Genomic DNA, 72089 nt, shown 5'->3' with positions numbered 1-72089 from the left:
TTCGCAACAGAAATTTTCCGTCGCTCATTAGCGACGAAGTTTGAGACAAATTTTTTTTGTCACTAAGCCATCGCTACTTTTTGATATAAAATGGCCCATCTAGGGCACGAAATTCTCCCTCCCTCCCTCTCTCTCTCTGATTACCCCCAAATCGATCGGAATTGCGTCGCCGCCGTGACCACCACCGCGTCCTCCTCTATTTCTTTTCTCCCCTCTCGCATGTAGTCACTAGATTCCTTTTCTCTTCCTCTTTTCCTTTCCTCGACCAGCGACCAGATGCAATCGGGTCTTCGCCGACCTCCGTCGGCGGGCCCCATCCCTTCCTCACCTTCATTTTTCTTCTTCCCCTTCTTTCTTCTTCTGATCTCCTCTCTGGTCTATCATCGCTTTCCCCTTTTCGTTCGAGCGTTGACCGAAAGCGGTGTCGTGACTTGTCCCCGCCGCTTGGGTCTCCCATTGACACCCACGTTCCTACCTTGTTCGGGTATCTATCATCGGAGGTAGATCCCTTGCCGAAAGCCATCTTCGAGTTGTTGTCACCCATGGACCAAGCTGAGCCCCAGATTTTGCCTGTTAGCAAGCTGCACCCTGTGCCTCCACCGTCGACACCAGACATCCACATCTCTGCCACCTCTGCATAACTGCCCAACGTCGAAGGGTATCTCCTTGTTCTTCTAGCTTGCATTAGTGCGCATCTAGGGAAAATAGAGACCCTGTGTGAGCTGCATTTCTTGCAAATTTTTCAAATCCCATGCAAGACCAAAAAAACATATCAATAGAGCATCTAAAAACTTCATCTGGTCAGGAAAGAACAAAAAAAAAAAGATATATTTAATCTTGTGGGAAACCTTTATTTCTTGTAAGGAAGAGGGTGGATTGGAATTCCTGGGATGAGGAGATGAAATAACTTGTTGTTCATGAAATGGCTATAGCTGGTCATTACTCAAGACAAGCCATGGGTGACGGTTTTCAAACAAAAGTATTGCTTGAAGAGATGGTTTTGGGCTGGATAGGTTGTGCTAAATGGGTTCGGGGTTCAGGCGTATGGAAGGGTTGGGCGAAACTACTTATTGATTTCCTAGATGCAATTTACATTACTGTTGGCGATGGCTCCAACACTAGATTTTGGAAAGACAAACATGTTTTCCATATATTTATTGCATGTTTCCCTTCAATAAAAATTATATGTTTTCAATAAAAAGTTGAGTTGTGTTATTCAAAATTTTAATTACTTATGAAAAGAATAAATTGTTACGACAATGAAGTCGTACACGATACTTCAAGTATAAGGTTTTGATGATGAATAAGTGAATCAACTGCATTTCAGCTAAGGCAATGAAGAAAGATGACAAGACTTGAAGAATTCAATAAAGAATCTTTGAAGACTAGTGTGTAAATGTAAAATTCATTAAATGTCTTAGATTCTTGTAAGAGCCTTACTTAGAGTGCATATTTCAATTGCATTTCACCTAAAAAGTCTTTAAAAAAACTTTTCTAAAAAAACCCTTCATGAAAATCGTTTTAGAAAATTCTTTACTTAATTTTTTCATGTTTATTAGTCGACCAACAGACTCACCAGTCGACCAATTTTTTCACGTCAAATTTTTTTAAGCTAAAACATCAATTTTCTGAATTAGTCGACTGGACAGAATGTTTGTTTTCAAAAAATTTAGTAGCAATCGACTGAAGGTTTTATCAATCGACCGAACAAAATGTTTGCTTTTTGGAAAATTTAGTAGCAGTCGACTGAAAGTTTTTTCAGTCTACTGATGATATTATCAGTCGACTAACTTTTTCTTTAGTTGACTAAGTTTCAAATTTGAGATTTTCAAACGGCTTTGTTAAATACATTAGTCGACCGATGATAACTTTCAGTCTGTTAATATTTGATTTTAGTCAACTAACTACTGTTCCAGTTGACTAATTTTGTTGTTTTCTTGAAACTTTTAAAAGGCATGTCTTTTCATTTTTTAAACGTTTTGATCATTCACAAGTGACTATTTTGACACTCTTTCATACCTTTAATGTATGAAATCTTTCAACTATAAATATAAGTGCATTCCACACTCAAAAACATCAAATCCAATAGAATTACTTTGAATTACAAAGATTGAATTCTTTGCTTTTCACTCTTATTCATTCAAGTATTCATTTTCTCACTCACTTGATATTTTTACTTCAATCTTTCACTCAAATTTTTTTGAGAGATAGTGAATTCGTGAGTTAAGTATTTCAACAACTTCAAAAGCTAATTGCATTTCATTTGCATTCATAAGAAGGGCTCATAGGTTGATTGTAAGTTGATTATTTCATTTTTCTGTAAAAGAAAATGACTCCTTGGATTAAAGTAGTTGTTTGCTTTCAGTAGGATTGTTACTGAAAGTGAGACCGGATTTGGTTTGCATGTTCTTGTGGTTACACAAGGTTGATAGTAAAAATCTCAAGCAGGTTTTGCTTGGAGACTGGATGTAGGTCTGAAAGACCGAACCAGAATAAATTCTTGTGTTCTTTGTGTGATTGCTTTGCGAATCTCAAAAATTTTCAAAATTCTAAAGACGATATTTAAAAGCACTATTCACCCCCTCTAGTGCTCGTTGCCTTGATCCTAACATTTTTAATATTAAAAGAATGTAATGTTTAGATGAAATTGAGAAATCTAATATTTTAATGCAATTGCATTTTTTTATTTCTTAATTCTATTTAAATCTATATAGCATTTAAATACTTTATTTATGATATTTAATACTTTATTAAAAGTAAGTTGACCGTGCATTTAAATTTTAACTTTGAACTTGAATTTGAAATTCCAATTCGATTTTAAAGTTTAAATTTTAGTTAACATCAAACCTAAATTTTAATATTTAAGTTTAAGTTCAAAATTGAATCCGAATATCGGATTTGGCATAGTATTCAAATATGAATTTTGAATTTAAATTCAGACTTGAATTCACTTCGAGATTGAATTGAAATTGGATGAAGTTTGAATTTGAATTTCTAATGGAATCCAAAAATGTAACCCTACTTTGAATTTAAATTATGTCAGATCACTGGGTTGTATGATAGATTCTCAAAGTTAGTTTGTATGTACACTAAATTTGCACCATGGGCATAGCGTAGAAATGTATTGTATTGTTTTGTATATTTATGCTTTACAAGTACGTAGCTGAGCTAATTGCGCAATGCTTAGTGTTAAGCATCACATGTGACTAAAAAATGTCATGCAAAAAGAAATAAGAAAAATGCAAAGGCAAAAGCATGCAAATCGAGTAAATACCTATGGTGAGTAAGTGATGCAAGCGCATCACAGGTTATTTACTTTCTTTGATGCAACACTTTTCTGCTCACACACTCACTTAGTTGTTGATATCTATGACTATTTTGCTGGAGTTTAGAGACCATGTTGAGCATGAATTGAATATATGAGAATAGAAGTGCTCTTATTTTTGTAGTTCAGAGACCATGCTAGTCATGGTTGTAGTTAGTGAGATATTGGAGTGTGTTTGCTGCATGTACATGTTTGACATTGTTGTGATATGAATGATTGAATGTATTGTAATGTTTGACATGACTATCCATGCTTGCATAAAGTTATTTTCAATTTGATTATGCATTCCATGTGAAATTATATCATGAAAATATGCGTAAAATGAATGTATCATGTTTGTGAATGTGATTTCATCTGTCTAAATATCCTTGTGATGTATGTAAATATGATGTGATGGTGTTACACACGAAAATATTAAATTATCAATGCATGCATAATAGTTTATAGAATTGCATTTTATGTTAAGCATGTTTGTGGTAGAGAGGGAAAAAAATTACGCAATAACTGAAACAATAAATTTGCTCACCAATAATCACCAAACAAGAATTTCTAACAGATTTGTAAACCACAACAAAGTGTTAACCAACTCAAGACAAGCAACAAGCAAAATGAAGACTTTATGACCTACAATATGCAGATTAAAGCAAACCAACAAAGAAAAAACAGTCATTTCATACCCATTAACTTGGAAAAATGGAACCTACTTTGTAATTTCATATGAATGTGTGAAAAACTACTTTTGCTTGACAGTAGTTTTCTTGAAGGTGAATGACATCATATATATATATATCAAATTATTACATCCACCACCAATGCATGATAAATTAGATATTTTCTTCATCATAGCATAATTATGATTCTCTTTTAACTGGTTAAGATAATATCTGTAACATCATAGGACAAAATGGCTGCAAACCGTGAATGAATATACCGTAGGATAGTTGATAATGAGGTATCACTCGAATATATTGGTGGTGTTCACATTTTTATTGAATTTGCAACGGCAAGTGTCAGTACAGTGGATCCCACCGGTCGGATCAGGTGCCCATGCATGATGTGTAAGAACAATCAATTTGTAGAACCTCATAGCGTTAGACATTACCTATACATAATGGGTTTTGTCAATGGTTACTAGAATTGGATGCTTCATGATAAAGAATTTTGAAATAATTTTGATGCACGAGTAGATATGGTGCACGATAATCCATATATGGATTTAATATTTGATGTCGCAGGACCAGAATTGGGTTCTGCTATAGGTCCTAGTGATGTACCAACTGGATAGAGAAAGAAGCAACAAATGATGTAGCTAGTAGATTTTATGACTTACTTAGAGATGTTGATGAGCCACTGCGGAATGGTTGCGAGAGTTACACTATCTTGTCTGCAATTCTACAACTACTGAATTTGATGTTAGAATATAATTTGAGTCAATCATGTTTTGACCGTCTGTGCTCTATTATGAAGAGTATATTGCCCAAAGATGAGAAATTGCTACAAAATTTATGTCGTGCGAAGGTTATGGTCAACGCTCTACGTATGGGGTATCAAAAGATAGATGCTTATCCAAATCACTGCATATTGTATTTTAAAGATCAAGAAAATAGCAGATCATGTATGTCATGTGGGCATCCTTGGTTCAAGCCAAAGACAAGGGGCAATGCTAGCACGAAGTCAAAAGAATTGTCATACAAGTCACTTTGTTACTTCCCTCTCACCCCTAGATTGCAACGACTGTATATGTCTTCGAAGACATCTAAACACATGAGATGACATACAAATAAAATTCGACATGCTGAAGACAAGATCACGCATTCTGTTGATGCGGAAGCTTGGAAGTACTTCGATCGTACTCATTAGACCTTCGTAATGGAAGTGAGAAATGTTAAGCTCGATTTATGTACAGATGGATTTAATCCATTTGGGGGTAGATCAATCTCATACTTGTGTTGGCCGGTATTTGTCACCCCATACAACCTTCCTTCAAGCTTGTGTATGAAGTGTTAGAATCTTTTTCTGTCTAAATTGATTCCTGGTCTGACGTCTCAGGGCCAAAATCTTAATGTATATTTAAAACTATTGATTGATGAATTGAAAATACTATGGGATGACGGTGTTCTCACGTACGATGCCCACAAAAAATAAAATTTCAATATGAAAGTTGTTGTTCTATGGATAATTAGTGACTTCCCTGCATATGGTATGTTATCTGGTTGGAGCACACATGGAATGTAAAACCCATGAATTTTAAGCAATTATCAATGAATAAAAATATGCATTTGTGTGAATTAATATGGTTTTTGTCATATGCAATGTGATTTCAATAGTTACGGGTTAGTTGTGCGAACCCGATAAAAGATACTCGAAATTGGACTCAGATTCGGGTTTTAGTGAGATCCAAGGATTTGACCCGGTTCGCGAGGCTAATTTGAGGAATTCAAATATTCCAGGGCTATAGCATGAGATTTGAGGCATATTAAATGTAAGTTAGTGCGGAGACTGGAAAACTCGAGAAAACCCACATGGAAATGTGAAAACCCACCAACTAGGTGAACGTCTCAAGCTAGCATATAGCAACTTACGTTGCTAAATCAAATAACATGTGGTGAAGGGGCATTGTGGCAGGACGCACGGTTGTGTAGAGCCGCAACCTCAGTTCGAAACCCATGGTGCACCTACGCAGAAAGGAATACTGTTTCATTTTTACATGGAATCCGGAACGAAACCAAAAGGGTTAAATACAATAAAGTCCACACACTTTGCAACGAAATCAAAGATAGCACAAGTGGTGGGGTTCATTGCCCTTTTGGTGGAAGACCACGGTTCGAACCCCCCTGTGCACGAAGCCTTTTTGCACAAGTTATCTACGTTTTCACCTCGATAAAAAGGTTAAAACGTGAACTTCAAGAATCCCTACGGTAGCCCATCTCCCACGAAAATCATGTGGGAGTTGGCTACCTTTTTTCCTCTTTTCAAAGATGTTAGGGAGCTCCCACCACAAGTGGTTGAGGGATACCACAACAATGAAAAAGGTAAAACGTTGGAGAGGAAGGCTCTTCTTTGAGAGAGGGGTATTAAGCAAAAAGAACTAAGCCCACAAATCGTGGGAGTTAGTGGACGGTTCATGAAGGAGTTCAAAGCTTTGAATTGCTACTCTATGGGAGATAAAATAGGAAAGCCTAGAGAAAATCGTGAATCCACGATTTGGTCTCTCTCTCTCTCTCTCTCTCTCTCTCTCTCTCTCTCTCTTTGGTGATTGACTGCCATTGTTAGACGTTGAAGCTACTCCTCCTCGCAATGGCGTGTAACTCCTTCACAAAGAAGAAACGTCACCTCATTCGTTTGAAGCTCCAAAAAAAAAAGGTAAGGGGTATTGTCGTTTATATGTGGGTGTAAATACCCTGTGATACTAATATGCTGCATTTTTTCTTCCGAACACAAGCAGGGATAACGCACCTATACGGTAGTCACGTGCCTTGACCATGGTCGTGGATGGTATAGGTTTGAACCCTGTTTGTGTGGTTGATTTGGAGTCCACCAAATAGTAGACCATCATAAATGAACATAAACGTAAGTAACATACTGGATCACACCAATGGTGCTGCACTCCCTCATCAGCCGCAGATCGGAAGATGAACCATTTTCAACGTCAACCACATGGCATGCGTAATTGACGTTGAGGGTTGTTTTACTCATGAATAGTCAATGATTGTTTATTCTTCCTTACTTATTATTCAGTTTATGTATTAGATGTTATCCATGGAGGTTGCCAAATTACGTACGTGTTGAATGCTCAAACAAAAACCTGGAAGAAGGACCATGCACAACTCACATTAGCTAGTCTATTTATCATATATGACGTTAAGACCTTCGGTTGGGTATATCAGGCCTGCAACAACATGTTAAGGATGAGTCAGAGTCATGTGTAAGGTTATCTTGCTTAAACATGAGACCTTGATAACATAGTTCATGATTTACAAACACTGCTTTACATGGCTGTAGTACTATCTCTTTATATTGTAAGCAAATCATGATACAAAATTCGATTTTTTTAAGAAAACACATGCATGGACGTTGTATGATACATGAATTGCTCTAAAAATGACTTAATAACAACACTCAGACGAGATGTATTCCCCGATTAGCATAGTATATCACAATGTGGTTACACCCCAAACCAAAAACTTAACATCACAGACCTAGCCACGCAGGAAACAGCCTGGTCAGTTGGTCTGATCTGGGGTTGTGATTGGAGCTACCAAAACCCAAGTTCAGGTGCTTTTTTTTAGTAGAAGGGATCGAGGCTAAACAGGTTGGTCGATCTGATCCAGCCTGATCCTTGTTCTCAGTAATTTTTTACCAAAACCAGGCAGCAGGAGGGGTATGGTCTAGACACTGTGCCCAGTGGTGCGGACGTCTGACCATCCTGCAAAAAAAAAAAAAGGTGTGTCTGGTCGTAGACCACTGCCCATGGTAGAGTAAGTGCACCATGTGGTGTTGCTATGGATGTAGCTTCATCGACACCAATAGGGGCATTTTGTGCACTGGGTGTTGGCTCTATTGATCTAGTGTGAGCAGTGTACATGGTAACCAGCGTTGAAATGTTGTCACCGTGTGTGTGTTGCGACTAGGTTGCAGGCCACTACCTGTGACGTACAACAGACCGATAGGGGTCTGTCATGGCCAATCGAGTCTGAAAGAAAATGTTGAACCGCATGGAGGCGGTGCAGTCCGGCAATTTCCTCCGTTCAGGTGGTTATTGGAGCCTCACTCGTGCAAGGGTGATAAACCAGACCGAGTGGTCCAGTTCCTCCCTAACCGTGGGCCATAAGAAGGTCGCAGATTCTGGATCGTGCACACTCATGGTGGCAGCAACATGGCCACATCGAGTCAATAGCTTATGGTGCCGAGAATATGCTTCTGGTTTCACCAAACCATGGGTGAGCCTTTCATAAATATATTCAGTAAGGGACCAAGCCTATATACCATATAGATGGCAAAATTCATGGGTACGAATGCGTATGCCATAGTAAAAAACAAATGTTAAAATATGGGTTCCGAGTCGGGCCCTATTCTGAGAAATGTTACTTTGTGATGGTGCTTATGGCACCTTGGCTCAAAAATGCATATAATTGGTGTGAACCCCGAGTTAGGTTTGGAATTTTTGGGAAATTCCCTGTGGTGCGGTGGTTCGCACAGAAAAAATAAATGACAAGTAAGAATGTATGCAAAATCATAAAGTCATGAGGTTCTGTGTACACCTGAAAGATGGTGTAAGTTATTGGAACCCTCGTGGTGTGATGGCTTGCATATGATTCTAAAGAAAAGATTAAACGAAAACATAAATATAAAATTTTAGAGATTCTGGGTACACCTGAAAGATGGTGTATGTTATCGGATTCTCCGGGCTCTGGGTACATCTGAAAGATGGTGTATGTTAATGGACCCATTGTCTACCATGGAGAGGGTAGGTGGTACAAGCTTCATGGACATTCGTGTTTTTGTGAGAAATAGGCGCCTCACTCGGTCTCCAGTCCACGAAGTTAGGGGGCCAAGACTACCAATATATCCAAGACTTTTGCAGAATTATCAAGGGTGCATCCTAATTCTAGTTTCTAGCCTTTGGGGAGTTTTCTCTCGGTCACGGACCGTCCCCTTTGGATATTCGTACAGCTAGTCATACAGGTTACTAAATAATAGACCCCCGTATGGTCTTGGTCTGATACGATGTCGAATGCTTGTGCGTACCCACAGGGTAAGAGTACGATAAATATAAAAAGAATTGAATTGGTCTAGAAACTTGTCCCTGAGTAAAGGTGGAAATTATTGGCATGGAATCCGTAGAAATAATGGAAATAAGATCATGTTTAGCTATAGTACTGTGTTTTATATTATATAGTGACGTAGAAAGCATGTTTAAATCAGTAGAATATTCTAAATTACATGATAGCTCAGAACTTAAAATTGTTGCACATATTTATACACGAGACACTGAGCACTGCATATGAATATAATGCTTCTTACGCAGACAGGGGAGTCTGACCCTTTTGTTTTAAATCTTTTTCAGGTATCGAGTAAATCAGAGCATCGGGGCGTCATTTGGATGTGGCCAAGGGATCTCATTTATTTCAGTATTTTATGTGAGACTCTGATTAGTTGTTTGGTTTTCATTTATGTGATGTAATTGACATTTTGATCAATGAATGAAATTATTCAGTAATTCTCTGTCTCATCTGTAATTCACCCAACACTTGGTTTCCTTACTTCCGCTATTAAAAAAAAAATTATCCAAAATTTTACATAAAAATGTTTGGGCGTTGCAGTTTTGCTGTGTTACATGGAAGGTTGGCATGTCCGTACTGCATAGAGGATACAAAATCTTTTAGATTGACGCATGGAAGGAAGCTGCATTGGTTTGATTATCACCGTCGATTTCTACCTAGCGACCATCTTTTTCGACGACAAAGGAATGTGTTCTGAGCAGACACAACTAAAATAGAAGGTTCACCTACACGGTTGTCTGCATAGAGATTTTAAGACGATTGTGTTACTTTTCATATGAATTGACAGATGCTCGTAGTGCGTCGCCCTTGTATTTAGGAAGAATCATAATTAGACAAAGAAATCTATATTTTAGGAACTACCATATTGGCCGACCTTATTGATACGGCATAATTTGGATGTGATGCATTAGAGAAAAATGTGTTTGATAATGTGTTTAATATGGTAATGAATGTCAAAGGAAAAATAATGGATAATATGAAGGCTCGTATAAATTTAAAAGTAATATGTAAATGACCAGAATTGGAACTCCAAGAGTATAATGAAAAAGTACTGAAACCAAAGGCAAGGTACGTGCTTGGACTAGATCAAGTAAAGCAGGTATGTCAGTCATTGAGATAGTTAATATTTTCATATGGATACATCTCTAACATTGCTCGGGTTGTGAAGATATACGAGGGACAATTATATGGGTTGAAGAGCCATGTTTGTCATGTCATCTTGCAATAGTTGATTATCCTAGCATTCCATGATATGTTAGACAAACCTATATGGGGGGTATTATCCGAGTTGAGTCGATTTTTTAGAACATTGTGTGCATCAAAAGTCGTAGTAACTGAGGTAAAGAATTTCGAGGATTCTCTCGTCACTACTATTTGTCAGCTAGAGAAGATATTTCTGTCGGCATTTTTTGACGTTATAGAACATGTGATCATACATTTGCCATATGAACTTAGGGTTGGTGGTCCTGTGTAATATCTGTGGATGTACCCATTTGAAAGGTATATTTTTATTTTTATTTTTATTTTTCTCTCTAATATTATTGGAATTTAATTGTATTACAAGATGTATATTGTTGACAGATGCATGTTTGACCTAAAAAAAAAGGTTCGAAATAAAACAAGAGTGGAGGGTTCAATTTGTGAGGCGTACACTTTAGAAGAGATTTCAAATTTCTTATCTATGTACTTTGAGCCTCACATTCCAACATGTTACACTTTCCCACCTCGTAATGATGATGGAGAACAAGTTATTGTGGCTGACAAACTATCAATATTTAAACCACTTGAGAATGCCTTTGACAGTTGTCGATCAAGTCTCTTGGAAGATCGAGAGCAAGACGCAACACAAATCTATATCCTTTTTAATTGCTTAGAGATCGACCCCTACATCGAGTAAGTATACATAATATGTTACACTAAGTTCTCTACGTACATGGTTTGGTAATATAATTATTTGTTAAGTGCAAATAATTTGATCTGATGTTGCGAAAAGAACTTTCACGTCTCACTGATTCAGAAGTACAGAAAGAACATGAAAATAAGTTTGGGGCATGGTTGAAAGAGTTGGTAAGGACGATGATATGCATTTTTTCCGTGTAAACACTAATATGTTACTTAATTGGTCATGTTTACAGTTATTGTTTATCTTGTAGGTTCGTCGTGGTGATGTTAATGACCAAGAAATATGTGATTTATAAAATGGTCTAACCAAAGTTGTGCAATGTTACACGGGTACATTATAAATGGTTATCGATTCCATACAAAAGACTACGGTGTAAACAAGTCAACAATGAATGGGGATGTGTGTGCTAAGGGTAGCAGTTACGATAAAAATAAACTTGACTACTCCGGTGTCATTGAAGAAATAATGAAATTGACTTACTTAGGCATAAATAACATGATAACTTTATTCAAGTGTCATTGATTTGATCCCACAACAACAAGAGTCGACAAAGCCTCAAGCATTGTAGAAGTGAATCATAAATCAAGGTTTGGAACATATGAACCATTCATATTAGCATCTTAAGCTCAACAATTTTACTATACTTCATATCTGAATACAAGAAAGTAAGATAGAAATGAATGGTGGGCGGTTTGCAAGGTGAAGTCTAATCTATACCTCGAATGTGATCAGTTACAGGAAGACAAGATTGTTGAAGAAGGTGATTACTATCAATCAGATGATATGTATAACTTTTCTTATGGTCATGATGTGACACATGATCTGCATGTTATACTTCCATTGTCCGATGGCACACGTATGGAAGAATGTGATCCAAATGATATACCAAGTGGATGGTCGCCCAATAAAGAAGAAGACAAAGAGGAGGAAGAGGAGGAGGAAGAAGGAGAAGAATATAAAAGTCAAACAAGTGATGAGAAAGCATACTCGAGCTAGTGAAATATATCTTGTAATACATACCACACCACTTTCTCATATGCACCATCTACATGTACAGTATATCTTGCATATCATGTTATATTCCATGCATACTTCGCATGTACATGCACAGTTAATGCATAGTTATAAAATTGATTCATATAAGACCTTTAAATCTTTACATTTCATGCATATGTCATGTTCATGCTAAATCAAGAGTTATGTAACTGATCCAAATAACATTTTTATTTGTTAGAATATGGTTCATGGAGGTCACAGTAGTCGAGCACCCAGTGGTTGAGGACCAAGTGGAGGTCGTGGGCCAGCATTAGGTAGATGTATTTATATTATATTTAAATATAGGCATTCATTATATTTTTGCTTATATGTTGATATAAAAATTGTTACTTGTAAATCATCTTTATTGGATCTCAGCTTAGTGATAGTCAGTCTCAACCTTCGTCTTCACGTAATGCTTCGATAGGTATATCATTTAAATAATTATATACTTGATTAGTTTAAATATGCATTGTGTGAATTTTTAACTCATTGTTCTATAGATGATGTTTCGCCTACACATGACCCACCTACACCAGCTACTCATACACATCATGAGACAATGTCGGATGTTGGGTCTTCTCAGTCTGACACACGATGGCTCATTCAAATAGTGTATATCGATAGTCGACCGTAAGTATTTCATTGTCACTTGTCCAATACTTATCTTATAAATAGTGTATATCGATAGTTGATTGTTAATGTGTAGCAATTCATATACAGTGCGAGGTTCAAGCCACAAGAAGTGATTCGAGAAATTAGGAAGTCACTAGTTCAGCATCTTCCAAGACCAATCGCTCAATGGAAAGAGTACTCGAAATAGGTGTTGGACAGATTATAGTCCCCATTCATGGTATACAATCGTTTATCATAGCTAATGTGTTTCATATTTAATTTTTTGTTATAGTCATATATACTAACTTTATGAAATTATTTATAGGTTTCGAATTGTTTCGCGACTGCGAAGGAGGAGCAGGACACGAGGCTAATGTGGTAGAAGGTGATTGTCAGTCGATTTCCAGACATGCTTCACAATATGAAGACTACAACAATAAAAGCAGCTGGTAGGATAGATGATTCACTGTAGTGGAAGAGCCATGGCCCTTCTACTATCAGGTCAGATTATTGGGATACAATATGCAACAAGTGGGCAAGCTATAGATTTCAAAACCGCTCAACAAAGGCTGCATAAAACCGAGCGAAGATGCCTGATGCCCATGTACACATAGGTGGTTCTAAGACTTTTGGGAGCCACCAGAAGAAAATGGTAACTCATCAATATATATATATATATATTATCAAATTTATAAGTATTTCTACATACTTTTTAATTGATTTTTTTATCATTTAACCTTGCAGAAAGTTGAAAAATAAGGCCTTGTGCCTTACAAGGATGTGTTTGCTGAAACAAATAAACGTAAGAGCACGAGAGAGTTCATATCAGAGAAGGCGAGAGCGACAATGGTATGTATTTATTGTATTAATAAATATTATAATATATAAGTTACCATGAATTATATTATCATAAATATTATAATTCTTAATTATTAATTCATACTATAATCATTACTTTATAGGAGTCATACAAGCAGCATATGGTAGAGCGATATGACGATGACCCTACTTAGCATCCGCCTTTTGATCCTACAACATGGGTAACTGCAACCGGTGAACCCAAAAAAGGTCATGTGTTCGGGTTTGTGAGTAATATGAACATCACACCGATCGTTGCCTCCTGCAACCAAGGCTCTCAGAGTTCTCCATCCAGCATCAACTCTCAGCATCCGATTGACCCTGCTATTTCTTGGGATGGTGTCCGCCAGTTTCTTCAGGACACAATGTGTGATATTTTACATAAAGTCATTTTCAACCTTGTCCATAATGAGTTGTGCAACTTTTTGGGGGATAGGAGAACTTTGTTTGCCTTCAACATGAGCTCTGGTTCCCGTCAGGTATGTATAACGTTTATTTCAATACATATCTAAAGTTTCATGTCATTAGTTTCATGTCGTTAGATTTTAATACGTATACGCATAATTGAATACATATATGCATAATTGAATCACTATAAAATTTTATTGATAGCATTATAACACATGTATGCATGATTAAATCACTATAAATAAAATTTGACAGCCTTAGAACACATATATGCATGATAGAATCACTATGAATTTTTTTGACAGCCTTAGAACACATATATAAATCCTTAAATCAGTATGAAATTTTGTTGATAACCTTAGAACACATTGTTACGACAATGAAGTCGTACATGATACTTCAAGTACAAGGTTTTGATGATGAACAAGTAAATCAACTGCATTTCAGCTAAGGAAATGAAGAAAGATGACAAGAATTGAAGAATTCGATGAAGAATCTTTGAAGACTAGTGTGCAAATGTAAAACTCATTAAAAGTCTTAGATTCTTGTAAGAGCCTTACTTAGAGTGCATATTTTGATTGCAATTTACTTAAAAAGTCTTTAGAAAAACTTTTCTAAAATAACCCTTCATGAAAATCATTTTAGAAAACTCTTTACTTAATTTTTCATGTTTATTAGTCGACCAATTGACTCACGAGTCGACCAACTTTCTCACGCCAAATTTTTTAAGCAAAATATCATTTTTATCAAATTAGTCGACTAACGATTTTATCAGTCGACTGGACAGAATATGTATTTTCAGAAATATTTAGCATCAGTCGACTTAAATATTTTTTAGTCTACTGATGATATTATCAGTCGACTAATTTTTTCTCTAGTCGACTAAGTTTCAAAATTTCAGATTTTCAAACGGCTTGATAAACACATTAGTCGACCGACGATAACTGTCAGTCTACTAATAGTTAATTATCAGTCGACTAACTATTATTCTAGTCGACTAATTTTGCCATTTTTCTGTAACTTTTAAAAGGCGTGTCATTTCAATTTTCAAACATTTTGATCGTTCAAAATGGACAGTTTTGACACCCTTTCATACCCTCAACGTATGGAATCTTTCAACTATAAATATGTGTACATTTCACACTCAAAAGCAATGCAATCTAATCGAATTACATTGAATTACTCTTTGCTTTTCACTCTTATTCATTCAAGTCTTTGTTTTCTCACTCACTTGATATTTTCACTCTAGTTTTTCACTCAAATTCTTTTGAGAGACAGTGAATTCGTGAGTTGAGTATTTCAAAAACCTTAAAAGCCAATTGCATTTCATTTGCATTCATAAGAAGGGCTTGTAGGTTATTTGTAAGTTGTTACTTATTTCATTTTTCTGTAAAAGGAAAGGACTCCTTGGTTTAAATGAGTTATTTGCTTTCAGTATGCGTGTTATTGAAAGTGAGACCGAATTTGGTCTGTATGTTCTTGTGGTTACACAAGGTTGATAGTGGAAATCTCAAGCTGGTTTTGCTTGGGGACTGGATGTAGGTCGGGAAAGACCGAACCAGGATAAATTCTTGTGTTCTTTGTGTGATTACTATATGAATCTCAAAATCCATCAAAATTCCAAAGATGATATTTAAAAGTACTATTCACCCCCCATCTAGCGCTCGTTGCCTCGATTCTATAGCACTTTCATTTGGTATCAGAGCAGGTTAGCTATATTTTGATCTTATCATCATCTAGCATGACAACATCATCTCAGCACAAAGAAGGATGCTCCTCTGTTCGTCCTCCTCTCTTCGGCGGAACAAACTATGGATACTGGAAAGTGAGAATGACAATATTCTTACAATCCATGGATCTCAAAATTTGGAGAGTTGTTTCAGAAAAGTACCAAATGCCATCAACTGATTTCAGTCAATGGACCGATGAAGAAAAGAAGATTGTTCCACTTAATGCCAAAGCTATGAATGCATTTTATTGTGCCGTTGACAAGGTAGAGTTCAATCGCATCTCTCAATGCTCTACAACAAATGAAATCTGGCATACTCTTCTTGTGACTCACGAAGGTACGTCAAAGGTAAAAGAATCTAAAATTGCTTCTTTAGTTCATAAATTTGAATTGTTTAAAATAAAACAAAATGAATTTATATCAGACATGGTAACTAGAATGACCAATATTACTAACACTCTAAAATCCCTTGAAAAAGAGTATTCACAAGTAGATTTAGTCAGAAAAATTCTAAGGTGTTTAACTCCTGAATGGGAAAGAAAAACCACAGCTATAGAGGAAGCAAATGATTTAAACACTCTCACTCTTGAAGATTTGGTTGGTAACTTAATGGCATATAAAGTCCAACTTCAAGATAGACAAGAAGAAGAACCCAAGAAGGAATCTCTTGCTTTTAAGGCTACTTTTAACTCTGAAAATTCAGAAGAAGATGAAGATATTGCCCTCATTACAAGGCAATTCAAATAATTCATCAAAAATGGAAGATTTCAAAAATGATGCTTTTTCTGAATTTTCCAAACTTTGTAGAAGAATTACAAATGAAAAATCTACATCTATTATTAAAATTCATAGTGATCATGGTGGTGAATTTGAAAATGAATCTTTTCTAAAGTATTGTGATTTACATGGTATATCTCACAACTTTGCTTTTCCTAGAGCGGCTCCACAAAATGGAGTTGTTGAAAGAATAAAAGTTTGCAAGAATGTGCTAGAACCATGCTTCAAGATAAAAATTTACCAAAATACTTTTGGGTTGAAGCAATAAATACAACATGTTATGTTTTGAACCATGTTCTTATTTGACCAATCTTACATAAAAAATGTTTTAAATTGTATTATGATCGTATACCAAAGATCTCATATTTCAAAATTTTTGGTAATAAATGCTTCTTGTTAAATACCAAAGATAATCTTGATAAGTTTGATTCAAAATCAGATGAATCAATATTTCTTGGATATTCTTCTAAAAGTAAAGTTTATCGTGTTTTTAATAAAAGAACATCTTGCATTGAAGAATCTTTACATGTTGCATTTGATGAGAATTGTGAGCAGGTTATACCTCTAAGCGAAGGAGAAGAAGTCACACTTCAAGAAAAACCTTTGATAGAGAGTACTTCTCAAGAAAATGTTCCTCTTCAACCGGTTTGGAAAGAAGTTCCCAATCATCCACATGAACAAGTTATTGGAGAAATAAAGAGTGGTGTCCAAACTAGAAGGCAATTGCAATATATTGCAAATATTGCTTTCATATCTAAAATAGAACCAAAGAATATCAATGAGGCTTGTGATGATGAATTTTGGCTTTTGGCCATGTCTGAAGAACTTAACCAATTTACTAGGAATGATGTATGAGATCTAGTTGATAGACCAAAGGATCATCTAGTAATTGGAACAAGATGGGTCTTCCGAAATATACTGGACGAAAATGGCGAAGTCATTCGAAACAAAGCAAGACTAGCAGCACAAAGCTATAATCAAGAAGAAGGCATAGATTTTGATAAAACCTATGCACCAGTGGCTCGATTGGAGTCAATTCGAATGATGCTTGCTTTTGCTAGTTACATAAATTTTAAGTTATATTAAATTGATGTTAAGAGTGCATTCTTAAATGGACACATCAATGAAGAAGTTTATGTAGAGCAACCTCCAGGCTTTGAAAATGAGAAATATCTAGAAAAAGTCTACAAATTAAAAAGAGCTTTGTACGGACTTAAACAAGCACCAAAAGAGTGGTATGAAAGACTACGAAATTTTCTAGAACAATCTGATTTTTCCATTGGTCGGGTAGACTCCACTTTATTTATTAAAAATCTTAATTCAGATATTCTTATTGTGCAAATTTATGTTGATGACATAATATTTGGTTCTACTAATGATTCTCTTTGTAAAGAATTTGTTAAAGCTATGCAAGAAGAGTTTGAAATGAGCTTGATGGGTGAATTAAACTACTTCCTTGGACTTCAAATAAAGCAAACTGAAGAAGAAATTTTCATCAACCAGGCTAAGTATACAAAAGAACTTCTCAAGAGATTTGGGATGGACTCATCGAAATCAAGAAGAAATCCTATGAGCACAACTACTTCTCTTGATAAAGATAAAAATGGTAAAAATGTAGATACTAAGCTCTACAGAGGTATGATCGGATCTCTATTATACTTAATTGCTAGTCGACCTGATATAATGTTTAGTGTTTGTATGTGTGCTAGATTTCAAGCTAATTCAAAGGAATCTCATTTAACTGCAGTAAAACAAATTCTTCGTTACTTGAAAGATACTTCAAATTTTGGTTTGTTTTACCCAAAATCATTTTCTTTTGATTTAGTTTCATATAGTGATGCAAATTTTGCAGGAAGTAAATCTGATCGCAAGAGTACTAGCGGAACTTGTCATTTCTTAGGAAATTACTTAGTGTCTTGGTTTAGTAAAAAGCAAAATTCAATGTCACTCTAAACAACTGAAGCAGAATATATAGTGGCTAGTTTAGCGTGTTCACAAGTGCTATGGATAAAACAGACCTTAAAAGATTTTGGTTTGAATTACTCCACAACAACTATTTATTGTGATAACACTAGTGCTATAAATCTTTCGAAAAATCTTGTTCAGCACTCAAGAACTAAGCATATTGAAGTTAGACATCATTTCTTACGAGATCATGTGTTAAAAGGAGACATTTCGTTAAATTTTGTATCCACTAATGAACAACATGCCAATATCTTCACTAAACCACTTAAAAATGAAGATTCTATGAGAATTAGGAAAGAACTAGGAATTTGCTCATTTTTAGATTTATAAAATTTGTTTTTAAAATACTATTTTTTTTTAAATCTCAAAAGCGCACCTTATTAGTCGATCGATAAAATTCTAGTCGACTGATGTTTTTAAATTTCAACTGAAGGGACCTGATACCCCTTGGATTTTTTTTACGCCCATTTCTTTTAAAAAAAAACTTTAGGACCCGATACCCCTTCATTTTAAAAATCACACTGTTTCATTTTTATGCCCGTATGTTTTCCCCTTTTCATAAATGAAACCCTCTCTCTCTCTCTCCTCTGTCTCTTCTAAAACCCTTGGAGTGTCGGACAAACTCCCTCTCGCCGGAATCCTCTTGCCGTGACAGGGTACCTCTTCAGCCAACGACGCTTGCGACAACCTCTTCTCACCTGCTGTCATCCACCGCGTCACCTCTTGTTCGTCGAACCCTTTATCGCCTCTTTCCTCTTGCCTAAAATCTGTGGAAACTCGACATCCCTTTTCGGTGGGTTGTTACTGCCGATTGTTTTGGCCACTAACAGAGACCTTGATCGTAGAAGGCACATTGTCCGTATCGCACAAAGTGTTTCAGTTGCATTGGTTATCCTCCACGACGTCAGACGATATCTTCCTCCCATCGGACGTCATTTTTAAAGCATTTGGAAGCCGACATCAACAGCGTCTCTATTTGTTCCTCTCAACGACTTTGTTGATCAACCACTCCCTGCAACAATGATTTTCTTTGACAGATGAATCTGTTTCGTTCTTAACAACCATGCCTCGTCAGAAAACAACCTCCGCACAAGGTTCCCCTCCATCTACACCACAAGCACGTCATGAATTTTCTCTGAGACTACTCAGAAATCCTTTTTTATATGATACTTTTAGATCGATTTTTGCACTTCCTATTTTACCAGGCCGAAATGTTCTGTTTCATTTATTTTCTCGCTACAAAATCAGAGAATTATTTACAGGCATTTCACACCTTTTTGACGCCGGTGCAAACCCTCTTCATTATCCTTTGTTGATCCATTTGTTTTACACAAATTTACAAATTAATCATGAAACTGAATTTCTTTTCTCTCTTGTTCACGATGTTGAAATTGAGTTTGATTCAAAACTTCTTGGACAAATCTTAGATATTCCACCTTCAAAAACTTTTTTCAATACTATTGAACTTAATGATGAAAAAAATTTTGAACAAATTCTTCTTTCCGGTGCACCTCATTGTGGACGAATTCTTTCAAAAATTGAGTTTGATTCAAAATTTCTTTCAAAAATACCAATCTTGAAACTCGCACTCACATTGCTGGACGAATTCTTGCCCACAATGTTCTACATAAAACTGGATCTTTTGATTACTATTTCACAGATCTCTCTACGGCTCTTTACGTCTTATTTGGAAATATTTCGGTAAATTGGGCCAACGTATATTTTACTACTTTGTGAAAACAAAAACCTTTTCTTCCATATGGATGTCTTCATACTCGTATTTTCAGATATTTCAAAGTACCCCTAACCAATGAAAAATATATTGAACAAAAAGAGTTCTTTGATCAAACTATTTTTAAAAGAATGAAAATCAAATATCTGCCGCCTTTAAACTTTAATCAAACTAAACCATCTAAACCATCACCCTCTGAAGCCTCACCATCTCCTGTGACACCTTCATCTTAAGCAAAACGAAAGAAATTCTCTACTAGTCAAGACAATGATGAAATTTTGCAGAGAATGGAAGCTTTGGAGCTGCATTAACACACTTTTCGTGAAGATCTGACTCAACAACTTTCTTCAATTCAGAAAGATATTGCTGAACTCAAGGAGATGATCAAGCAACACTTCTCTTGAACTTTGTTTACTATCATTACTGAACTTTGATACTTTCTGAGTTGTATTATTTTGAACTTGAATTTGAATTTTTTTATGCTATATCTGCACTTACTCTTTTTTATTATGACAAAGGGGGAGAAAAAGATAGAACTTACATAAAAAGATAGAACTTGCATGAGAAATTATGAGAAAAAGACACATGGATGGAAACACATGGATGGAAATTATTGGAGAAAAAGAACGTGCCACATGGAAATTGCATATTGTATCATGACATGGAAATTGCATCATGTGAAAGCATTGAAAATTGCATCATGTGAAAGCATTGAAAATCGCATCATATGAAAGAATTGAAAATTGCATCATGTGAAAGAATTGAAAATTGCATTCATGAAAAAGTTTTAGAAATGCATGAAGTAATGATGGAAATGTAAAACAATCAATATGTGATTTGATTGTACTAACTTCTAATGTTTTGCAGCATATTGATAGGGGAGTAAAATCTCCATCTATGCATCTAAATGCTCCATCTTTGACTAGTTTATCATCATCAAAAAGGGGGAGATTGTTACGACAATGAAGCCGTACATGATACTTCAAGTACAAGGTTTTGATGATGAACAAGTAAATCAACTGCATTTCAGCTAAGGCAATGAAGAAAGATGACAAGAATTGAAGAATTCGATAAAGAATCTTTGAAGACTAGTGTGCAAATGTAAAATTCATTAAAAGTCTTAGATTCTTGTAAGAGCCTTACTTAGAGTGCATATTTTGATTGCATTTTACCTAAAAAGTCTTTAGAAAAACTTTTCTAAAAGAACCCTTCATGAAAATCATTTTAGAAAACTCTTTACTTAATTTTTCATGTTTATTAGTCAACCAATAGACTCACCAGTCGACCAACTTTCTCGCACCAAATTTTCTAAGCAAAATGTCATTTTTGTCAAATTAGTCGACTAACGATTTTATCAGTCGATCAGACAAAACATGTATTTTCAGAAGTATTTAGCAGCAGTCGACTTAAAGATTTTTCAGTCTACTGATAATATTATCAGTCGACTAATTTTTTCTCTAGTCGACTAAGTTTCAAAGCTTCAGATTTTCAAACGGCTTGATAAACACATTAGTTGACCGACGATAACTGTCAGTCTACTAATAGTTAATTATCAGTCGACTAACTATTGTTCCAGTCGACTAATTTTGTTGTTTTTTTTGTAACTTTTAAAAGGTGTGTCTTTTCAATTTTCAAACGTTTTGATCGTTCAAAATGGACAGTTTTGACACCCTTTCATAGCCTCAACGTATGAAATCTTTCAACTATAAATATGAATGCATTCCACACTCAAAAGCAATGCAATCCAATCGAATTACATTGAATTACTCTTTGCTTTTCACTCTTATTCATTCAAGTCTTTGTTTTCTCACTCACTTGATATTTTCACTCTAGTTTTTCACTCAAATTCTTTTAAGAGACAGTGAATTCGTGAGTTCAGTATTTCAACAACCTCAAAAGCCAATTGCATTTCATTTGCATTCATAAGAAGGGCTCGTAGGTTGTTTGTAAGTTGTTACTTATTTCATTTTTCTGTAAAAGGAAAGGACTCCTTGGTTTAAATGAGTTGTTTGCTTTCAGTAGGTGTGTTACTGAAAGTGGGACCGGATTTGGTCTGTATGTTCTTGTGGTTACACAAGGTTGATAGTGGAAATCTCAAGCTGGTTTTGCTTGGGGACTGGATGTAGGTCGGGAAAGACCGAACCAGGATAAATTCTTGTGTTCTTTGTGTGATTAATTTATGAATCTCAAAATCCATCAAAATTCCAAAGACGATATTTAAAAGCACTATTCACCCCCCCTCTAGTGTTTGTTGCCTCGATCCTATAGCACTTTCACACATATATGCATGATTGAATCACTATAAATTTTTTTGACTGTCTTATAACACATATATGCATGATTGAATCACTATAAAAAATTTTGACTGTCTTATAACACATATATGCATGATTGAATCACTATGAAAGTATTTTGACAACTGTAGAACACATACAAGCATGATTTCATCACTATGATTTTTTTTTTACAATCATAGAATACATATATACATGATTGAATCACTACAAAATTTTTTACAACACTAGAACATATATATGCATGATTGAATCACTATAAAAAAAAATGATAACCTTAGAACACATATATGTATGATTTAATCACTATAATTTTTTTTTACAACCTTAGACGACATATATGTATGATTGAATCACTATAAATCTCATTTGACAACCTTAGAACACATATATACATGATTGAATCATTATACATTTTTTTGACACCTTTAGAACACATATATGCATGATTAAACCACTATACAATTTTTATGACAGCCTTAGAACACATACATACATGATTGAATCGCTATGGATTTTATTTGACAACCTCACAACACATATATGCATGATTGAATCACTATGAAATTTTTTTAACAACCTTAAAACACATATATGCATGATTGAATCACTATAAATTTTTTTGACACCTTTTAAACACATATATGCATGATTGAATCACTATGATTTTTTTTTGACAACCTTAGAACACATATATGCATGATTGAATCACTATGTAATTTTTTAGACAACCTTACAACACATATATGCATGATCGAATCACTATGAACTTTTATTGACAGCCTTAGAACACATATATGCATGATTGAATCATTATAAAATTTATTTGACAGCCTTAAAAAACATATATGCATGCTTGAATCACTATGACATTTTTGACAACCTTAGAACACATATCTGCATGATTGAATCACTATAAAAAAAATTTGACAACCTTAAAACACATATATGCATGATTGAATCACTATAAAAAAATTTTGACTGCCTTATAAAACATAATGATTGAATCACTATGAAAGTTTTTTGACAACCTTAGAACACATATAAGCATGATTTCATCACTATAAAATTTTTTTGACAACCTCTGAATTCTGTTAATATCTTTCACTTTATTGTTAGTCTACGTGTCATTCAGCCATGTTACTTTGATTGCCTTAGATTAAGTGCATTGCATATAATTTATTTCATTATATTTTGTTTATCAATACTAACATTTTGGTTCTCTGGTAGGATGCTAGAGATGATCAGCGTAGAAGAGCTAATGGAGGCATGGATGGAGGGGCAGATCGAGACAATGAAGAGGATGATGCTCTGAATCTTGGCAAGGATTAACTTCATATGTTGAATTTGTTTCACGTACTTGTTATTTCAAACGGAACTCTTTGTATATGTTTACTTATAACTAATTAGAACTTGACAAGGATTATACTGGGTTGTTAAATTTGTTTCACTTATAATTTGTGTTAAATTTATTTCTTGTATATGTATTTTTTATGTGCACTTTATTTTTTATACATAGGTTATATAAATTGTATAACGAGAAATTGTTTTCTCGATATTTATATTTCAAACAAAATTATTTTATTTTTTTAAAAATTTTGTGATGGATTAGCGACGGATATTATCCGTCGCTAATATTCAGCGATGAATCTTTTGAAGAAATTTAGTCGCAAAATGACGACGGTATTTGGTGATGAATAATATATGTCGCCAATTTAGCGACGGATTAGGGACAAATATTTATCTGTCTCAAAAACTGAATCAGCTGATATTTTGCGATGGAATGTAATCCATCGCTAAATTGGCGATAGATATTAGAGACGGATATGTATTCATCATTAAATTTTAGCGACGAATATATATCTGTCACAAAACCAAATCAATGCTTATTTAGCGACGGATTAGCGACGTATCATAACATTCGCTAATCCATCGCAAATTAGCGATGAAAGTAGCGACATATCAGTTCTATCGCTAATTAGCGACCAAGAAATTATGACGGACGATATTCATTGCTAAGTCGTCGTCAATCCGTCGCTAAACAATTCAGCGATGGATTAGCGTCTGATAACGTCTGTTGCTAATCCGCAGAATTCTTGTAGTGTTCATTCTTCTCTAGACCGGTGGAGAAAAAATGTATCGTTTTCAATTGCTTAATCACTTGAACGCCTCCTTTCTTTCTTTTTAAGTCAAAGAGATGCTTTTTTGAAAGAGGAACGCCTCCTTTCATTTACACCACTATGTATGTGTAGCTTTAATTTGCTTGATAAAAAATTCCTGATGCACTTAAGAAACACTTGAGGATTTTCTTTTTGAGTTATTTACAAAGACATACTTAAAAATTTTACAATTCAGATTTATTTTTAAAAAACTTGATAACTCGAATGCATCCCATATTTATTTTATGGTTAACCAAAAGCATACATGTGGTTACGGATGCACAATGAGCTACTCAAACTTGTTTGAAAAAATAAATGAGGGTTCAAGCTCCGTATGCATAAATGAGTCAAGATTGAACAGGCAGTCCAACTTAGGTAAGCTTTGTAAGCCTGATTAAGCTCGGCTCACATAGTTATATAAAAAAAAATAGATTTTATATATGTAAGTATCTTGTTCATAATGTGGACACAAAAAGAGGGGGTAGACACAAAAAGAGGAGGTAGTGGAAAGCTACCTGCCCTACCAAACGTATCTGATTGCTTGGGACCATCAAATTTAGGTGTTTTTTTCAAAATTCTGACCTTATGTGTTCAGCATGACTGATTTATTAGAAATTAATACTTTGATCATTTGATTATGATGCATGCATAGGTTTTTATAAGGTTCAAAAATCAACTGTCTATAATTTTTATAAATTTTTTAGGCTTCAAATACCATTTTTTTCATCCGAAATGCATGATCCAAATATCAATTTCTAGTAAATCAATCACTCTGAACACATCAGTGGTCAGAATTTTGAAAAATACTGAAAAAATCTTAGTGAGTAGGGTTAGTATGTTTTCTATCTGGTAGGTTTCTGGTCTTACTTTAATGGATGTCATGGGTCATATTTGAAACTGTCACGTTCAAATCACACTAATTTTCTTTCTTTCAAAAAAGCAATACCTTTTAAATTAAAGGTTTTCAGCTCGAACCGAGGTTGAACAACCAGATTTTCTTCACAAGCTGAGCCAAGCCAGTCCAAGCTCGGCTCAAATCCGGCTCATGTGCACCCCTACCTGTGGTCAATTCTTAAGTTGTCTTTTTCTATTTTCATTCAAACTCATAAGACAAAAAGTCAATGCTACCCCTATGTCTACACAAAGAGATTATTATAGGCAAACAAAAGCATCTTTAATGAAGGTAAAACTGGCATGAATTTTAATTTAGTAACTATTAACGATTAAAGGGCGCATAGTTATCAGAGGTACCTATGGTTTTAGTTATAGGTATTTTTACTTTAGGTAGTGATTTGAATTATAAAAAAAATCAAGTATGTTTATGTAGATAACCCAGTACTTTTTTTTCTAGTAGGAAACCTGCACTTTTTTATTTGTTTCAATTAGAAGCTTCTTCATCCCTTTTAGGAATTTTACTGTTTTTTTTTTGGAATACTGGAAAAACAAAAAAAGAAAAAAAACTTGTTGCTACTAAGTAAAATAGCAAGTTTTATACCTTTTTCTATACTTTGAAACACCTGATAACCTTCTTGCTTTGTTTTAGACCCTTCTTCGAATGGGTTGTTTTGGCTAATAAAATAGCACATCTTAAAAGTTGAAAGGTCTATTTGATGCAAAATAGGTTTGTTTTATAAACATATGGGAAATGGAATCTTCTATTAATTAACAGCATTTATATCATTTTAAGTCTTTACATCCTAAAGAGTCTCCATTTATTCTCTTAACCAAGCCACCGTATCTGAGTCACCTGATAACCAGCATTAACATCATAAAGAGTTTCCATTCATTCATCACCAAAAGATAATAAGCACAGCCTGAGCTGACCATATGATCAAATCTCAGACTTGAGTCCCAACTCTTCAAAGCAAGGTTGTTAAATGCGATGAGGCTAAGCGAGGCGTTGAGCCTGTTATGAAGCGAGGCGTTGAAGCGTGAGCTTCATGATCAAAATAATAAAATATATAATATTAATAAAATAATGAAAATTTTAAATAAAAACTAATAATAAATAATAAATAACAGTATAAAATAAATTGTGTCCTCACAAGATCAATTAAGTTCCAAATCCATCAAGAACCACTGGAACTTCACCCTCAAGCGCAAGTGCTCCACTGCCGGCAACCCTCTGGCCAAGCGATCCAACAGCTCCAAAAAAGATAAGTAAAAAAATAAATAGACAAATTCTTCTTTGAAGCACGTAAATAAACCGGTAAACAATCCCAAAAAAACAAAAGTGAATAAAAAAATGAAAGGATGAGTTATTCGAGTTCACTGTGAGGGTGCACGCACGCACACACGCACGTTGCTCCTGCCACCGGACCACACTTTTTCTGTTTCGGAATAGAAGAGAAGGTGAAGCACCAATTATACATTCATTTCACCATTAGCAATTGCATTAGAAGACAAACAAAGTCAACCATTCACTACAAGAGGAAAACCCTTAAAATCAATGGAACGAGAAATGCAAAACCTCTATAGATCCCAAGAAAGAAAAATAATAATAAGAAGAAGTGAACAAAGCAAAAAAAAAAAAAGCAAGTTGAGGCATTTACTTATAATCTTCGTTCTTGACGAATTCGACGGCGATTTCCTTCTCCGACTGGATCTAAAGCATCTTCATCACCAAACACATAAAAGGAGTCGCCTTCCTGTTCCCACCATACGTTCCGCCGGAATGGTCCAACTCCATGGCCTTGTTGACGAGGGTTTCCGCGGTGAGACCGAAGCATTGCTCCTTCTTGCTCCTTCCAGTAGGTGTTCTGATAGATCTTCAACCTCAAAACCTTCTCGACGAGATTCTGAGGGTTCGTTCCGTGGATGCTCTTGGTCGTCGGATCAGTTCTATTAGTCATTCAACTCCCTCTCTTACACCCCCAAATTTTGCCGGGAAACTTTAACGATTCTAGCAAAAATGGCGAACGTCATTGCTTCCTCACTGCAACAATTTCACCTCTTCTGATCTCTTTCGAAACAGAATCGAGAATCGGAGACGACATTCAACATGATGTGCACGCCTTAGAAGCGAAGCGCGTTTCGACTTGAGGCGTGCGCTTCACATGAGTGAAGCGTGCGTTTCAAGCCTGAAACGCTTCACTGCAACGCCTCAATACCTTGAGCGTGTGCTTCGCCTCTGAGGCGTACGTTTCAGGTATTGAGGCGTACGCCTCTCACAACACTGCTTCAAAGAGTCCTCATTCAGTCATCATCAAAAGAAAGCATAATGTCAGCTGACAGTGTGATCAAATCTCAAAGACTCAAACTATTAAAAGTGACATCATGTTCATGGTAAGAAGAGAAAAGAATTAAGGACATGTTTGATGGCTTGTCCATGAAATTAAGGAAACAGAAGAACGGAACGAAGAGAACACTTCGTAACAACTGTTCAAAGTCCAATGTTTGTTTTGACCATTCTCCCGTTTGTGTTCCAAAGTCCAACGTTTGTTAAGGACACCATCACACTAAAAAAATGTTTAAAGAAAATCAAAGAAAATAAAATAAAAAACAAAAAGGAGAAGAAGAATACCCTAGTCAAGATTGTAATCAAGAAGAAAAAGATCAAAGAAAATAAAAAAGAAAATCAAAAGAAAATAAAAAAGGGAAAGAAGAAGTTAATCAAGAAGAAGAAGATCAAAGAAAATAAAAAAGGGGGAGAGACGCTAATCAAATCTAACCTAATAAAAAAGGGAGAGAGACCCTAATAGGATTTTAATCGGAACTAACCTAATCAATGAAAACCCTAAATAATGAAAATCAAGAAGAAGAAGAAATGAAAAATGAAGAAGAAAAAGAAGAACGAAGAAGGGAGAGAGACAGAGAGAGAAGAAGAAGGGAAAGAAAAATGAATAAGAAAAAGAAAAACGAAGAAGAATGAAGAAGAAGAAGAAGAAGAAGAAGGGGAATAAAGAAGAAAAGGGAGAGAGAGAGAGAGAGCCGTGCCCGGTCATTGGTGGCCTCGCCCGGCTTGCGCAGGAGAGAGATAGAGAGTCGGGGGAACCCCTTCCCCCCGACTTTTTTTTTTCGTAACAACCCCCCCCCCCCCAGTTCTTTTTGTAACAGGGGAGGGGGTGTTACAAAAATTAGATGCTTTTTTGGACGTGGCGGACGCATTCCGCGTGTCCGCCGCGTCCAACGTTTGTTGGAATCTTTGTTCCCAGCGGGAATTCCGTCCGAATCCCGCTGGGAATGGCTCATCAAACAAGAGCCCTAAAGGAGCAAGTTCAGCCTCATGAAGCCTTGCTGAATACATGTGCTGGACATGCTGAATAAGAGGAACTATTAATTCTCATAAACCTGTGTAACTATCAAATTTAGGGCACTTTTCATGGGAATCTCAAACATAACATATCCAGGGAACACACCTTATTTAGAATGCGGATATTCTTGTCTGGAAACCATGATACATAATATGTTCCAGAAGAGAAGATGGGAATGTCTTCCACACGTACAGAACACCAGAAATTTTTAAACGCAAGCATGTGATGGGCTTACAAAACAGACTCCATATTGAAGAACTTCAATCAAATGGTTTTAACACAATAGAATTTGATCTAGCATTATCTTTTCCATAATTGATGCATCCAACATAGGGTCTTCATTCTCTTCAGGTGAAACTTCTTCAATTTTCTCTGTTACAGTTTCAACTTTATCTGCATTACCACCATAGATACCTTAAGGGAACTGCATCCTGTCAATGTGTTCCTGAAGCAAACACTCTACTCTCCTCTGCAAGCTAAGCGGAATTACAACCTGAGAAAAGAGTTTATGTTAATATTAAAGTACTCATTGTTTTGACCAATAGTTAGGTATAAAACAGTATATCATTACCTCTCTTTGTGGTCTCTTCTCATCCAGGTCAGGCCTATAATTAGGCAAGGGAACCTTACTTGCAACTACCACCTTCCCATACTGTTCACTGCACAGACAACTAAAACTTCAGCTAAAACTAGTAAATGAAAAAATACATGAAAATTTGAAGGGATAAATCTCTATCAATCCCTTATATTATGACATTAACTTTTCAGAGCATTGTGACTTGAGAAATAAATATGCTTCTCCTAGGAACTGGAAAATCAAGAACCATAGGTTCCCAAGCTTTACAATAATTTTCCTCTATCATGACTGTTGTAGAACTGTCCTATTTCAACTACAGTAAATGAAAATTGAAAACAAGATGAAAAGTTCTGTCTACAACGCACTGTCCACATTCCAAAGACATCCGGCACTAAAATAATTATACCACTTTCGAAAATTAAGACAGCTAGTCAAGAGGGGTCCAGTTACATGCGTTATACCTACTCAGCAGACACATGATTATTGTCATGCTCAGAACTACCTATCACTGAGATGGATGAAAATGAGTGCAGCCTCCCCTATACAAAGTTATATGTCAGAACCACCTATCAGTGAGATTGACGCAAATGAGCATTGCCTCCTGTATACCAAGTTATTCAACCCATCTTGTGAGTCCAACAGATGCTCCAGAGCAGCCCAACCATAAGAACAACCATGAATTGCAACATTTCCTGGACGACACCGTTATGGAGTGTCTGTTGCCATAACCAACATCAGAAGAAGTGAGAGATAACATGATACAACACCGTACTAGTCTATCTCCTGTGAAAATTCACAATCTTGCTTCTATGCCACGGTGCATTAGTAACTTCACAGTACTTGCAAAGCTACACACAAGGCATTACTGTCTTAACAGAGACTATGTTGTTCAAGTAAAAGAGTGAAAAAAGTAAAGCATCTTCCTTACCTGTAGAGACCCATCCCTTTTGCCAGATTGGAGATAGGTTCATAGTGCCGTCTGCCCCTTTATAAGCAAGTTATATGGTTAGTCTCATGATAAATGGCTCTTGAAATTGCTTGATGTTGGATATATCCGTGTTCAAGATATTGTGATGGGTTGCTACATGTGCACATTATTTAATTTATTGAAGTGTCGTTATTTCAATAGATCATGAGTGTAAGTGATTTTTATTTCTTTAATATTAAATTTTTGAGACCTACCTCAAAGTGAGAGTATGTTTATAGACTTTTATAGGCAAGTAGGAGAATGCCATGATGTGCCTATAAAGTCAATGATTGATTATGGCTTATTGTGAATTTAATTATTGTTATGGTTGGGTTTCTATCCTAAATACAATGAATTTGGATGTAAATCTATTAATGAACTTAGATGCATAATGATTATAAGTTAGTGTTCACTTCAAATTGCATATATGTTGTCTTATAACATAGTCACGAAAGAATAATATGAACCCCATGATTATCTACAAAAGTGAGACCCTCATTATGATATATATGCAAAATAATTTATCAAAGGTGATACATATTTGTTTGTTTTAAAACATAAATTGCATAGTTAAGGATGTAGTAAAAGTAAATGGAAAAAAATTTGCACATAGTTGTACACATTAAAAATTATGATTGAGATTATTGACATGACATGAAATTCACATAGTTACGTGAAATGAGCGCATGAAAGGATTATAATGAAAAATCAACATAATTTGTGAATATTCTCATGATAGAAATATATCATAAAAGAAAAGTTCAGTTAATGTATGTAAAATCTCATAATGTCATGTTTAAATCCATACTATACATGAAAAAGAATCATAATTCATATGATAATGAAAAACCACATGTCTCTATGAGAAAATAACATATGGCATGTGAAAAATCATCACACTCAAAACCATAGTTTAAAATTGTGCAAGGTCACTTGATGCATAAGATATATGATTCACTAATTGTGATATAAGATGTTAGTTCGTCGTTATGGGTTAAGAGATGTTGAAACCAAGTATTGGATCTAAAGAATAGATCCAAGTATTCGATCCAAATTATGGATCTAGGTTTTGAATCTAAACTATGGTCATTGGGTCTCACAAAAATCCAATGAACCACTACAATTAGTGAGCCCTTGTATAAAATATGCAATTTTATTAAAGTATTTACGAAGTTACGATCATAAGGAGGTTCACAAAACTTGTTTTTGCATGCTTCATGAAGACCGCAAAAAAATAAGTATGAACATACATTTAAGTGACGATTAAAGAAAGGAGAAAGGAGGTTTGCACGGTTTTCAATGACTTTGGTATAAAATATATAATTTTACTAAGGTATTTGTGATTTTACCATTAACATAATATTTTGTATGTTTCTCGAGAACCATAAAAAAATGTGTAAATATATGTTTAAGTGAGGTTTTATTTTAGCTGATGGGTGGAATGATATATCGTGCAAATTTTGTGAGGTTTGCTTTGTAAAGGATAAAAAAGTCTTAAAAAGTTTTCTATTTACAGTTTTGAGCATATTTCAAAAAATTTAGAACATTTGGAAAACACGTCATATTTGTCATACAGTCATTTTTAAAAAAAAATAATGAAGCATCTAAATTTTGCCACCTTTTATAATATTTTGGATTTAAGATATGTTCACTAAATTTATTATGTATTTTTTAATGTTTTTGTACATAGAAAAACAAGATTTTTAAAGATATAGTGAGATTTTCCCAAGAAAGAGATTTGTGACTATGCTCCTATTTTTTGGAATATTTTGGCAGGTTGGATCCAGTTTATCAACTGTTGGCTAAAGTGAGACCCCGACTAGACAACCAAAGAATAGAAGGCCCTGTAATTAAAGCCTACGTGGTTGGGGGAGTCCAGTGTTTAGGGGTGTCAACAGTTTGGATTTGGACCGGATATCAGTTTCTCTTTTCAGCACGGATATTAAGATCCAGTTAATAATCGAATTTGTATTCACTTATAGAATTTTATGCCCGACTCTGTATATGAATCTGAACCCGTCTAGAGCCTGACTATCTGCATGTAAACCTGGAAACTATCAGGGTAAAATAACTAATTGGGCCGATTGATAAAAGGTTTTTCCATCTGAATCTGGACACAAATATGCTGATACATTTTGGTGACTATGCCTACATCCAACCTTGTTTTGCTGACTGACACTAACCTGAACTTAAAAATGACAAGGAAAGTAGGGATGCAAATTTGGTTGGAGGTGGAACCAGAGTTCAAAGAAGATTCTGCCATGTTGACAAAGCTAAGTAATATCCAGATCCAAGTTCGGTGGACCAAAGAGCGGGATCGAGTTCCATGAACACATAGATGGATCGAAATGGGTCTAACCCTTTTAACTAACAGTTTTTGCCATTTTCGACAGGTCTGGTATCACAAATGGTCAGACTGTAACCAGATCAAAGCCTGCAATGTCAGATCTGAATCAAATGGAGATCCAAAACTGAACCTACTCTTGGATAGTTGGAAACAATGACAACTCTAGCTTGAACAAACATGTTTGTGTGTCAGTTTTGTCCTTTTTTGGATAATCAAGAAAAAACTGCCCGTCACTCATGACCTCGTTGGTGTAGAAACCCCTAGTTCCCCCTGCCCACAACAGAGTACACCCATCTAAGGACGCGCACACATGGGTTTCGAACTCGCCCCAACTAGATGATTGGAGCCATCATGGGCAACCTGTTTGCATCCTTAGGATATGGTTTTGGCTTACCAAATGCATCTACACAGAATCGAATTTGGTTGAAAATTGGATAAAATCCAATTCATTGATATCCCTATAAAACCCAAATCAAATATGGTGTACAAGGCCCCTTTTACTTCTATGGATGAAACAAGTGAATATAAAATAAATCAATTACATCAACCCAACCAATTATGGAATTATCCTGCATCGGATTAGAAAAAAAAACTTTTGCAAACTTTTTGTTGCTATCTACAAAAGATACAGTGAACTATTTTATAAGCCCCTACAATCACACGTGGTTGAATAGCAATCTTGTGAGAATTCATCCATAGATAATATTTGGTTGTCATTCACACCATACCCATCTAATGAGACTTTTTTCTGAGATTGCCATCTAATGAGACATTATAGTTACAAGCCTTGTTTGATCGATCTGATCCCTGAGATAGTGAGAAAGTCAATTTGAATAAAGTCGTTTTGATGTAAAACTTCGATTTCTTAATTGCAAGATTCCGGCATATTGTAGACCATCAATTTATGAACTTACATAACTATTCAACTGGAAATCCTGGGTGTAATCAATACCGGCTCAATCTGACTATATAAATATGTTCAGCATAGTCTGTTTGCTAAAGAACAGACGTTGAATAGTGCTTCCCAACGTAAAAACATGATTTTTTGGGCCATAAATTTTTGGTAGATTGCATGCTGTATAGTTTTGGTACCAAACAACAATCAATACTAAATAATTCATTTTCCAAAAGCAATCTATTTATCATTTTTTTGTGCCAAAGCAGACTATGACATGATGTTTTAGGTCATTTCTATCATTCTTATCGTGAATTGTAAGCCTTTAATGTTTTTCTATCATCTCCAGCATTGAATCTTATGATGCAATGAAGATGATTAAACAAACCATGCTAAACACAAATATATAAGGGATCCCCCAGGTAATTCATATCAAAGTAAAATGGCTCATAACGCCAATGAATAGGCAAAGCACTGCACTCAATTTCATTATGAATAAAATTTACTATTATTTGTCAAAACGTTGACTGAAAATTTAGCTGCTCATTGAAATCATAAATTAAGAAAAAATTTAAAGGCAATACACTTCAATTAATTATGAACAACAATGTGATTGAGTTCTACCACCGATCATATCTTGTGACTCCGCTGCTAATCTCCGTACACAGTGGATGTCTTTTATTTTCATCTACAGTCAGCATATCATCCGTGTATCTCCTCAATCTGATGAAATGGTGAAGCTGCCAGAGCGGAATAGGAGACTACCAGAGTGAACCTGAATTAGCCGCAATTGTCAGGGGCAGAAGTGTTGAGACTGAACACCAGCTTAAAAGCAAGGTTTTTAAGTACCAAGCTGTAAGAATGATGTTTGGCCTTATCTAAGATAGTCAACAGAAAATAGGATTCACCATTTATGTATGGCACATTGGCTGTGAAGATATCAGAAGATTTCAGATATTAAACAACCAACTCTCATTAATAACTGTAAGTTTCATATTCAAGAATCGGTTCATCTCATAATCATCATCCAAAAAAATAAAGTGGGACATACTTTTTCTGATTCACCAAAATAGCGAAATAGGCAATACACAGCACAATCAGCAAAAACAGATTAATTATTTGGTTATTTCATTTAAATGCATGGATATTTTCAGCATTCCTTCAAACACATGCTTGATCTTAAAGTCGCTTGGTTGACTGTTCAATCAAATTAAATGATTAACATGTTATTTTTAACCCAATAAGACGAAATATTTATTGATAAAAGAGAAAGCAGTGATTACACCTCCAACTGATATTTGAAGTGCATCAAGTGAAAGAAAGTGGTTGAATGTAATAGCAAAAACGTTGGGTATGTTTCTATGAATATTTAAGTTGGGTCTGGGTCGAATGACAGCTGGATGGTTAGGCCGCACTATCATAACCGAGGGGTCCCAGGTTTGAATTGCATGGGGGTTTATCCCTAAGCTTGCTACTAATAATAATAATAATCTTTTGGAGTTCACTCTTTAGTAAAACGATGTTTAATACCAGTCACAAATCTTGCACAGGGAATTCAATCGACGAGGGAAATCTCACAATAAACTTTGTGAACTTTCTTGACAAGGGGAAATCTGCAGAAAATTTGACCCATTTTGTTTTTTCTCAAAAAAAAAAGCGGAAAAGTTTTGGTACACCAATAATTACAAAAATAAGAAAAACAAAAAACACTGTTTTTTTAAAACCGGTAATGGTTTAAAAAATCACGCAATAATATCAAAATCTTTACTGCTTACACAATCTTGCAAGAATATCTGAGATTTTAAAATCTCGATAAAATAGAAAAATACAGACCTAAGTCTCATTAACTTGGATTATTATAGTTTAAACATGATTCACCTATACTAAATTCAAAGCAAAGATTTAATGCGTCTTACCCGTGAAATTAACTGTAGTCTTCTTTCGTCTGTTTCTTCAAAAAGACTTGGAAACAGTGGCCTGCTCTGGAATATAATGTAAAAGATGGGTCTCTAAAAAATAATCTTTTCTTAAGAAAATGTAATGCTGAAAAATCCATTAGTAATCAGCATTTTACAGTATAAATGTGGTATTGATGTACTACATCCAAGAATATACATGAAATATATTAATCAAGATATATTGCTGCAGTAACTAACAAAGATTGCACTATTCAATTCACTCGAGTGATTAGCTAATTGGGATGAGCTTCGTACCAAGCATATTAAGCTCATGACTTTATTTTCTAAGGACTTGGATAAATATGGCACAGAGAGATTAAGAAAGATGCATGAGTGGGTTAACCAGAGAGAGAGAGAGACTTTTGTAGGTTGCCATATTTCTTGTTAAAATTCATTAAAAGGCCAAATTTCCCCTAGAAGCAGATAAAACTACTTGCCTGAGGAAACTTATTAAGATAACATGGAAGTAAATAAAAAAGAAGCAGATCAAACAACTAATACGATGTCCAGAAAATTGAAAGCATAAAAGCATACCTGAAGCTTAATTTTTAGTTAAATGACCAAGCAACAAGCATGGCTGCAACAAATTCCAAAGCACAATTATTTCTTCCTTTTCCTGCCTTTTCCCAATTGCCCAGACTTGAAAGCATGCTCTTGCTCTTCCAAGAACGCTCTTGCCTTCCTATATTTTTCAGCTCTTTCCTCCTCCAGTAACGACCTTTCTCTGTCCTTCACAACAGCTAAGAATTGATTGTCCTTGCGTAGTTCCCGAGCTGCACCCCTAGCTTCTCTCTTTAACTGCCGTAGAAACTTCTTCTTCTCTGCCCTTTCACGGTCAGGGTCATAATCCCTACCCTTTACATAGCTGTCATATAAACATATATCCCATCAAAACTAGCAGCAACCCTCTACACATGCAGTAATGCGATCAAGTGGGAGATTCAGAAAACAAATCATGGGGAGATGGAGGAGATGAGAGCAAAACAGTTAATACTCTAATTTTATAGATGAATATCAACAAGCCTTACTCTGTTACTGCGCTAAGACAAGCCAACAATATTCTGCAACTGACTTTCAGTGTTCTTACATGTCAGACAGGTACTGTTAAAGAATCTAAGTAGAATTAAGAAGCAAATGCAGCATTGCTCTTACCAAGTGTGATAATTAAGAATGTCATTCCAGAAATCTTCATCAGAAAGACCATTTGATATTGACCACATGCTTTTCACAGTAACACTGTTACATCAATTACATCTTCAGAATTATTAAATTTCTAAGTTGCATGAACCAGTTATCCATGAGGACTTGCAATTTTGGTAAACAAAGGCTTAAAGTCAACAACACCTCGATTTTCAAAGTCTGAGATACTTGTTTGCATTACTTCCAATGTGGCCAGTTGTTTTTTCTTGCTTTCAAGCTTCTATTGCGCACTCTTTCAGGTCAAGATAATGATGGTATGCTTGTCATTTTAAGATAGCACCTAAAACACAAGTTCTAAATTAGTAAGGCTTATGATCTTTCCATCAGGGTTGTTTTGGTGGTAGGCTTTTAGGGATGTGGTTTATTAGTTGTTTAGTGGTTAACAAACTATCACGTAAAATATTTCCAAGGTGAATAATATATGCTCAGCTGTGTAACACGGACTCTTCTAACAGAGCACTGCACCGGCGTCACACCCGCACCCATGCAGGTGCAACACTTGGACACGGCTTCCTTTGTGTCAGGTGAAGTCAACCACACTGAGGTCCATTTCTGTTCAAAAGTAGATTCGGTTAACCATAACCAAGTCCAGTTTTATATTTATATATATATATATATATATAGAGAGAGAGAGAGAGAGAGAGTAATGCTACGGTGGAGCACCTACTCCCACATACTAGAAATCATAGTTGTAGGTTGTATCCTTAGTTGTCAAAGGTGCCCTAGGCGCAGCCCCAACCAGGTATGGGCGGTGGGGCCCTATATTTCTGCCTAGGTGCTGCCTAGGCTTTTTTTAAAGCCTAGGCTTTTTTTTTGAAGTTTTTTTTCGAAGATTTTTTTTCCTGAAGACATCATTTGTTTTCTTTTTCAAGAGAAGAAGAAGAAGAAAGAGAAAACATGTTATTTGTCTATTGCTTGTATTATGTCTATTGTTGAGAAGAATAAGAAGATTTTATTTATTCAATTGTTAATTTATTTTTAATTTGTTTGAGCAGGTTAAGGTTATGTAATATAATTGTTGTCCAGTGTTCAATGACATCATTTGTTTATTGCTTATTATTGATTGGTTTTATGTTGTATGCATGTTTCTTATTATGTTTTTTTTTTATCTTTTATTTTGGGTACTGCCTAGGTCCCCCTGCCTAGGCCTTTTTAGGGGCTCTCCGCCTAGCGCCTGACAACTAAGGTTGTATCTTCTCAACCAGACCTCATGGATGTACTCAACATAGTTTATTTAGTAGGAATCATGTTGTTTGGGCATAAAAATATGATTTTTTAAGTCATGAAATTTTGATACATTGTGCGCCATTGATTTTTAAAGGTCTTAAAAAACCTACATGTATTCTATAATCACATGAACCAAAACTTGTTTCTACTAAATAATGCTTATAGATCATATCTATAAGGTCAGATCAACATAAAAAGTATAAGAAATTTGAAAATCTAAAGCTTCTATTAGGTGGGAGTAGGTGCACCTCCGCACCCAAGTTTTTTTCAAGTCCTGCATCCGCACAAGAAATTTGCATATGTATAGACCATAGGTTGATATTCCATCATTTCCTTGGAAGATTTTGCCAATAAGGATGTATTTCCTTAGTGGAAGAATGATACAACTTACGTGTTTTTTGAATGCTACAGTCATATAGACTGTATGCCAAATCCTACATATTTATAGGCAATACATGAGTTTGACATATCATACACACACCTGCAAAAATGAACAAATGGCAGGTCAAGGACCTGCACGGCACAAGAACATACCATAACCTCTTTCATATTGAGATGTGACGATATGGATATGGAACCAGATCCATAATGGCGTGTTTGGAGTGTAACGCCCCTTCATGTACTTAGTGTTTCCATTGTTTCCCCTCTTTATGTAAAGTTCATCTTGTATACTAATCAGGGGTATTATTGGTATGTATTTTAATTTTGATATAAAAGAAACCAACGACCCATGATATAAGGTGTGGAGAATATTTGTGGCAGCCTTCTTCTTCTCCTTTCCCTCACCTTCCCTCTTGTGAAGTTTTTGGTGACTAGACCTGATTTTACATGGTAACTATTCTAGGTATACTTGGATATACTTTATGAAGTACAAACATGAAGTTTTTAAAATCTTTAAAAACTTTCTTACTTTCGTTCACAATCAGTTCTCCCTGCTCATTCTTAATTTTCAATGTGACGGTAGGGGTGAGTACTCTTCAAATGACTTTATTGAATATCTTAAAGAAAACAAAGTCAATCGGAGAGTATCTTGTCCCCGAGTATCTCAGCAAAATGGGTTTGCTGAGAGAATATGCAGGCACATAGTAGAGAGTGTTCTTGCCATTATGCATGAAAGATGTATTCTTTTGTTTCTCTGGACGGAAGCCTTTCTTACAACAGTTCATATAATTAACATGTTGCCAATGAAGGTGTTCCAGAACAAATCACCCTATTTTGAACTGTTTGGACAACGTCCAAATTATGACTATCTAAAGGCATGCGGTTGCACTTGTTATGTTCATATTGATGCGTCTTTGAAAACTAAGTTTGACAGGAAAGCCCACATTTGCAAGTTTGTTGGACATGCTAATGATTACAAAGGGTACAGATGCTATGATGTTGAAAACATGTGCATTCGCATATCGAGAAACATTTTTGATGAACTGAATTTTGGCTTAAAAGACAATAAGTCTTTAAGTACACATTCACAGCCAAATCAACTATATCAGCCCTGGTTGGATGATAGTTTGTTTACCATGGAGCTGGCTGCAGAGAATAATGAAGTTGACCATGAAATTGGTGATTCAAAAGACCGAATAGAGGAGCAGATTATTACAAGACAGCAAATCAGTAGAACAGATTCTGTAGATGGGAGGTTTAAAGGAATTACATACAGCCGCAGGGATCGAAATGCATCAGAAAATTGTTTAAAACAAGGATCTATTGAATTGCCACATGACCAAAATGTTCAAACAGCTAGAAGATCCGAAAGAGTATGACATCCTATTGATCGGTGGGTGAGTTATGAAAACTTTAGTGTTGAGCATCAATCATTTTTAACAGCTGTCTCCCAACATCAAGAACCCTGATCTTACAATCAAGCCTCAAAATCCAACAAATGGATTGAAGCTAAGAATGAAGAGATGCAAGCATTGTATGAGTATAAAACATGGGATGTTGTCAAGAAACCTCTAGAGAAGAATGTGGTTGAATCAAGTAGGTTTTTAAAATCAAATACAAACCAGAAGGCAGCATAAAAAGGTACAAGGCAAGGCTAGTTGCAAAGGGATTTACCCAATAGCATGGGTTGGATTATGAAGAAACATTCAGTCCGGTTGTAAAAATAGGGATTATCAGAGTTATTCTTTCATTAGTGGTGGATCACGACTAGTTCTTGAGCAGGCTAGACGTTAAAAATGTCTTCTTACATGAAGACCTCCAAAAAGAAGTGTAAATGAAACAACCACAAGGATATAGTAAAAAGAATTCAATGAGTTATCTCACTTGAAATTCAGAAGAATATGGTCATGGTTTGAAAGCTTCTCACTTGAAATTCAGAAGCACGGCTTCTGCAGTTCTCATTTGGATCACTTCTCTTTTAATTATAAAGGACAGAACTCGATAATTGTGTTACTTATCTATTATCTATGTTGATGATATCATAGTTGTAGGGGGTTCTGAGGAGAATATTAATGATACCAAGGAGGTGTTGAGTCAAAGATTTAAAATAAAGGACCTAGGATTTTCTGGGTGTTGAAGTCGATAAGAGAAAAGATGCATAGATGTTGACTCAATATTAGTATAAAGTTGACTTGCTTATCAAGGCTAGGATGAAAGACTGCAAGCCGATATTAACTCCAAGCATGTTGCAGCAGAAACTTGGACATAATGAAGCAGAGATTTACAGGTATAGAAGTATTGTGGGTATGCTTCAATATCTTATTTTCACTCGTCCTGATATTGTTTATGTGGTAAATAAAGTTTCTCAGTTCATGCATTGTCTACGCAATAGTCATGTTGAAGCTCTTAAAAGGATCCTTAGATATCTAAAGGGCACTCTTATAGATGGACTTTGTTATCGAAAGAGAAACAATGGTGAAAGTATGTTGATAGTGATGGCCTTTTCAGATGCGGACTAGGCAGTGGACCCAGATAAGAGAAGATCGATTTTTGGGTATTGTGTTTTCATTGGAAAAAATCTAATTTCATGAAGTAGCAAAAAGCAAAAGGCAGTGGCTCGTTCCTGTAATAAGAAAAATTGGTCAATGGCAGCAGCTTCATCTGAAATAACCTAGATCAAGTATTTATTGTTAGATCTAAACCAACATTGTTTTGTGATCACAACTCAGTTTGTTGGGACTCGGGATTAAGTAGCTTACCTATTCACAAAAAGGCGAAGTAAGCAGCGTTTTTGGTACTTGAAGAGCAAGTTGTCCATGGTTTTCACCATGCACAACTTGAGGGAGGCTATTGAGACATGACGATCTGGATCCAGATCCATAATGGCGTGTTTGGCGTTTTTGGGTGTAATGCCCCTTCATGTATTTAGTGTTTCCATTGTTGCCCCTCTTAAATAAAATTTATCTTGTATACTAAACAGGGGTATTATTGGTATGTATTTTAATTTTGATACAAAAGAAACCCACGACCCATGAGGTAGGGTGTGGAGAATATTTGTTGCAGCCTTCTTCTTCTCCTTTCCCTCACCTTCCCTCTTGTGACTTTACTTGATTTTACACTTCACACTAATACAAAGAGTTTCTAATAGAAGCCCATGAACTAAACACACAAGCACATACAGATAAACATGGGAGGTTAGGTACAAAAGACCTATTAGATTAGATAATCATTATTTCTTATTTTAAGCAATGTAGTGCTTTGTGTCTCATATTCACCCAAAAGATCATGAAAAATCTTTCAGAAAACACTAATATTTAAGAGCATGCATTTGTGTATCTACCAATGCTATTTCAACCTTCATAACATGTCTCGGGTCAGTTTTATATGATAAAGTACGATGTCAGTGCCACATGGTCCATAAACATTGAATTCACAGGACATATTTAATAAATTTTGGTATTTAGACCATAAACAAATTATATAATCAGTACAATAAAAGGAAAAGACAAGGAAAGATTTACATACTTATCCTCAAATTTAGGATTGAACTGCTTAATTGGCACGGGCTTTTGCTTTCGCATCTGAAGTGGTTGTCGGAGCATCAAAAGTTCGTTTGATTTCTTACTTATCATATCAGCTAGGTCCATCATTTTATTTCGCAACAACTCTGGTATCTTTTCTTGGCTCAAAACTTCATTTAGTAGATTATGAACCGAACTGAATATTTCAGGGAAAGAACCAAAGCCTTCATAAATGTCAACAAATCCTCTGAGAGTCTCAGTCACGGATAATAGTACACCAACTCTGTAAAGTAATGAAAAGTGATATACTTTTTATCTCTTATCATAGTAGGAAGCACATAGGTACTTACCAAAAATAAACAGAAACATAAAAAAATACATATGATACGCTAAAGTTAAGAGCTAGAGGAATGACAAACTTGAAACTATCAGAACTGAAGTAAGATGATTCAGCAGGCATGTCCATAAGCACAATGAGATCCAAAGGACATAAGTGAGCTACGGCATCAGAAAGACAGAGCCAGGGTGTCTGTATTGAGAGTTCCATCACATAGCTACCCTACAAGAGTTTGATCAAGTGTCAAGTCTTATATGTGATTTGCACTCACTACAACCAAGATAGATGTTTATTAATGACGCATGAGCCTATATAGTTTCCATTAAATAACTCACATGTAACTGGACACCCTGATTTGATTTCATCTTACTTCCAGAAGCTGTCATTAGCAAATTGTTCAGAAAAATGACTGCCTCTGGGCACAACTTCCTAGATTGCTTGCAAACCTGCAGAAGTAATCAATTCAAGAACCACATCAACTGTCAACCTCAACAAAGTCATCTCAATGAACCAACAAAATTGCAAAGGATGAGGCCTCTATTAGAGGAACTGTTTTGGAAATTCTAGCTACTAGAAGAAAATGTCACAAGAATTTGAGTAAGATTTCAACCACCATCGACATATAGAATGTTAAATTGTTCACAGAAATAAGCCAGACAATAAATTAAACATGACCTAGAACTGAACATTTTCTCTAAATGTGACACTATAAATCTGGTCAACAAGACCCTGGACCAGACCTGACCTACAGTACATAATAGAATTTTACACGTAAAATTATAGAGGTTGGTCTGACCCAAATCTCAAAGTGACAGATCTAGAAGCAGAACAATCAGAAACACATCATTTTACAGCCTTTAAATAATGAACAAGAACAATCTTGCTAATCTATTATAGTGGAAATAAATTTTGTTCATGCAGACAAGTCAGTTCAGATACTTGAAATGTTGCAAGCCCAACAGGAACGGCAGAGCTAAACAACTCCAAAGCTTTCATATATACAACTAAGAAACCGATTTGATAAACCAACACTGTCATGTTAAAGATACTTGAAACTGCATGGGGTGACCTTCAAACATAAACTGTAAATAATTACTAAGCATAAGAAATGGTCAATGTGGAACAGATTTACTCACACAAAGAAGAAGAGAGCACAAGAAGGACCCAACAGCAACATCTCGACCTGTCACTATTGGACAACGCATGAGGTACTCGCACATCAACAGTACTGCAGGTGTCATTACAACATGACGGTAATCAGAACATGGGAAGATGATGGACCACAAGCGTAAGAGTAACAGAGTCTTCAAAGATGGCCATTTGCTACTTTCTGTCAACAATAAAAACAAACAAGTGAGCACATAAAATTACTTCTTTTCCACCATAACAAAAAGATCAGCTGCTGATCATAATCAGCAAAGTAATCATAACGTGAAACAGAAACACCATGACCTGGATTTTTTAAATCATCACAAAGCTGGCTTCTTATTCGGACAAGTCTTTCCCGAGCACAAATGGCTGCAAAATATGGTGTCTCTGAGCTCATCTCCACCAATGGTTTGACCAACAAATTTATCCTTTTGACATTCACTGGCTTTTTATTTGCCAACACAGCAAAATACTGCAATAGGACACCATAAAACACCTGCAAACAAGAGTTATGGATATTTTGGCTAGTGTTAGATACTTGATCATACCTTATAACAGACTTTGTCAAATATACAAGTATATAAGTTGAAAATAAGAATGGAGCTTGCCGCACATCAGGCGCACTCAAGGCCAGATCTTGAATTTACAAATCTAAGCCAAACCGGACTCAGTTAGACCTCAATAGCTCCAATGCAGACTCAGGAAGGGGGCAGGTCAACCAAATCATGTCTTGAGATTTGACCCTCAGGAGAGTTGGAAAGACAACCTATCCAGGCCAAGTTCTACATCATCAAAAGTAACTGAAAAACTCAGGCAAGAGCTCCCAAGTCACTATTAAGAAGGGATCTTGCCATGGACACATGAGTTTCAGAAAGACATCAGTCTCTGGAGACTCAGCTATCCTGCCAGCTCACTTTTGCTGACATTCAGCTACACCATCCAGTTAGAGCTTCTAGGTCAGAATCCAGACCAAGCTTTTCAACTGGGAATCCATCCAAGGTTAGGTCACCAGTTTCCAACAACATGAACTTCTAGGTTGGACAGACTCAACTTGAAACATAATGAAGTCAAACTTGCATTATCAGAATTTGAAACACAACCAACTTTAACAACTCTAAGAAACCATACTTGCATCTTTTTGCGGTTCTCTGCAGCAAGGCTAATTGCATTGCATTTCCTAATACGATTGATGGCCTCAACCGTTTCTGCATCTGATCGATTGTCTAATAAAGAGCATAACTGCTTCAAGTCAGTTGGAACTTCAATTATAAAGGGAAGACTACCACCTTCTACAGGCAGAGGTTGCTGTCCATAAGCATCTCCTTTTCTATTGGAATTTTTCTGTATATTTTGGGCATCCAATTTCTGATGCTCAATGTTCAAAATTTTACTGCCTTTCTTATGTACGCCTTCTCCTACTGTGCCTTCTCCTTCCTTATCAGTATCAAGATGTTCATCATCACTTTGTTCCCAATCCTTGGTAGATTCCATTTGGTCCGAATCACTATCATGTTGACTTGATGTTTCTGAAGAAGTTGCATCATTGCTGCTGCTGTCATCAGCTTCCTCCCTTTCAAGTATTTCATCAACCCAGCCTTTACCTTCAATTTCTTCCTCAGGAGCAAATGAATCTCCCAGGTCATCACCAGAGATCCACTTTGAATTGTTTGATGGCAATTTGCTGGTTTCTTTGTCACTGTCACTTTCTTCATCATCAGAATCTTCTTTTGCAAGCATTCTTTTCTTTCGTTCTTCCTGGGATGAAAAGATGGCACTTAAAAACTGTAACTTTATGCACTCTTTCTAATACAAGCTAAATAAAACAAGAATACCTCCAGTTCTTCAAGACGTGCCCTCTCTTCTTGTGCTATCTCCTCTGGAGCTTTTGTTCTGTCAGATGGCCGAGCACGCATGTCCATTACCATTTCTTTAACAAGCCTGTCATATGCATCAGGTTGATCCTGCTGAAAAGAATAAAAAACATTACCTTGAAAGCATCTCATAGCTTATAGGTTAGCAAAACAAGGAATGCATAAAAATGGCAAAAGAGGTTTTAGATGCAAACGGTGTGGAAACTACATTCACAGTAGTGATTCTGATCATTGCAACTATTCATGCCAGACTACTGAACCCTAGAAAAAGCATTCTCCTTAACACTAAGAAAATATTAATGCCTCCAACATAGATTATAGCAAGCTTTCAAAAACGGCATACGGGAAAATGTAAATTAAGTAGGATAAGAGATTATAAACCAGTACCTGCTAGATGGCAATTAAAAGAAATAGTCATGGTTGAATAAGATAGCTGAATTGATTAGAGTGACACTTGTCTTAAATGAGGGAACTAGATTTCAATCCCACCAAGGGCTATCCCCCAGCCAGAATAACAGAATAGAATAAAAGAAACAAATGCGCATTTGGGAAAACAGAAAGAATTGAACCACATTTTGGTTGTCTGAATTTTTTCAAGGGAAATAACAGCATCAATCGACACTCAGGTAAAAGATAAGCCATTATGCTTTAGAAAATCACAACTGCACCTGAAACTGTTGACAGTGTAGGATTGTCAAACAATTCAACAATGAGGAACTTAGAATTGTGGATCTGATCATTCAGAAACCATACAACATTAGAGTAACAGTGGATATGACATAAAATCTTCCATGTGGACAGGTACAGGATAGATCCTTGTTTGTAAGAAATATGCTATTGGTTTGAAATAACAGCATTAGGTTCACTCTCATAGCACAACTGCTCGCAAGTTGCTCTGCAAAATTCTGTTTGAGGGTAGAATGAAGTAATATAGTATGTACATTATAACAGCTTTCAATTCATTCTGATATAGAAAAGGTTTGCTGCAACACGTACTACCATAGCACACCTGAAAAGTTTCCCCATCAACAGCTGAAGGCCTGCCTTTTCCTGATTCCTTGCCAGAGTTCTTATTCAGAAGAGCCTTCAATGCATTCATCTTGCTAGGACAAATCAAAGAATGCATCACCTCGGATTGTGCCAAGGATGTAAAGTCATTGTCTAGTTGGTCCATCAAATGTTCATCCTCTTCCTTATCCTTCGCTTTCTGTGCCTGCATAAGATGCATGTCATGGATCAAAACAAAGGTTAAATTTACTGTTGGTAAGATCAGAAGTGTCCTCGTAACCAAAACAGGAGATATAAGGAAGGGCTCAGTGTATACACTAGAAATGAATGGGAGGAGCACTTTTCCACATCTGTTATATTTCAATGTGCAAAAATGTGTTTAGCTTCTTCACAGGCAAAAGACATCCAACCCGTGGTTAGAAGGATATCTACTTACAAGAAAATGACACACGCACTGACACAATTGATTCTTCCATGCACTAATAACAGCAAATTAGTGGCTAATAACTGATAGAAATACACCAGAGAAAGTTGGATAAAAAAATGAAAACCTAGAAAATACCAAAAATATATCACACTTCCAGTTCATCGCTAGCAAGCCTTCAATGCTAAACCAGTTAGATATTGACTGCTTGACCAGCTTATCACAGAAACAACAAGGTGAAAACATACTTGCATTGTTATCTTTGTAATTCAAGAACTAATGGAGTTACTGCTAATCACACTAGCATGTACATGCACACAACCCCGCAAGCATAAAATATGCATGCAGCTAGGGATGTAAAAGGTTTGGGTTCAGATAGGATGTGGCCAATACCAGATTTGACTAATCGGATGTTGGCTAAAAGGATTTGAATTCAGATTCAGATTCGGATGGTGAAAATCTCATAACATATTTGGTTTTTTACATGTAATCGGATTTGGATATCCATGAAATCTAGATATTTGTCAGATTCGGTAGCAAAAAATCAAAACCATATCCGCATCATATTATAATCGGATATCGTTCTTGGCTTACCAAATCCTATTAAACAAGGTTGGATTCGGTCAGAAATCAGGTAAAATCTGATCCATTGACATGCCTACATGCAGCCATGCACATTGCAATGATTCACTATAAAAGTTCAAATGTCCATCTGAAATATTTCTGAAATGGGAAGTTGTATCAGATATTTGTCAGAGATATCATCGGCAGCAATGGATAGCAAAAGTAGTAGAGCACGTTCATCTCTCTATTTGATAAACAAAATAACTCCACAAAGAGGGCCAAACTACAAAGCTAAGAAACTTACCTTGTAAAATTTGCTCTTTGAGATAATCTCCCCCATGATTTCTTTTTTTGTTTTCTGCTTCTGCAGAGACAGAATATCTATTTAGAGGCTCATAATTCACATGATTTCTCCTTTACATACAAAAAGAAATTCACTAACAGAATAAGTTGGCAATCTCGCTAGAAGAAAATTATAAACAAATAGGAAAGCAAAGCAGAGTAAAAGAAGAAAATAACAGAAATTAACATAGAAACAATGGAGAAGAGGCAAAGTAAGATTTTGTCGGCCTTGTTGGCTGAGTGCCCATTTTTTGGGTTCCAAAACTGCGCGAAGTCGCTAATTAATTTGGAATGGAATAACTTTTCAGTTCTCAGATAAGATTAGAATAGCAACAGCTAGACAAAATTGTAACTGCACAAGCAAATGAACGGATCAAGCTTCAACATGCATGCCTCTGCATTGACTCAAACACTTTATTCACCTTCTGTGTGAAACGTCACATCCAACCAAGCATTAGCAGCATCATATAAGATTCTTGGCAAAAAATGGAAGCAGCATCATATAAGATTCTTGGCAAAAAATGGAAGCACGTTGTACACTCATTAACAAGTTTTTTTGCATGTCAGAGTTATGAACATTATGATGGTGGAATGTGATGAAAGCATGTATTCTGTAATAAAACAAGTCCGAAAAAAACAATATGCTCATAAGAGAAATATCCTCCGAATAAGATCACTCACAAAGCCACTAACGGCACAATCACAAGCTATGTCACAGGGACTCGGCCAACCGGGTGCCGCACCCTCGTCGTCGCTACGCGACGCGGGTCCGCGTGCGGGTGCAGCACCCGGTGAGGTCAACCGGACCCCGGGTGACATCAACGCACCCAGGGTCATTTGTGTCCAATTTTGGACAAAAAAAGGCCCAATGAAAAGGGCTGAGGGGAGGAGGATTAGGGCACCCGAGTTTTCCTCCTGCCCGAGTATTCCTCCTGAAGCCGACGCCGACGCCGACTCCTTCCGACCCCTCCTCCTCAGGTACTCGCTCTCTCTCACTCTCACTCGCTCTCTTCTCTTTGTCTCTCTCTCTCTCTCACTCGCTCTCTCTCTCACTCTCACTCGCTCTCCCGCACCCGGGAGATATATATACATTTTTTTTTGCCACACCCCCGCACCCAAGTTTTTTGAAAGTGCCGCACCCCCGCACCTGCACCCATGTGACATAGATCACAAGCCACCAAGGGCACAAGAGCACACACTCACTATAAAAAGTAAAGAGATTTTATTTAATTTTTAAATGCATAAAATATGCATAAGATACAAAGGGGTTTCACCCCATATATTTACACACAGTCCACAAAATGCTAGCTGCCCTACAAATACAAAAACAAATTAAAAATAAAGATGAAAATAAATACAAAAAGAAATAACTATCCTAATACAAAATCTAAACATATGTTACAAAAGAAATACATATATATAGATATATGAGTGTGTGTGTGTGTGCAACAATGTGATGTGAGTATACCTAAAGAAGAAAGTGTACAAGAAGTGAACCTAAAAGTGTCACGAAAGTGAAACTACATTTACATAAATCAGTAAAAGTACCCCAAAGCTAACATAAGGGTCTGGAAAACTATCTTTCTCAAAAGCATTTTCTAGGATGTCAATCTATGCAACTTGATTGAGTTCTCCATCTATGAGGTAAGTTTCTGTTCATCAGCAATATCCTTATCCATTTTCATGAAATCAGCATCCACGTGTCAGCAGGCAGCCTCTCATTTTATCCTAGAAATTTATGGGATATTTTAACACATTTGAAAAAAAGGGATTCATTTTCACGCGAATATCACATGACACAGAATCCCATGAATCACTTTCAATGATTACTTTTACAACAGCGAAAATGGGCTTGATCCACTTTCTCAGGTTTGTTATGCACATGGATAAGTAATTCATATGTTATGAACTTATGAAAACAGGTACCCCAGCATTGGTAATGAATTCAATCATAACTATTATTCTTGTATCCCAGCTTCTGTGATGCAGTTCCATTCAGGCCTGGTTTTATAAGCAAATGCACTCTGGGGTCTATTATGAAAGCTCAATATTCATATAAAAAAAGCAGCTTAGAGGTCTTGAATATCTTTCCCAGGTAAATCGAGTGATAACACCTTGTGAGATTTGAACCTGAGACCCAAGGCCAACATAGTGAGATCTACCAATCCAAAATCCAATTTCCATTAACTTGTGCTAGTTAACCAGATACCACCTTGAGTCAATAGGATGAGTCTTCAAATTTAGGTTTGAACATTACACCATATTAAGCATAAGACGAGCATCTAATGACACATTAACCAACTGTTATAATTTCAAAAATCAGGAACCTATCATATAAGAAATTGAGTTGTACTTTTCACCATGTGATTCTAGTTACAATCTTGAGGAACCTTTCCTTAACCCTACTCTTTTAATTGTGAACTATTACCAGCATAGTCACAAATATCTCCGAGATATTGAATATCTTGCAAAAAAAATGCGATATAAACATTAACCACATTAACCGAAATTTTAACGCTTTTCTCACAAGATATTTAATATCTTGTTGAAACTGAATATCTCGCAATTTTTCACTAGATCTTAAAGAAACATCAAGAATACTGCCATCATTTTGATGGCTTGAATTCTTTTTTTAATATAATACAACAGCATTTAATGCAAAGCAATGAATGCTGCATGGCAGACAGCATTAATTGCTGCCTGCCCTCTCGAGAAACCATGCTAGTCTGTGTGATGGGAAGAAGGCCCTCACCTCATTTTTATAGTTGTGGTGAGGCACTACCTCCACTCTTCTCTTCGATATAGGACTATTTTAAGTTCTTCGTAAAACAATAGGGATTATTATGCAGTTCAATGGCCGTTAAAATTTTTCATGATTTGTACAGTTGCAGTTCAAGTTCTTGCCTCAGCTCAAAACCATTCTATCTCGATATATATATATATATATATATATATATATATATATATATATTGCCAACATTTTTCCAAGAAAAAACTCATGTTTTGAAAATATCCCAAGATATTCCTTTGCTGAGAATATCCTGAGAACGAGATTTGTGACTATAATTACCAGTGCAGGTTGTTTTGGAGGTCGGATTGTAGTTCTTCTCAATTTTGGGTAAGGTCGTCAGAGAGGAGATTGATGGTTAATTTACTATATAGTACTGTATCCTGGGAAAGAAGGAACCCTAAAATGTTGCTATGTACTCATTTAAAAATGTGATTGTATCTTCTTTTCCAGTAACGAAGCATCACTTAATATGGGAGGGAAACAGGGTTGTGAACATAAACCTTTTATCATGGAAATGAAATGACAATTAGATGCAGCCATATATGATAAATAAAACCACTAAATCGTTGTGGAGACAATGAATATCCATGAATAGTCACAAATATACAGGCAAACCCATTACATTGTGAGTCTGACAGATCTAGCAGTTCAACTATGTTGATTTCATGCATATCCTCTAACACCAACAAAACAAACAAACAACTACTAGTTTGAATATATCAGTTCCTTGCACATCAGAGAAAGATCAATGGATATCTGAAAAAGTGACAATGCTAAGAGGTTGGCATACATAAGATATCTCACATTTTCATCATTTGGCACTGATCCATCATTATGCAGAGCATCGCCATCCTGCCCAACAACCTGGCTGCCAGCAAGCAATATGTTTCCTGCATAGAGGGAAACCTCATAAGGGGCATCAAGAACATGTCAAATGTTCAAAATTGACCTCAGTGTAATGATGGAATATAAACATGAAATTCATATTACAAAGTCCATCAGTATGATATTGTATATTGCTGTGCGCCGAGACACACACACACAGATTTGGTTACATACTCTCATTTGTATCTTCATCTTCATCTAGAGAAAGATCATCCTCAAAATCATCCAATTTTGTAAGTGAACCAGCAGTTTCAATCATATAATCCTCATCCTCGGCATCAGATAAAATGTATTTGCTTTTCCTTTTCATTTGGATCTATGAAGAAAAACAAAATCCAATGAATAACAGAAACACACAGATAAAGTTATGCAAGATACAGGTACACACATGTACCACCCAGAAGGAGGCTTTCTCCAAGAAGTTGGCACCAGTCAGCTGGCTGTTGCGCTGGGTGAGCATGTGCAGGGAGAGAAGCCCCCCCCCTTCCCACACACACACACATGTCGGCTAGCTGTTGCTCTGGAGGAGCGTGTGTCAGGGAGAGAAGCCTCCACGCACACGCATGTGCATGCATGCATGGATGCATACAATGCACATGCATACCAGCACGCATGCATACACACAAACACAAGCATGCACGTATACACATGCTCCCCCCCCCCCACACACACAAGCATGTAAATACACAGACAGCAATACATTCATCAAAAATATTAATAGCAGCTAGCGTCCAACAAAGTATAATGCATGATTTATGCGGATATCAAATATCTTGAAAGCCACATTACATGCAAAGCAGTTCAAGGAGAACAGAGAGGAAATCAGTTGAACGCATAGTGTATGAACTATGGAGCAGCTCAAGAGTTGCTAATTAAGTCCTATCTAAATGAAAGATGAGGAAAAAAGGATAATAGGCAGAGAGCAAATTTGTATGAATATAAAAGACAAAGAGAATAAATCCATGTAAATCTGATAAATATAAGAATTCAAAAAATCATGACTTTATTTCTTCTTCACTCCATAGCTACAGCTATTTCATTCCATGTGTAATGAATACTATGTCACATAGACAAGCCTGGGAGGTCGCCGTACCCGTGTCGACACGGAGGCGGGTATCGGGCGCAGTGCGGATATGCCGCGGGTCGGGTCCCGCACTGCGCCGGGTTGGGTCTGCGTTAAAACATTGATTTGATCAAGGTCAAAGGGAAGGGACCATTTTGGTCCTGCCCCACTCGATAAAACCACCCCCTCCCTCTTTTTCTCTGCTCTCTCAATGCCCTAGACCCACTCCCTCTCTCTGATCTCGCTCTCGATTCACCTCTCTCTCTCTCCCTCAACTCTCTACTTCTCTCTCTATTTGCCTCTCATCTCTCTCCCTCTCTCGATGTCCCTCTGTCTCCCTCTTGATTCCCCATCTTGTTTTCCCCTTTCTCTCTCTATCTCGTCTCCCCCCTCTTTGTCTCCCTCTCTCTCGTCTTCCTCATCTTGTTTCCCCCTTAATATTCTATTGTGGCTTCTCCTTTTCTCTTTCTATCTCGTCTTCCCCCTTTCTCTCTATCTCCCTCTCGCTCTCTCACGCGACACTCCAGCAACATCCGGCGAGCCTCCGACACTCCAGCGACCTTCGGCAATAGAGGGAGCTCACCTCGCGACATTCCAGGGACCTCCGGCGGACGGCGAAGAGGTAGGAGCATCTCTCACGATTGATATAGGGTGTTTTCAGTTTTGTTTAGGGTACTTTTCAGTTTATATTTTCATACATTTAGTTTAGTTGGTTGTTAAATGTTAAATGTTAAATGTTAAATTAATTTATGTTGCTGTTTTGTTGGAAAATGGATTTTTATTTTTTGAATATATATATATATATATATAAATATATATATATATATATATATATATTGCAATGTCCCCGTACCCACATTTTTTTGGAATTGTCGTGCCGTACATGTACCTGCACTTGTACCCATGTGACATAGAATGAATATGTAAATGCATTATTGCAAGCAAGAGCAGTATGCCTGTAAGTCTCAATTGGTCTTAGGACACGTGTGCAAAGATAAAGCCAGCCTTTTCTTGGACCAGTTCCCATAATAAACAGATTCCTTGTTAGAAACTAAAATAAAGCCCCCTCGACTAAGATACTAAGAATGGAAAAGTGCAACTGAGAAACACCAGGTTTAATTTTACCACAGCACCGAAACAAAACACACTTGGAGTGCAGAATTTTAATTGCCAATTTGAGTTCCACATGACCAACTACATTGGGTACATTGAAGGCAAAAAAGAGTTGCAATTTTCATTCAGCAAAGAGATTCACAATACTAGAAGCTGACCTAGCATCTTCTCAGTTTAGTTCTCAAGCAAGGATCTGCATCACACAAGACATATTCTGGAAACAACGCATACTAGGAGTGCACAATCTTTTATTGTAAATTGAATCTTACCGTGCCCAAACAGGAGAATTGCAATTTCAATGGGCAAAGAGATTCACAACCATAGTTTCCAGACTAGAAGCTGAGCCAGCATCCTTTCAGTTTAGCTCTCAAGCAAGGATTTGCACCACACAAGACATATTTTAGAAGAGCTATACCAAACCATGGGAACCTCAACCTTTGATCTGGGAATCTTAGTTCAAATTCAATTAAATTGATATATACAGGTTGCCAGAAATAAAGAAGGAATTGAAAAGCTTGCAATTGGGATAACTAATTTACAGTTGAATATCATATGGATTTCCTGTGGAGTGTGGACCCCTTAATCACCTCTTGTTGGGCATTCTACCATGTCTTTGAACCATGCTGGCTGGCACCACCCTGACAGTTTCCACCCAATCCATTGACAAAGTGGTGCAGGTCAAAGGAATGTTGTTGTAGAGGAGTCCAAAATAATCTCAATTACGGGAATTAAGGGTATTTATGTAAATAAACATATTAAACAGGTGTCGACTGGCAATGATAAGGCCAGATATATTAGAGAAAGAAATGCTTTTAAGATGGCATTCACTTGACCAGTTTCAAGCATCACAACTGCCAGAAAATGCTGGCGTATATAGTGCTGCCCATACAATTGAGTATATAGAATCCCCCCCCCTCCCCAACCCCAAAAAAAAATACATGTAATAGGTACTCACATATAAACATCATATATACACATATGTGTATGTATCTATATAATATATATATAGTTATATACATAATAGATGCAAGTTATATCCACTCAATCTGACCCTATAGATGTGTTCAGCATGGTTCGTTTGTTATATATATTTATATACATAATAGATGCAAGTTATATCCACTCAATCTGACCCTATAGATGTGTTCAGAATGGTTTGTTTGTTAGACATCGTACACTGTAGGAGCTTGATTTCTGAAGTCCTTGAAAATCCTGCTTACACATTGCAAACACATGATGTGAAACATGTTTACTATTAAATAAACCATGTAGATCACAGCTGTAGGATTTGATCTGATAAAAAATATAAAAAAAAAATGGTTTTTGCTATTAGATTGCACATACAATCAACTGTAACGAATATATACCCTAATCTGACCCATGGAATTATCTACATTCTCTGTTTAATGGGGATCAGCATTTGTTTTTAACAGAATATATAATGCTTACATATCATAATAAATAAATTATGAATCCTTAGATCTATGCTTACAAAGATGGCAAAAATATTTTTGTGGAAATTTAAGCCGCTGAACACAAACACATGCACATGTAAACAAACATCCAAATGGCCAATACACCTTGGAAATTGCAAAAACATGCATTTTGTTTAAATAAATTATTTATCACACTAATTAAAGCAGTAGAGATATGCGGTTCTGGGACAGGAGGTAATAGGTCCTTTGGTAGTATGAGGAACATCTTTTCAAGCCTAATTGGTCCAAAGACTCCAAATTAATGAGATATACAATACTTCCATTTCATGATATGTAAATTATCAACCCCAAAGGATAGCAAATATGTTTTGAAAATTTTCATGCCTTTGAACTATGTTAAAAAGGCTTCTTTCAGTACTGTCACAAGATGTAAAATTTTCAATATCATAACATGAACCACTTTTGATTTCTTGGAGTCTCTTTTCCTGCTTGGCAACAACTGATAATAACAAAGTTAATTATGTTGTTTTTAACTTACTGATTTAGCTATTTCTCTTTATCGATATCCCCTACTCTGTTGCCCAAGTCACATTTTCCTAGCGAGACAAACTCATAACTCAGCTATGAAACAAGGCTAGTTCTTTAAGTTATTCAAGAATCAGAGAGTTGTCTCTAAAACTTCAAAGATCTATTTCTAAAACTGCAAACTGTCAAAACACTCTGAAAACAGAAACAGATTTGGGAGGCATAACATCATATGAATATGAAAATAACCATAAATAAACAAGGACAAACTCAACAAACCTGTCGCTCCCGCTGGAAACGTAAGATGGATTTGTCCATCTCTTCGAGAGTGCCATCTTTCTCCCCTATTCGGTTATCCAAGAACTTAGATGACTTAGCACTTTGTTGATATTCAGTCAACAGAGTATCTTTCCGCTGTAAAAATGAGCTCCTTGTTAGCTTATGAGACCACAAAAATTTGCAAACTTCTAGATGAAAAAAATATACTTTGCAAATTTATAATGCCATGAAATAAACAATTTCAAAATATAGCCTACAGAGTAAATTTTTGCCAACCAGTAATGAAAAATGCAAGAAGTTAGATAAGGTACCAACCAAAAATAATGTATTAGGTGTCATAAACAATAACTCTAAGACCAGAAACTAGCTAGGACGGGAACACCAAAAGAAAGAACCAACTTTCCCCCATTCCTAGAGGAAATAAGCTCCCAGAGATCTGACAATCCAGCAATACCAAATAACGCTTCTCTTAATTTGTGGATGCAAGTTACATACACCACTACTGCCAGTGAATACCTCCCAGAACTCTCAATGTTCTTAACCCAACCTTTCCATGTCCCAAGGGTTTTGTCCCATCTTAGTGGTCAAAAGCAGTAGGCATGCACCCCAAGCATTGGCCCCCAGGCACTAGAAATACAGCATGCCGAGACCCATATAATCACAACTCTAAAAAAGAAATATAAAAATATGAAACCTGAAAACCTAAACTACATTAAAAGCAATTAAATATAATTACTATCTTCAAGATATATATCATAGTCACATATATCAGCGATATTTTCAAAATAAAGCAATATTATTGCTGTAAATGCAGCAAACAAGAATATAGGTAAAATATCATGATATTTTGAAAATATAGCTAATTGGATAAAATTGTGATATTATCACGAGAATATCACGATATTGTCAATTAGTTTTACTGTTTTTATTTATTTTTTACATTCCAAATATGTTTTTCTTCTTTTTTATATTTTGTAGTTATTTCTTTTATTATTTATGTATTTTTTGTTTATACATGATATTTTTCTTAAGCCCTGAGATTTATCACCAAACACATAATATCGCGAGAAATAGCCTCACCAAGATATAGCCGATATAGATAGATAAATAGATATGGATCACTCCTTAACGTAGATGTGCATACGGTATCAATGAGTTCAATCTCACCTCCCCACACATTGTCAAGTAGGTCAAACTATATGGATGGGTTATCATTATTTATTAGTATAGATCATGTTTTTATCTGACAATTTTGATGTGAAAGGTCTTGTTGCTTATAATTAGATTTTGATGCCATGTGAACCTTTAATTTTTTTTTCTTTTTTTTTAAATACATATAGACATTCAACTTTACTAATTCAAGTATGTTTAAAGTAAATGAACAATGATACATAAATCCATATGCTCAGATTTACTTAAAAATGCATGAGTAATGAGATATTACTCATTGATACTAATTTTGTGGTGTACACATCTCAATAGTTATGTACCTTCACACACACACACACATATATATGGTGGTTCTGTACCAAGATAGCATACGGTGGTACACTCTTGTTTACATTGATTTAGCCATCAAATGATAAATCTAATCATACAGCTGTGTTTAGCATGAATTATTTACTATATTAAAAGGTTTTATCATGTTTAATACACCATAAGATTCCATTTTTGAGATGGTGAAAATCATCGGCTCACAATTCATGAAAATAAGGGTGGTTTAAACATGATATAAAACATCGTATTTGAGTCAACTTTAATACATGAAAATAATAAATAGAATATACTAAACATGATCCAATGGTTAGATTTTTCTTTTGGAGCACAGATCTATGTAAATCAAGTGTACCACCACAGTACCACCATAGAAGCACCCTATATATATAGGGTAATATTTGATTATTGATACCCTTGTGGGTAAGGAATCTCATAGTGAAAAAATATAATATTTTTATTTTTTCAGTTTTTTTGCACATCTAACCCTCCAGATATGATCCTTTAGTAGAAACAGACCTTGAGAGTTAGATCATGTTTTTCTGACATATGTCAGATTTTACGAGGGTTGAAAAGTAAACAGGCTACAATATACCAAATTTTCAAACCTCAAACAAGCATATTTTTACGTCAAAAGACTATGATCCAAGGGTTGACTCATACTATTTTGACGAGGAAGTGGGAGCGGGAAACGATTCGGGAAGCAGAAGCGAGAAGCGAGAAGTGAGACACTTTTAAAATTTTAGGAAGTGGGAAGCACGGGACGACTTAGAAGCGAACCGAGAATCATCTCGGAAGCGAGAAGAAAAGTGAACTAGAAGCGACGTAGGAAACGAACCGAAAGCGAAAAGGAAACGAAGAGGGAAGCGACCTAGGATTAGAGTGGGAAGCAAATAGGAATCGAGTTTTCTTGATATTGGGCAAAAAAATGTTAAAGGCTCCAAGCCCCGAAAAAAAAGAAAACGCACTTCCTGATATTGAAAAGCGAGTGGGAAGCGAGCTTTCCAATAATGGGAAGCATTTTTCTCCATAAATGAGAAGTGTACTTCTCATTTAAAAGGGTCGCTTCCCCGCGCATTTCGGAAGCGAATGCATTTCGGGGAAGTGCGCTTCCCCGAGTCTTATAGCGTTTTCGGTGACCTTGTGCTAAACACATCTATGATGTCAGATTTGGTTAAAACAACCTTCTCCTATGGGTTCCAACTAGGGGTTCCTTACCTACGAGGGTAGTAAATGTTATCACTATATATACATATATATAGGGAATATATTGGCTACACTCTAGAGTACAGTACTCAATAGCTGAATCTAATAGGTGTAAGTTTACTTGGAAAATTTGAGCCCTCAAATCCATGTAGTCAAAATCGATGACTACGTGCCTAGTCTCCCTAGGCACCAAGTCAGCACCCAGCCCGGGGCAGGTAGGCGTTGTGGACATAAAATGTTCCAATTATTCCTCCTATACCCCGCCTAGTCTGACTAGGCACTGACTAGTCCTGTATAGGCACAAACTTGTCTCCTTTTTAACCATGTACATATGTAGATGTATTATATGTATGTTGTTTTATGCATACATATATAATATGCTATTTTTTTTAGATATATGTATATATAGTTTTTAAAGACATGCATGTATGTATGTATAAATTTATCAAGTCTTATTATTATTGTAAATCTTGTATTTTCTTAACCTTTTTTTGTCCTTACTGGAACGACTAGTCCCACCTAGGCCCCAACTAAGCTTAGGGTTGTCAATGGATCAGGTTTGTCCAGAGTACTCGATCCGAACCTGAATTCCCGAGTATGGGCAAGAAAAGCGCCGACCCGAATAATATTTGGGTCGACATGAACCCGACCCAAGCAATATGCGGGCCAGTCTTTGGGTTATGATTTTTGTCGGGTACTCGACCTGACCCGGCTTTTTTGCCAGGTACCCAACACAGCCCAAGTATTTTATATGTATTTCAATAAAAATAAATCTCTGAAAATATCTGGTCCGGGTTTGGGATTCCAGTTTCTTGACCCGGAAAAACCCAAATCCGAACCGAAACCCGGTCATTAATTATATGGGAGGGTCTGGGTCAACCCTGACCAGGCCCTGGCCTGACCCATTGACAGCCCTAATTAGGCTTTTTAAACATCTATTGCTAAGGCACCGACCAGCGCTTTTGACTACATAAACTCGAACGCATTCAGTGTGGTCCATTTAGTAGGAAATGTGCTTCAAACTGGGCGGTTTCCACGTAAAATGTGATTTTATTAATATAAAATTTTTGAGGCATTACAAACCACTGAATTTTGTAGCCCTTAGAAAATATGCGTATACATCATAATATGTTTTTGACTAAGCAAACAATATAGATCATATTCATAGCCTACGTTACTTGGATACTGAGATGGGTTTCAATGTCGAACACAAGTATGAAGTGTCGGGCACGGCGGGCTTTGGAACTAGATACATGGACACAGCTATACATACATTACATACATATATATAGGGACACTAGAATATGAGAACTACAGCGTGAATCGAGATTTCATTGTTTTTCGTTCTTTTCACTTAAATCTAACCAGATATATATAATCTACATGCTTAGTTCATCTGCTTATGATGCATAAGCAGAATTTTTTAAGGCTTGAAAATCAATGGCTAAAATTTTCATAAATATTCAAGCATCTAAAAATTGAATTTTTCGTCAAAAATACACGATCCAACAGTTGATCCCTTGAAAATTCACCATGTTGAACACATCTGCACAGTCAGATTTGCAAAAAGGAAAAAATCAGAAATACTTAGTTCACACGGTAGTTTTCATATTCTAGTGGCCATTATATATATATATATATATATATATAGAGAGAGAGGGGGGGGAGAGACAGAGAGAAAAGTAATAAAGTAAAAAACAAGAGAACTATTTCAAAAATTAAAAAATGAGACATCCTCGATTCTTTCTTCCCTCTATGTTGCACCACATAATTCATCAAAATTGTGAAAAAGGAGAGTTAGTTCTTAAACGGGACTTAGTGAGGCTTGATTGTGCCATAATGAGATAGTCTTTTATCAACTAGCTTGACTCCTTCATCAAGAGAGAGAGAGAGAAAGTGGTGATATCACTATCGTATCGTACGATATAATACGGTGTATCATAGTCTAACTAGCCCATGCAATACGATATATCCCCTTGAATCAAAAAATGCAGTGTATCAGACCATATCTCATCGTATTGTACGAAACATTTCTATCATAAGATATGGTTATGTTTTCACACTTTTTGTTGAAATTTTCAGGTAATTTATTTTTTATTCTTTTCCATTTTTAGTGACAACATTTTGCATAAATAAGGCTTTTGTAGAGTTCTATTCACTTATTTCATAAGCTATAGGAACAAAAAAGTAGAAATTTCTTCTTAATTTATTGTGATTAGTGAAGACAAGAAAGAAGAAAAGTATTATTATAGAAGAGCACACATTATTCAACTTTTGTGCTTATTGTAATTAGTGAAACTGATTAGTGAAAGACATTACGAAACTTCTTTGTTTTAATGCTTACTACTTATGAAATGACATTACTTTCTTTTTTTTATTTTTTAACGCTTAATTTCAGACTCTTTTGATATATGTAATGGATACATTGTTATAACATCATAAGTATGGCTTTTATGATAGTTGTTGCATATTTATTCATGCTCAATTTATGTCATAATTATTTACTTAATATTGTATTCTGACTACTTAAATGTGTTTTATTTTGCTTTGTGGTCATATTTTTTATTTTTAGTTATTTTAAATTTTATTTATTTATGAATTATGTGATTGTTATAGTTTGTTTACTCAAAACTTTTTCTTTGGACCTCATAGATGCATTCAAGGTGCCGCACACGCACCCGCATCTATGGGAAGAACCTAATGAAATCACTCACATTTACACACACACCTACAACACATAGACTCGGCTAAGCACCCCTTGCACCTGTACCCGCCGCACCCACACCTATGTGACATAGGTGTGTGTGTGTGTTATTTCATTAGGTTCTTCCAACCTAGGTACTCACCTAGGCACTGATAGGTACTAGGCCAGTGCCAAGGTTGCCTAGGTGCCTATGTGAGCACCTATGCACGCTTGAACTATTCCATCTACAACTATGTCACACGGGCACTTCACTTAGCATGTGTATATCATGTCAACGCGACACTTAGACACTTCATGGACACGACATGACACTTCATGGACATAGTCAAATGAGTTTCACACAGTCAACATTGTGTCATTAACTTTATCTATTTTTTTATGATCTTATTCACTTATTTCGTATTCACTTGAGTTCTTTTTTCTTCTAATTTCAAAAATAGTTTACATATTTGATGTTTTTAATTATCTGATTTAGAACTGTTGTTTTATACGCACACCCACACATATACATACATCTATGTGTGTGCACGGTGTCTCCGTGTCCTAATTTTTTAAAATTATCATAGCATACCATGCGTATCCACATCGTGCCTCACTCCTGCACCCGTAAACATGTATCATAAATCTACAATAAGCCTTACAACCACAGGGATCCATCCAATCACCATTTCCGAAAAAAATTGAAATAACAAGTATTGACAAGTCCTCTCAGCAATCCCCCATCCACCTCAATTGCTTCACCCACCCAGCCAAGGATTTTAGACAACTGCAACCAGTGTAACTGCTCCTAACCAGATGTTCTTTGTTAAACCAAAACAAAAATTGAGAACCATTCATCTATTTCTTGGAAACCACAACCAGAAATTCTCAAAACCAGCATCATGGAATTTAACCTTCCTTTAAAAACTTCACTATCTAATTAGCAAATTATCCAAATGAATGGGTATATTTGCCACATGTTCAACTGGCATCTCTGAGCCTTCTAATTCACCAATGGGTTTCTTTTTCAGCAAAATGCTTCCCTACTTATCAACTCTCCAACCAACAAAGTGAACATATCGTAAACCCATATGAATTCAAAATCTATTTCCGTCAAAGTCAGCAACCTTTCCAGTTTCCATCTAAACCAGCTACTCTGTTCTTTTTTTTTCTGAAGAATACTCTTATTCATTTTCAATTCATCCAGTCTAAACCAGATATATGTCTCACAAAAATAGAAAATTTTGCGTTTTTATTTTGGTTTAGACTGATATATTGCATAAATTCCATCTCCAAAGAAAATATCGTTCCCTGATTTTCAACCTAAACCTTGGCTCAATTTCCCTAAACCCCGCATGTTCATCGCAATTTGTTGTAAAAACCAAGATTTTTTTTCTTACGGACTAGTATTATACCGATGCATTTTTCAGCATTTTTTTGCGCATAAATATCGACAAAAATTCCACTCAAATCTTTCCGCCAAAGTAAAATTAAGCCGATCGTGGAACAAAACAGAGAAAAGACCAGACGAAAACGAACGAGTATGATCAGAAGGAAGAACTTTCTCGCCTTTTTTATGGCCTTGGATCGAGCGGAGCCGATGCGAATCTCCTCTCCCTTCTTCTTCTTCCCGAGAATATCGAACTTCCGACGAGTCCAGATGCTCTCGAAGGGGTTGGGCTTCGCGGCCTCCGCCTTCATCGCTACCGAGTGAGGTCCGAGCTGCAATTTCTTGCTGGAGCTCTTCTTCTTCTTCCTCTTCGCGTCATCCTTCTGGTTAGCGCTCTTCGCCATCACGAGAGAGAGAGAGAGAGAGAGAGGGTTTAAGGAAGAAGCTAGGGTTTTTGTTTCATCTTCTCCGAGACGGAGAACCCCAAAAGCTAAAGGGTTTAAGAAGAGGTTGGATTTTCGGGTCGGTTCACAGGTGGTGTGAGTGTAAACAGATCGGGTTTGGTCCAACGCTCGATCCGTATCCAATGCTTTGTTTTTGGGATACGAATCTTTAAAATTAGATCCGAATGTGTATTTGAACTGGATTGAGGCGGAATATTTTCGGATTGGAAATGGATTCGGATTGGTATTTTATGTCAATATGGGTTTGGGTTCAATTCAAGCTGTTTTGCATCTTTTTCACGCGCAGTGGAAAAGGCTTGTTTTCAGACTTCTTTTACCAGGTCCGGTATTTTCATAGAATTTTGGATCTGGAATTCTGGATTCAGCCTCGTTTCATCGGATCTCTCTTCCATCCGAATTCAGACCATGGTTTACAGCATATAAATCATAGTCCAATTAGGATCTGGGTCCCATCAGACCCACCAAAGAGAGACCATACCCAGATCCTATAAGGATTACGTGAACCAGAACCGGACCATACCTGCTAAAATATTTTTATTATTATTATTACATTGAAAAATGTGGATTTTAGTTGGAACTTGGGACGAGCCTGGGTCTGGTATGAAATTTTACAAACCATACCCGGCTCCATATATTAATTGGACCTTTGGGGTCTGACTCGGATTCTAATTGGACCTTCTTGTTTATCACCAAATCCTATTGGGTTTGGTATGGGTCAAACCTGACCCATTGGCACCCCCTATTATGCATGAGTTCAGGTCTTGGGCTCCAAAAGAGTAAGACAACAGCAACCTCACTGATAAGTTGGGTTGTAAGTTAGGCACGCAGATCAGAGTCAGTTTGGATCTAGGTGTTATTGAGTATGACTTAATTAAGTCTTACCTCAATATGATCTCGGATGGAAAAAGATATTATTAAATTCAAACCCGATTAGCTAATCGCATACGAAAATTGATCATAGTGTAGGGGAAAATGACGTGTTTCCTTAAACGTCCTACAATTTTCAAAATTTGTCTCATGTCCAAATTTGCAAATGTTGGATTTTTTAGGATTTTTTTACCCTTTGCATGAGCGAACCTCCTGAATTTCACATGATATATTAGTACATTGTCCCGATCTTGCAACTTCTCACTTAAAAGTATATTCGCACAATGATTTCGCGGACCTCACGAAGTTTGCATAACCAAATTTGCAAACTTCTTGTAACTGAAATTTGCGTACCTTCACAAGCTATTGTGTGAATCTTCTTTAAGTAATTGATGCTCAAAGAGGTTTGAAAATGTGTGGTGACATTTGCATATTTTAAGAATATCCTTAGTTTTCACACTCTGGTCGATCTTCGCAAATAAGGTACTACCTCCACATATATAGCATGATATTCTCGAGCCAGTGTGTGAATCTTCTTTAAATAAATGATCATCAAGGAAGTTCACAAATGTGTGGCGACATTCACATATAATTTTTGTAAATGTCTCCGACATTGATATTTTGTTGTTGTGAATTTGCTTTGTATATGCAAAAGTTTCGACTCATTTGTGGAGTTTCCAAACATTAGAAAATTTGAGGAATAACTTGTCTTGGAATTTCTTTAGTTTTTGTGAATATTCATAAGAACATTAAATGCAATGATCGTTCATATAAAAGCGATAGCTCACATTCCAAGAATATTTCTACATAGACTAGGGATTTTTGTGATCCCTAACGTTCTTTTGCCAGCAAAAAAAATTGGTAACTATTTATGACGATTCATCGGTGGCACTTCATCAGTAACTTTTTTTAAAATCGTCCACGATGAGTTTTTTCAGTAAGCACATCTTTAATGGCTGAAACAATTATTTTTTGAAACAATGGCATAGATCGGTTATTGTTTTGAAACATTGGCATAAGTCATTTTATGGAAGAATTTCATGGTTTCCAAGTTATCTTTGCAGGTTTAATAGTTTATTTTATTTTTCTTTGTTTAAATCATTTGTATATGAGTGTCCATTTGTCACTTTGTTTCCTTAACGATTGGTCTGTCTCTATCAATGAATTTGATTGTTTATTTGTTGTGTATCATGTATTATAAACATTAGTAAGGAACACTTGCATTATTTTATTTTATTTTTTTGCATTTTCAATAGCCTATTTTGTTTGTTTTTTATAATGTTTTATCAATAACCTATTTCATGTCTATGGTATATGCTTATTTACCTTTATTCTTTATTTTGTTATTGTAAGAAATTTTGAATTATTTTTTATAAAATATTGACCAAAAGGATTGTCTTGGAGGGGGCCCACACCTATACAACCTGGTACTGTTAGAATACAACAAAAAAACTAAAGAAGACAAATTACACGTTAGGTGATAGTTTCTACTGTGAAGTACAAAGTAGACTTGACAAGTGGGTAGAGAGGGAGGTTGATTTTTAGCCAAAGTCTAGGTATCCAACATTTTTCACAAAAAATGCAGCCTTAGTAAGGTGAGACCTAGAAATTTGCACTAAAAAAAGCAATAGTTAACACCTTCAATGTGGTCCAAATCTAGGGTTGAAGCTAAAAAAAGGTTGAGGAGTTTGTAACCACATTCATGTCGGTGGTGATAAAATTCAAGTCATTGGCTCAGTTTGCGGTTGTTGCTAATCTTAATACCTAGTTACAGGAAGTTGGATACGCGATCATCTGCAGTGGCAATGGCAAGATAGAGAGTGTGTATTGAGAATATAAAAGGAGAAACTTATACAAGGGGAAAGCCGGTACCTCAACAAGGAGAGGATGCAAACCTTGTGGTTGTGGTGATAATAGAGAAGGTGAAGATGTTGAGGTAGAGATTGATGTTGCAGGTTCTCAGGATATGGAGGAGAGGAGAGTGGGGGTCTTTTTTGCTGAATTGGATAATAAGGTGGTAGACCAGCCCTTGGAAGAGCAAGTGCATGCTACGAGAAAGAGGTTACAATGGCAAAAAAGGTTGAGTATTGGTGGGTAGGTACTTTCTATATTTGTTATTTTGTATATACATGTTTTGTAAGATATTTGCATTCATTATCAAGTTTACATTCAATCAATGATTAAATTATCATATATATATATATATATATATATATATATATATATATATATATATATATATATGAAGCATGTTTTTAGGATAACTAGTTTGATTGTTGCAATTTAAAATGCTACATATATATGTGTCTAAAACATGTTTATAAGATAACTATGTTGAGTATTGCAATTCATTAATTAAATTATCCTATATATATCTTTGAAATATATTTTTAAGATAACTAGTTTGAATATATATGTGTGTGTGTGTGAACATGAGTACAAAGCATGTTTCTAGAATAACAAGTTGGATTATTATAGTTTAATATTTAAAATGTTATATATATATATATATATGTGTGTGTGTGTGTGTGTGTGTGTGTGTGTGTGTGCAAGAAGCATATTTGTAAGATAACTATGTTGAGTATTGCAAATCATTGATTAGATTGTTACATATATATACATGTTTAAAGCATGCTTTTAGGCTAACTAGTTTGAATCTATATATGTATATATATATATATATTCATTAAATTATCATATATATATATATATCAAGCATGTTTTTAGGATAACTAGTTTGATTCTTATAGTTGATTGATTAATTTATCATATATGTGTCAAGCATATTTTTAGGATAATCATATTGATTCTTACAGTTCAATCTTTGAAATATTATATTTGTGTGCGTAAACATGTTTATAAGACAAACTCTTTAAATGTTGTAATTCAATGAATAATTTATTATATATATGTAATTTTAATTTGAGTTTTGTATTCAATAATTAAACCATGATGTTTGATTGATTCCAATAAAATTAATTTTGATTACAGAATTCACGACCAAAAGATTGAAAAGATCCAACATCTCGCATGCACTAGTTCTACTGGTTTGAAACACACGAGTGGTTCCTAACACTAAAGAATAAAGTGAAGGATAGGCTTGATCAGATGCATTTTCAAAAATTCTGAGAGGTCACACCATGGAACATCAGTCACAATCTCTTAGAGCTCGTTTAATTTGTAATTCTAAAATTTAGCAACCAATACATTTCAATTCATAGATATTGAAATGACCATCACATTGAAAGACGTGACACAAATCATCATATTTAAGTGTTACGAAGAGCCAATGAGTGCATATTGATGGAGAGATTTCAAGCACATGTGCAAAGGAATATGCATTTGAAGGTGAAAGGCTGAATTTATCATGGCCAAGAAACCACTATGACCCAAGCAATGCAAAGAAAATAAAGTAGAAGCTACCGTGTGTTAGAGAAAAAGGCAATGCTAGGGTGGACAAGGAAGTGAGAGCATTCTTGCTCTACTTTTTTGGCACATGCATATTCATCGACATTGGTAGAAAGTTGATCCATGGGTCATACATGCAACTATTGCTAGACCTAGATCACGCCGATGAATACGCATGGGTATCAACCTCACTTGCACACATATATGCAAATTTGAGTAACATGAGACATGAAAGAAGAAACATTGCAGGCATGTTGGTGGTGTTTATGGTATTTGTTCATGCATTGTACCTTAACTTTTGATTTATACTCAAACATGATTTAACATTATTGATGTACTATATTGTGTATTAATTTATACTAATTCGTATATTGATCCTTGCAGGTTTGAATATGTGAGCATATATCCATTACAAGGCCCCTGAGATGTGATTGTGTTTCTGATTTTTTATGTGTTGCAATGTGGAGTTTGTTACACAACGAAGATGAGGAGAATAATCAAAGAGAGTTGGGTCAATAGATGAGAAGGTCACTTGGCGTTGCAAAGTTATGTGGGCTGACTAGCATATAAGTATGAATAGGAAACATTTTTTTATGTTGTTACCAATTATACGATATGTGACTAACTATGAATAAGACTTAGTTTCTTAGGTAACGTTGTGCCCATACAAAGATGCAGGTGAGGAGGAGAAGGATGTGGTTGTGTATGCCATGGACATCGCGAGGAGGAATATTTGATTGCATAACACGAATGAAGTATGGTCAATCAAGTGGTTTGCCAGTTTGGGCTTGTTCAAAACCACCCCATCACCCTCGCACAATTATCAAATGTGTCTCTTTTTGCACAAAGGATTGGATCGAGGATTAACCCAGACAATATTTAAAACTAAACTTGAAGACTGGTGATATCGGCTTGTCACACATGATACATGCATTTGAAGATGAGGACGTAGCTGCTGACAATTTGGAGTTTGCAAGAAGTACCGCCACAAAGAGGGGCATTGAGGAAGAGAAGGAAGTTGGGTGATGACTCTGAAACACAAAAGGACTGTAAGTGGAGCGGATGTAAAGTTGGCTCTTGCAAGAGTTGAAAATGTCATGTTGAAGGATTTGCTTCAATCAAAGAAATCCATTATATTGACTTAAGTTGACCAAATCACTTACAAGGATCAGGTTATCGAGGAGCTAAGAATTCGCCTAACACATCCACAACAATGACTTCTGATTTTAGTTAACTTTGTTTTGTCAATCAGTGTAATTTAGTAAACAATGTTTTTTAAATAATTGTGATTGAGTTTTGTTACTTTTGTGAATCATTATAATGATTATAATTAAGTCAATATATATTTCTAAATTTGAATGCTTTTTTATTTGCATAGCTATAACTTTTTTAATTGAATACTTTTATAAATTTAAATGGATATAAAGCTTATCTCATGTTATAATATTTTAATTTAAATCTCATTACTAAATGTATATGATTTGGGTAAATGTTTGAATTTAATGTATATACATCAAGTGAATTTCTGAATGTTATATATATATATATAATGACTTATGTACGATATTCACACATCCTAGCATGTGAACTAGAGGACATTCTCACATTGTGCTGCTAGGATAGGGAGGTCCATACACACTGATTTGAATGTACTTCATTATTTGCAAAATGAAGAACATTCACACATTGTGATGCTATGATAGGGAGGTCTTCATGATATTTATACAAATGTACTCAATTATTTGCGAATTGGAGGACATTCACACATAGTGATGTGAACATACTCTATTATTTACAAAATTAAGGATATTTGCACTCTGTTATGCTAGGATAAAGAGGTTTGCATGATATTTATGTAAATATACTTTATTATTTCTGAAATTGAGGACATTCACATTATGTTTATGCGAATGTACTTCATTATTTGTGACCTATAGAATATTCACACAGTGATGCAAATATACTCTATTATTTGTAAATTTTAGGACATTCACACACTGTGATGCAAGGATAGGGAGGTTTGCTTGATGCTTATGTGAACATATTCTATTATTGTGCGAGCATTTGTGAATAACACTTGAAATTTCCTTGGAAGACACTTTTTTCACAAGAAGATTCCCAAGTTATCTACAATAAGTATGCTCACTTTCATACTTCTTCACTTGAAAAAATGTTGCTTTGCACACCTTTGTGCAATGGATCTTCTAGGGGCAATCAATAATAGCCTGTGAGTTTTTCTCGTGCATACGATAATGACTCTGTTAAAGCAACATTTCATGAATTTTGCTTTATAGTTATTCTTGATGACATGTTCTGTCAAAAACTCATGTCAATGCTGAAGATCATTAAACCTTAGAGCAAAAGTAATTTCTCGATCATTTAAGCATGATGTTAGCCATTGTAAGGTTCCAAATCATTAAGTTTTTTATTACACAACTTGTTATACAACTGAGATGCATTCACTAAAATGATTTTCATTATATGATAATCCATTGAACAAGAATATATTCAATCATGTCTCATCAGTGTAAAAATATGAAACAGTTCTACTACCTAACAAATACTCATATAACTTATACAACATACCAAGGGTTTGACTTCTCAATTGTCATTCGTGCATCATCTTCATCTGCCATTATTTGTCTTATGTCATCAGTGTCTTGGTCCAGTCCAACTTACATAGTATAATCATCATCACTAATATCATATGATTCTCTACTATCAACGTGATTGCTATTATCACTAATTGATTGTTCGGTTGCATAAATTAAATCAAAATTCATTATATTTATAACTTCATTTGCTTTCACCACTTGATTTGCGACTAAGCGCATCCGCCACTACGTTCACCTTATCAGGGTGGTAAGACAACGTAAAGTCGTAATCCTTGATGAATTCGATCCAACGTCGCTGTCTCATGTTCAACTCCTTCTGAGAGAATAAATATTCGAGACTCTTGTGGTCTGAGAAGACCTCAAACAATTCTCCATACAAATAATGTCGCCACGATTTCAGAGCAAACACAACTGCTGTTAGCTCCAAATTGTGTGTCGAGTAATTTCTTTCATGGGTCTTCAACTGACTAGAAGCATAAGCAATCACCCTGCCGTGCTGCATTAGCATGCAACCCAATCCGGTACCAGAGGTGTTTGTGTACACTACAAAACCACCTCTGCCTGACGGTAAAGCTAACACCGGTGAGGTCGTCAGCTTTGACTTCAGGATCTAGAAATTGTCTTCACAAGCGCTATCCCAGTCGAACTTGATACCTTTGCGCAAAAGTTTCGTCAATAGTAAGGCAATCCTCGAAAAGTCTTGGATGAATCGTCGATAATAACCTGCCAACCCGAGAAAACTGCAAATCTCTGACACGTTCTGAGGCTGCTTCCAGCCTAAAACTATTTCAACCTTCGCTGGATCGACTGACACTCCATCCTTGGATATCACGTGACCGAGAAACATAACTCGCTCAAGCCAAAATTCGCACTTGGAGAACTTGGCAAACAACTGATGCTCTCGGAGAGTACTCAAAACAATACACAAGTGTTCTCGATGCTGCTCAGGACTCTCTGAGTAGACCAAGATGTCGTCAATGAACACGATCACGAACGTATCCACGAATGGACAAAAAATCCGGTTCATCAGATCCATGAATGCAGCTGGTGCATTCGTGAGACCAAAAAGCATCACCACGAACTCGTATAACCATACCTCGTTCGGAAAGTTGTCTTCACAATGTCTTCCTCTCTGATACGAAGTTGATGATAACCTGACCTGAGGTCAATCTTCAAGAAAATCTTTGCCCTCTACAACTGATAAAAAAGATCTTCGATCCTGAGTAACGAATATTTGTTCTTGATCGTCGCTTGGTTGAGCATCCGATAGTCGATGCACAACCTCAAGGATCCATCCTTCTTCTTCACGAACAACACTAGTGCTCCCCACGGAGAAGCACTGGGTCGAATAAAACCCTAATCTAACAGATCTCCCAACTGCCGCTTCAATTCCTTAAGCTCTGCCGGAGCCATACGCTAAGGTGCCTTGGAAATAGGAGTAGTTCCAAGCAATAACTCGATACAAAATTCAATTTCTTGCTTCGAAGGTAAACCAGACAATTCCTCTGGAAACACATCGAAAATTCTCGAACCACGTCCAAGTCATCAATCGAAACCATCTTAGGTTCGATTGGGGTAATACTGACAAAAAATGCAGTACCCCCATCCCGCAAATACTTCTGGGCCTTGAAGGAAGAAATCACACGGCATTCACGCAAGGGTCGAGGAAGCTTGATATCTAAGATAAGACGATCAGGCTGAAAAAGAACAACCTTGCCCTCTCGACAAAAGACTTGAGCGTGATACTCAAAAAGCCAATCCATGCCTAGAATGACATCAAACTCAGTCATGTCTACCAGGATCACATCAGCTGACAGGTTCTGTCCTTCCACTGACACCTCGATCCTCGAAATGTATGAATCACAAAAGGACTGATCACCTGTCGGAGTACGGACCTCCAACGGGTAATTCAAAGACTCTACGGTCAAAGGTAAAGTATTGGCAAATCTATCAGCTATAAAAGAATGCGAAGCACCATAATCAAATAACGTAAAAGTTGCATGTCCTGCGACTGAAATAGTACCTTGGACCAATTCACCCTTGGTTACTTGCTCCACAGTTTCCGCGTAAGCACATATGACAATGACCTTCTGGTTGTCCTGCTTTGGCTGATGATGTTGTTGCTGCTGATACAACTGAGGCTGCCTCGGCTGCGCCTACTGAGATGTCCCTAGCATGTTTCTTCACTGATCATCTGCTTGCTTCTTCCAGCAGTCCTTGATATAGTGGCTCATCTTGCCACAATAAAGACATCCGCTCGTATCAC

At 36.0% G+C, this 72089-nt stretch overlaps 1 protein-coding gene across 2 annotated transcripts; it reads right to left on the bottom strand.

Annotated features, from left to right (window-relative positions):
* Positions 1 to 34085: 34085 nt before the first annotated feature.
* On the bottom strand, positions 34086 to 62950 carry LOC149813069 (nucleolar-like protein). Of its 2 annotated transcripts, none has more exons than XM_089992412.1 (15): positions 62649 to 62950; positions 55697 to 55831; positions 51455 to 51596; positions 51200 to 51285; positions 47567 to 47626; positions 46276 to 46479; positions 45228 to 45356; positions 44524 to 45150; positions 43699 to 43891; positions 43383 to 43576; positions 42582 to 42692; positions 42329 to 42468; positions 41914 to 42192; positions 36115 to 36445; positions 34086 to 34397 (listed from the first exon to the last, which is right to left on the bottom strand). In XM_089992412.1, the coding sequence occupies exons 1-14, from the start codon at positions 62871 to 62873 to the stop codon at positions 36181 to 36183; spliced, it is 2790 nt and encodes a 929-aa protein (XP_089848538.1). In that variant the 5' UTR covers positions 62874 to 62950; the 3' UTR covers positions 34086 to 34397; positions 36115 to 36180. The 2 variants fall into 2 exon arrangements, with proteins under 2 accessions (XP_089848538.1, XP_089848537.1); XM_089992411.1 differs by having other exon boundaries at positions 45228 to 45359; positions 62649 to 62938.
* Between the last annotated feature and the right edge of the window lie 9139 nt (positions 62951 to 72089).

The sequence above is a fragment of the Nuphar pumila genome, chromosome 16 (genome assembly GCF_984573655.1).
Source record: "Nuphar pumila chromosome 16, dmNupPumi1.hap1.1, whole genome shotgun sequence".
In the NCBI taxonomy this organism is placed as follows: domain Eukaryota; kingdom Viridiplantae; phylum Streptophyta; class Magnoliopsida; order Nymphaeales; family Nymphaeaceae; genus Nuphar; species Nuphar pumila.
The sequence above is the reverse complement of the archived record's forward strand: the minus strand, read 5'-3'. Positions and strand labels throughout refer to the sequence as shown.

Excerpts from the sequence above, each read along its gene's own strand:
- LOC149813069 (XM_089992411.1), bottom strand. The coding sequence starts at position 62,873 with ATGGCGAAGAGCGCTAACCAGAAGGATGACGCGAAGAGGAAGAAGAAG. Across the intron at positions 51,597-55,696 it reads GTTTCCAGCGGGAGCGACAG|ATCCAAATGAAAAGGAAAAG; the intron begins GTTTGTTGAGTT and ends TTTTCTTCATAG. Across the intron at positions 45,360-46,275 it reads TTGATGGGGAAACTTTTCAG|CAGGATCAACCTGATGCATA; the intron begins GTGTGCTATGGT and ends TATTCTTTTCAG.